This window comes from Nelumbo lutea, chromosome 2, assembly GCF_056320005.1.
Source record: "Nelumbo lutea isolate HS-2025 chromosome 2, American lotus-T2T, whole genome shotgun sequence".
In the NCBI taxonomy this organism is placed as follows: domain Eukaryota; kingdom Viridiplantae; phylum Streptophyta; class Magnoliopsida; order Proteales; family Nelumbonaceae; genus Nelumbo; species Nelumbo lutea.
Genome location: NC_142685.1, coordinates 49722790 through 49794878, shown reverse-complemented (window position 1 = coordinate 49794878; position 72089 = coordinate 49722790). Strand labels below are relative to the sequence as shown.

Below are 72089 nucleotides of genomic sequence, written 5' to 3'. Positions count from 1 at the left end.
CTTATCTTATTCCACTAGCACTTACAGTTCCGGATGGTTAAAGTTTCAAGTGGATCCAATTCCGACGATTAAAAATCTGGGTGGTTAACGTTACAGTTCCGACGATAATAGTTCCAACAATTTCAGTTTCGGGTGGTTAAAGTTCTAGTTGGTTCCACTTTTGGCGATAATAGTTCCTGCAGTTTCAGTTCCAGGTGGTTTAAGATTTAGTAGGTTCCACTTCTGGCGGTAACAGTTCCGGCGGGTACATATTCCAGGTGGTTAAACTTCCAATTGGTTCCAGTTTTGGTGATAATAGTTCCAACGATTATGGTTCTAGCCTATTAAAGTTCAAGTTAGTTTCATATTATTTGTTAAAGTTTTTGTGGTGTTTATCCCTCTCTTTCGGTGGTTGGAGATGCACTCATTTATCTCTTTTATTGGCGATTCTACCTCACCATTTGTGTGTTGTAGAAGTTTCTTCATTTTTTTTTTTATACACTGAATATTTTGTTCTTTCTAGAGACTTGTATTATCGTTTGGTTCTGTTACCACTTCTCTGTATTCATATAAGATTCATAGTTGAATGAAATATGATGTTTTGCCTTAACAAAAATGTATATCCACTCACAAAAAAAGTGATAACTCCACTTTCTTAAAATTCACATACATGTAGCATCCTAATCCCTAAAAAGTGGCCACTTCAAATGTTATGGTACTAACTGAATTTTATTCAAACACAGTGATTTCAAAAGTAATGATTAAACAAATAATTTAACTTAAAAATATTCAAAATAAATTAGCATAACCTAATTTAGATGAAATAGTTTTTAAAAATAAATTTATCAAATAAATAGTGAATACCAATTAAAGTGGGTTACTTCTTACAAATAAAACCTTATTTAATCTCTTAAATCATATTAAAAATGACATAAATTAATAGTGATTTTCAAACAAAATAGATGAGAATAGATTATCAATTACAAAAATGTAAGATCATATTAGTTTTTTATAATTAAATAGTAATTTTCAAATTAATAATACTGTAGTTGCTCCATAAAAAGCCTAACCTAAATGTCTAATATAATAATTTAAAAAATTGAAATAATTCAGATTAATGGTCCCGTACGTAATACGGGGGCCATTCCTAGTACATATACAATGTCACCAAATGCACAAGTTCTGATTATTGCAAAAGAAAGGATACTACAAAATAGAGAAAAAATTATACCATCACGCGAGAATTGCATTTAGACTATAAAATTACGAATTACTGAGTTTTTTCATGTATTTCCAAGGAGCAGGATCATATAGTCTTCTAACTGAGCAAATAGGTAATCATTGTGGCATCGCCTTCCCAGACGATGGCAGATGGGAGACATCTCTGCATGAATCGAGCCAGCTTGATTAATACGTAAAAGATCGAGCTACAAGGAATGTTGTACCAGATGAAGTGTACCACTCGGTGAAGTTTTGAGATGAACTCAACCTCAACCACCACCGAATGTTGTACCCACTCTCATCTGTAACATTTATCTGCTGTACTGTATTTTTCCTTCTTTATTTTCTTACAATTGTATATAAATACAGAGTTACACATTGTTGGAATTGCATAGCGAAAATAAGATAATCTGTATATGCATGGAAACAAATAAAAGCAGATAATAATAAAGAAACATCAAATTTAGGTGGTTTGACCAAATTGCTTACATCCACGGGCAGCAATTCAGAGCTTCATTCTTACTATAAACAGGAGAAAATACAAAATAACTTCACCGAAATCACACCTATACCTGACACTCAATACACCCAACTCAATACTCCTCTCAACACACTGTATACACTATACACTGAAATGAAATGGAGAATGAAAATGAGAAATAACATAGGAGGGACCCCTATTTATACTTGAGCTGAGGGGTATAATGGGCATTTATGAAAATTTTCTTCATAGCTATGCGAACCATAACTGGTGGTTTGCAAATGGTGTGCACCGAATAAATGGTGGGCTTAGCTCGGTGGGCCACTGATTGCAAATTCGGTGAGCCACCGACTGGCCCACCTTTTTGCTTTTCAACATTCTCCCACTTGAAGACAATTTTCATAGTGAAAAACCCTCTCGAGAATAGATGCCAATCATCTCTTGCTATGTGGCTTCAAGTCCTAGAGAAGTTCTGCACCAGATGAATTTCTCTCTCACCACCGGCTTTGTCAGTATATCAGCAATGTTGTTGTTAGTGTGGATCTTCTGTAACGAGATCTGCCCATCTTCAACTACCTCACGAACAAAGTGGTACTGTACATCAATGTGTTTATTCCGTGCATGAATGACAGGATTTCTTGCTAAGTGTAATGCACTTTGACTGTCACAATGAATAATCACCACTTCTTGCTTGATGTGGAATTCTTCAGGCAACCTCTTTAGCCAAATACTTTCTTTGCATACTTGTGCAGCTATATTCTGCTTCTGTTGTAGATAAGGCCACTACAGATTGCAATTTTGATGCCCGACACACTACACCATTAACTAAAGAAAACACATAATTTGTAGTTGATTTTCTATTATCGCGATCTCCTACATAGTCTGCACCCACATAACCAACTAGTTTTAAGCTTTGGCCACTATAACAAATGGAGATTTTAGAAGTACCCTTCAAATAACGAAGGATTCTCTTCAACGCAGTCTAATGATCTCTTCTTGGATTTGCCATAAACTAACTGATTGCTCCCACTGCTTGTGCAATGTTTGGTCTGGTGCACACAATGGCAAAAATAAGGCTCCCTACTACTGATGAATATGGTATGTGGGACATCTCTATCTTTTCAACTTCAGTGATAGGTGATTGTTCCGAAGACAACTTGCAACCAATAGAAAATGAGATATTGACTGGTTCAGAATCTTGCATGTTGAATCATTGCAAGACCATTTGAACATAACTCTTTTGAGTTATCTAGACTTTCCTGTTCTTTCTATCCCTATATACCATCATCCCAAGAATCTGATTAGTCGCCCCCAAATCCTTCATGTCAAACTCCCTAGCGAAACGAGCTTTTAGTGTTGAGGTACTTCCTTTATCAGTACCTATAACTAGCATGCCATCAACATATGATAACAAAATGATGAAGTGATCATTACCAAATTGTGTAGGCACAATGATCTACTTTGCATTTGCTAAAGCCCAAGCTCACAATGTAAGAATCAAATCGCTTATGCCAACACCTTGGTGCCTGTTTTAGACCATAAAATGATTTGGTCAACTAACAAACTAGATCATTTTTATCATTCTTGACAAAGCCTTAAGGTTGAGTCATATAAATATCTTCTTCAAAATTACCATGCAAGAATGCAGTTTTAACATCTAACTGCTCCAGCTCCAAGTCAAGTACTACAACCATACTCAATAAAATACGAATAGTATTTAATCGAACAACAGGAGAAAATATTTCATTGAAATCGATAACTGATTTTTGAGCATATCCTTTTACAACTAGTCGAGCTTTGTATCTTTCAATATTCCTGTTGGTGTCATTTTTGAGTTTGTACACCCATCTACAACCAATGGCCTTTCGATTCTTATGTAGTTTAATTAAGTCCCAAGTTTTGTTTTTCTTCAGAGCTTCCATTTCTTCCTCCATTGCCATTTGCTAATGATGAGCATTTGGACATTTGCATACTTCCTGGTATGAACAAGGCTCATGCTTTTCTGTAATGCAAGCATAAGTTATTACATAATCCTGAAGCCAGACAGGAGGTCTTGTAGCTCTCCTTGATTGACCTTGATCATCGTGAGTCTCTTCTTCAAAATTTTCAGCGTGCTCTTCAAGTACATCAACAGTTATATCAATTTCTCACTCTTGACGCTTTTGAAAAGATTCCACTTCAACTTTCTCTACTGTCTTAGAGCTTGATTCTTTCTCCATCGAATCTTCATTGAAAACAACATCTCGACTAACAATTATCTTGTGGGCAGTAGGATCCCACAATCTGTATCCCTTTGTACCTTTTACATAGCCAAGAAAAAAACACTTTTTGGACCTTGCCTCTAGCTTGGTCCTTTGCTCTTTAGGAATCCAAACATAAGTATCGCAACCAAAGGTACGTAAGAAAGAATAATCAACAGGGTTTCCTGACCATACATCTTCTGGAATTTTGCAATCAAGTGCCATAGTGGGAGAGCGATTTACTAGGTAACATATCGTATTAACTGCTCCAGCCCAGCTGCACTCAACATGCTTCCAGCTCAATCCATAAGTGTACGATTCATCCATTCAGCAACTCTGTTTTGTTATGGAGTTTGAGGAACCGTATACTATCTCGAAATGCCGTGCTCACTACAAAAATCTTCAAATTCTTTTGAGATATATTCTTTCCCATTGTCGGTTCTCAGACACTTAATTCTTTTCCCTTTCTGATTTTCAACTAGAGCTTTGAACTTTTTGAAATAGGAAAAAGTATCACTATTCCGTTGGAGCATATATACCCATACTTTCCTAGAGAAATCATCAATAAAAGAGACAAAGTATAACAAACCTTCAAGAGATTCCATAATAGCTTCCTATGTATAAGAGTGTAATAGATCTAAACCTCTCTACTCCTAGCTTTAGACTTGGGAAAACTAACTCTGTGGTGTTTCCCAAATAAACAATCTTCACAAAAATTCAAATCAATAGATTTTAAACCAAAAAGTAAATTTTGATCAAGAAGTACCTTAAATCCTTGTTTGCTCATATGACCCAAAAGTCTATGTCAAATCATGACCAAATCGGTCACAACATTTGCAACAATGGCATCGCTGACCATGGTATCCCCGATCAAATGGTATAGCTTCCCTTGTAATTTGCCTTTTGCAATTAACATGGCTCCTTTACTGATTTTCAATTGGCCTCTTTCTCCAAAAAGCTTGTAACCGTCTTCATCAAACTTTCCTAGTGATAGGAGACTCTTTCGTAGTTCAGGAACATACCATACACCAGAGATTGTACGAGTGATGCCGTCAAACATAGTAATTCTAACGTCTTCAACTCCCACTATTTTGCATGTGCTATTATTACCCATGTAAACAGTCCCACCATCGCACAATTGGTATGTGTAGAACCAATCTCTGCACGGCGTCATATGGAAAGAACCACTAGAATCTAATATTCAGTTATGCTTTAAATTTTCACAAGAATCAATAAACAGTACCTCACAATTTTCTGATGAATCACTTCATTCTGTGATGTTTCCTTGGGAATTATTTGAAGTTGGATCTTTGTTAGAGTTGGGCCGATTTTGCTCTGCTTTGGGTTGCTGACAATCTTTTCGAAGGTGCCCCTTCTTACCACAATTCCAACACTTGAGCCTTTTCTTGTTGCCTCTTGACTTGGATCTCGTTTGATTTCTGGTATAGTCGTTTCTCTCATTCGATCTACCTCGTACCATCATTGCATCACCTAAAGAATTCTCACCAACTTTTCTGTGAGATTCTTCTATAAGCAACATAGAAATAGTATATTCTAATGACTAACCTTTAGTATTGCTCAAATTCATTATCAAACTATCCCAAGAGTCTTGCATAGAGCAAAGCAAAAGAGCAACATTTTCTTCGTCATCAATACATACCTCTACAACTGCTAATTTGCTTACTAGAGTGTTGAACTCATTCAAGTATAATTGCAAAGAGGCTCCGTCCTTCATTCTCTGATTGTAGAGTTATCGTCGGAGAAAGATTTTGTTAGGCATTGATTTCCCCTCGTAGAAATTCTGCAACTTGTCCTATAAACCTTTGGTAGTGGTTTACTCGAACACGTTGAATAGAACTGAATTTTCTAAAGCAAGAAGAATATCAGCCATGGCTATCTTGTTTTTCTTCTCAAAATCTTCTTCTTTCATATTAGCAGGCTTTTTCTCTTTTTTTTTTTCTAAGGCAATTGCACAATCCTCTTTCACCAACACAACATGCATCTTCAACTTCCAAATTGCATAGTTGGATCCGTTGAATTTCGGTATGTCGAATTGGGTAGAGCTCAAACTCGACATATTCAACATGTGCAATACCGAAACAATAAATGAAAATTTCGACAGAATCCCAGAACAGAACCGTGTGTCTCTAATACCAATTGTTGGAATTGCACAATAAAAATAACGTAACCTGTATGTGCACAGAAACAAACAAAAGCAGATAACAATAAAGAAAGAAAGAAGAGAAAACACCAGATTTATGTGGTTCGGCCAAATTGCCTATGTCCACGGGTAGCAACTCGGAGCTTCCTTCTTACTATAGAAGGAAAAAATACAAAATGACTTCACCGGAATCATACCCGTACCCGACACTCAATACTCCTCTTAACACACTGTATACATTATACACTAAAATAAAATGGAGAATGGAAATGAAAAATAACATAGGAGGGACCCCTATTTATACTTCAGGGGTATAATGAGCATTTATGAAAATTTTCTTAATGGCTAAGCGAACCATAACCGATGGTTTGCAAATGATGTACCACCGAATAAATGATAGACTCAGCTTGGTGGGCCACTGATTGCAAATTCGATGAGCCACTGACTGGCCCACCTTTTTGCTTTTCAACAAACATCAATAAAATTTACTCATTCGACCCACTCTTTTATTCGATAAGTTTCAGAACTCCCAACCCACCATGACTTCTTCGAGTGAGCCCAACCAAATTGCCCTTCCATCTCAAGAAGGAACCTCTCCAAAGAATTCTGGCCCTGTTAATTATTGACCTCTGCACCAATATTGTCAACCAACTGATCTCTGTCAAACTTGATCGCCACAACTATCAATTGTTCTCTCCCTCATCCTCAACTCAATCCAACAATCCAGTTGAAAAACCCAGCATACAGAGCATGGCGAATCCAAGACCAGTTACACTTAAGCTGGCTTCTATCCTCCCTGACTGATGATGGGCATGTATTGTCTTAGGTCGTCGGTTGCTCCCCATTATCTTTGATCGAAGCAGTAATAATTACTTATTTCACCCAACTGAACAGGTTTGAGTTTGGCAATCAAAACGCTTCTTTTGTTCGGGAGCTTCTTGTCGAGTTTATCTGTGTTGGAGGTTGGAGGTTTGACCCTTTGCGCGGCAGAATCCTCACAATCTCTTTCTCCCGATACTCAGAATTGGTTTCTTTCTTTGAGTAGATTGGTCGATATATCTGAATTTATTTCTCCATTTTTTATCAATCTCTTGAACTATTTGACTAATGCTGATGGTAATATTTTATATTCTGAGCATTTTTTGAATGAAATTTACCACATGTGGCTTAAGGACAAAGATCTTCATTCTTTTTATGGTTATCCTCATTATGTGCATTGGTCGATATTAATTGTTTATTACCGGCACCATGGTTAAGGTTTAATTAATACATGGTGCCATCGTACTGAACCATTTATAGTGCCCCTTGAAATTGCAATGGGTTAATTAATTTCAAAGTTAACCCATAGCAAAAGTATACATATGGTCAATGCACATATTAATAACACAGAATATAATGCCTTATGACATCTAAGGGATTAATTAATTGAAACCATAATTCAATCATCAGGTATGATGCTTTCCTGGTAGCTTTGGTTTTATCATGGGTATTACGATCGAGGACAATGAATGGATAATTAGTTAATCATTTGCCATGTTTTCCATACAAGCTTGTGGGTTTCAACTTGGCTAGTATATACCCTTTTTATATTCATATTTGATGGAGGATTAATTTGTGTCATTCCAAACACAGATATTTCATTTAATTTGTATTGTGCCCATGTCTTGAGAACTTTTCCTTGATTTTTGTTTCTTTTCACGCAACCTTGATTAAAGAAATTTTAAGATCAAATTAGTCTTGTTAGATATGGTTAATTTGGATCGCTCTTTAATTAATGGACAAATTGCATCTTTTTTTAATTCCTAGTTTTTTTTAAGCCTAAACTCTGAGATTAAAATCTTGAAATACCATTTTCTTAAACTTGCGTATTTATTAATTGGTGAGGTGTGCTTTTGCCCGAGGAAACAAGCAGTTTTTAAAAGGGAAGGATAGTTCAATTTAGGGCTGCAAACGGCCGGTATTCATGGAACCCACAAATATGATCTGGTTAAGGGTATTCTAATTTGAACCATTTATAATTGGATGCTAAATGACCCGCCCCTATCCAATGAGCAAGCCTGAATCTGCTGTTCGCCATCCAAGTGAGCACGCCTGTGCTCTATACAAATTAGGGGTGTCAATTGGACTGGATTTGGTCCAATCCAGTCCAGTCCAGTCCTATATGAGTCCATTACAATTGGACCTGGTTCAATCCAGTCCAATAAATATTTGGATCATTTTGGGCCAGTCTAAAGATTGTCTAATCTGTTCAAATTCCTGTTAATTTAGATAGGTTTCAACTTAAACCTAGTCTATTGACACCTATGTTCTTAATTTCTATCAATGGACCAGATTTGGCTCAATCCAATAGAAATTCGTATGGATGGACCAGGTCCAATCCAATATGTTATATTGGTCCATCCAGCCCGTCCAAATTCAGTATATCTTATTGGTCCATCCAATCCATCCAAATAGATTTTGATTTGGACAAAGTCCAACCCAAAATCGGTCGATTGACACCCCTAATACAAACAACATGACAAGTAGTAGATCCTAAGTACTATTCAATCCGATATAATCCGACTAGATCCGTTCAATTTATTTAGGACAGCAAATGGTATATGTTTATATGTATTATTTATGGTGTTAAATTCTATCAATAAATTTGCTTTTGAATGTTGTGCTTTTTACTTGATTCAAGTTTTATGCAAGTCATATCATATAAAGAGGGAAAACGAGGGATTTTTAAACTAGCAATGAATAGCACAATAAGAATTTAAACCATGTTAGGCCAGATATGCTGTATGGAGTAGTGTTTTGGACAGTCAAAAACAACATGTCCAAAAATATGGTAGAAATGCATATGTTAAAAAAGGATGAATGAAAAGCTTGAAAGGATAGGGTCAGAAAGTCATTCTAAGGAACCTAATAAGTGTAGCTCCAGTTGACGATAAAATGAGAAAAATTAAACTAAGCTTGTGTTTATAAGGGCTAAATCCAGTAGCTTAAAAAGTACCCATAAAAAGTGCTTAATTGCTTATGCTTCTGGATTTTTTTTTTTTTGCTTTTTGTAATTGAATATAGACAAGTAGAAAAAAACGACAAGTCTAGGTTTTAGAAGTACTTGGGGCATGTCGATGGCTTTAAAGTGTCGATAAATAATTGAGGGGTTAATTCAGACACTTAAAAATTTTGAAGGTGCCAATCATTTAAAAGATACGTTTGAGAGCACTATGGCATTTCAAAGAATAAGCCAGAAATTAAGCCAACAAAAACAGCTTATGCTTATCTACCGAAAGCACAAAAAGTCTATTGGAGAAGATCACCCAAACATGATCTAAAATGGTTTAATGGGTCATATTTATAGAAGACCACAATAACACTTATAATATATTACAAATTGAAAGGAACATACGGGCTATGAACTGACCAAAAAAGGACGTGGGTCAAAATATAAAAGAAGATTTAGGGGGTGTTCTTTTTTTGGATTTTGAGATGGGGGAAAGTTGGTCAATGAGATTTTGGTTTTCATTGACCAAGAATACCATGTTCTTTTTTCAGATTAATGTGGGGTATAGGGAAAGTTTATTTTCCTAGTATCACTTATCCGGGTAAGTGATACCCATCATATCTCCTAGGTTGGTAAATAACTTTCCCACATGGGAGAAAGATTCCAACCATGGTTTTTAAAAACGACCTAGAGATCAAACCGGTCAGGGGTTCGGTTATCGGGTCGAACGGTAGGCCTGTTTTGATAAAAAAAAGGTCAAAACTGTTCAAATGGTTAATCGCCCGGGTCAGCAGTTTGCTGACCAAAATCAACGGTTTTGGGGAAAATCGAAACCAATCAGCTGACCGGTTCCTAGTTTTTCTGATCCGACCATCTAATCCGGTCTGTTCCGGTTTTGAAAACCATGATTCCAACACTTAAATGGGACAAAAATACCCCGCTTAATAATGAATTTTTATGACTAAAATGATCTTTTTTTTTACTTGAAAAATAAAAGAATATGGATAAATACACTTACCTTCCCCAAAAAAAGTTACTCAAATAACTAACTGTATTTATACAGATAAATAACTTACCGAAAAACAAACGGAAACTTAAACTTTCATAATTTAACAACTAACATGCGGAAAGGCTTAGACATGGTTCAAACTTCAAATACCCTCAATATGCAGAGTTTTATCTCAACGAAATAAGTATATTTTATTATTTGGTTTGAAGATTTGACAGGAGACCTGCCGCGTGTTAATTATAAGTCTTTATATAAAGTATATCCATGGCCTTGAAGTCCCGTACAATATGCCCTATATGAGGCGGAAAAACTTTGGCTAACAACCTAAGCAGCTGTTGAGAGAGTTTGTAGGCTGGGTACGTTCATCTCTATCCATGCCCATGTTTTTGTGTTTAGTTAAAATAAATTAGGGGTCAATTAGACTAATTTATCCACTCTCAGTCTCTCATGATAATAGGGGACTCCCCAAAAATGTTCTCAACAGAATACTTTTCTGTTTGCCCCCAACAGTGCTAAAGTTTTTCCGAAGGCATGTAATATCAAATACTTTGCATAATGATTTTAATCAAATTAATTTAATTTATTAATTCTACTCAATATAAGATTGCCATCTAAATTTGATATAAATTAACAGATAAGATTCATTCCGAATTGAAACATAAAAAAAAAAATTAAATTTGCATTTACCTATTTCTAAATCGAGATCCAATTTGCTTGCGACCCTAGTCTAATTTGACAAATTCCTTGTACATTTGTCACAAGGTTTAAACGAATCAAGATAGACTGCAAAGGCATGCATGAACAATGGGTACATAACCAATCAAAAGTGAACATGCCAGTGAGGGTGTGTGGGGTTTTCACTCTTGATTGGTTACGTATCCCATTGTACTCAATTTTATTTGTAAGGCTGTGTTTTGTTGCAATGCAAATAAATTTGTACTAATACAAAATTATGACAGTGCAAATGATTTAAGTGTAAATTTTAACTTAATTTTGTTTTAAATTTTAGCTTATTTTGTTTGATTGCAGTACAAATGAATTGAGTTAAGACATGAAACAAAATAAAATAAAATCCAAAATAAAATTAAACAAGAATATGCATTTTTTATATTTGCACTCTCGTAGATTTGTATTAATACAAATAAAATTGCATTGCAACCAAATACAGCCTTTGGAAAGAATACATATGCAAATATGTACAGTACAAATACATACCAAATAATATAAAATACAAGATTTTACACTCTATTTAATTATTTGTATTTGTACTCCTTTCAAACTGACCCCAACATATCTGGCCGGAGTGGGTTTCCACTGCCTTCAAGAAGCATTTATATATATGTCTCCATAACAAACCAAATAATTATTATATAGTTAATTGACAATTTCTTTTAGTGTGGATAAAATCCAACACTAATCTCTTGGTGAGAGAAGTTTAAGATAAAACCCTTTTAGGTATTATTAGTTAAGGATTTTAATTCATTTACAAACAAATTTAGTTAAGTGGGAGCATGGAGGATTGATATTTAATATAAAGGTTCTCATGATTAATAAGAGAACCAAGTCACCACCAAAAAATAAAGGCATCCAAATATTTCTTGTGCTCCTAGTGATTAGTTAGCAATGGTCATAATATTGATTTCTCTAAGCAAATTGACATGCCTAAACATTTGTAGAGAAATTCAGACTATACCCCTTTATCAATTAGACACGTGGTTTTCTCATTTTTCTGAAAATCTAGATAAGTGATATTGTCTGATAAGTTGTTGTTAAAGCCTATAACCCATTACCACCATTCAGACAAGTGGCCTACTCATTTTTTGGAAAGCCAGACAATTTCTGTTAAATTCCTACTAAAGCCCAAAACCTATTACTATCTCATTTTTCTAAAAAGCTAGACATGTGGCATTTTCTAAGAAGTTGCTTTTAAAATCCACAACTCACTACCACCATTTAGACACGTGGTATCATATTAATTTAAGAAATAAGATTAAAAAAGTGAATAATTTCACTCCTAAACATCCTCAATAGACAGCTATTTTTTAGCTTAACACATGTTTATCCATAGTCTATTAAATACAAATAGTGGGACCCATTAAAAAATTATCATAAACCAAGTTTGTTTTTAAGTGATTTTTTAAAAAAAAAACTTTATTAATTACAAAATTGATTTAACTTTTAGGAAATAACTTAATTTAACTTTTAAAAATATATAACTCAAAATAAATTTATTAGATAAATAGTAAATACCAAAATAATAAATACCCATATTAATTTTTTTTTTAATTTAATTTTTAATAACTAAATAGTAAACTTCAAACCAAATTATACACAAATTCAGTTACCCCATTCGCTAGTTAACCATTAATTGTGTTTAACAGAATAGCGTAAATAAAGTTTGATTTTGTTTAACTTGGGTGATGGAGCACAATCCGCGCAAACAAGCCTCCCACTCCACCCTCTATATAATACGCTCTACTCCTCACACCCTTTCCTCATCCTTTCAGTCGGAAAGCAGCATTTCTCTAAATCTACGTAGAGGTAGAGAGAAGAGAAGTGTTGCGTTTGAAAGGATCTATCTGGTGGTGTTTTATTTTATATCTTTCATCTCATAGATCTCATCATCCTCTTTTGGCCTTTTATTCTTATCATTCCATTCCACTTGATACTCGTTCTAGCTATTACCAATGATGGCACGTCAACTTGTCGTTATTTCTCTTCTATTTTTTGTCGCCGTTGCTGGGTTGGTGTCCGCACAGGCACCTGACAAGGCTCCCATTGCATCCCCATTACCAAAAGCTTCACTTACGAAAACCGACACTTCCTCCCCCGCTTCAGCACCTTCAAAATCCACCACTGCCCATACCCCTGCCTCCGCTCCAAAAGCCCCAGCTAACAGCGGTGATCATGTCGTCGAGGCACCTGCACCCGCGACATCACCTGCTTCATCAGCAAAAGCCCCAGCTAACAGCGGTGATCATGTAGTCGAGGCACCTGCACCCGCGACATCACCTGCTTCATCAGCAAAATCCCCAGCTAACAGCGGTGATTATGTAGTCGAGACACCTGCACCCGCGACATCACCTGCTTCATCAGCAAAAGCCCCAGCTAACAGCGGTGATCATGTAGTCGAGACACCTGCACCCGCGACATCACCTGCTTCATCAGCAAAAGCCCCAGCTAACAGCGGTGATCATGTAGTCGGAGCACCTGCACCCGCGACATCACCTGCTTCATCAGCAAATGCCCCAGCTAACAGCGGTGATCATGTAGCCGGAGCACCTGCACCTGCGACATCACCTGCTTCGTCAGCAAAAGCTCCAGCTATCAGTGGTGATCATGTAGTGAAGGCACCTGCAGCCGCGACGAAAGCCCCCGCTGCCAAGAAGAAAAATTCCACTTCCCCTGCGCCACCAGCCTCCTCATCGGACGCTGATGTCTCATCTCCTCCTGCCCCAGGACCCAGCTTCAGTGATGAGGTTGTTGAAGGACCAGAATTTGCTGAAGGACCCACAGTAGATATTGAAGAAGTAACCGCCGATTTTGTTGAAGGACCCGTTGCATATGGTCCAGCTGCGAGTATTGCTATGGGACCCGCACTTGAACCTGCAGCCGACGAGGGTGAAAACAGTGGCTCATCTGCCTTGGGCGTCTCATTCGCTGTTACTGGAGTTGCTGCTCTGATTGCGGTTGGTTTCTTCTACTAGTGAGTGGTGACCTGACCTTTAGCTTCCAAAAAGTGACATATAAGGTCAAAATATTCAGAGAGAAGCGGCTTTGGATGATTCATGTTTGAGAGGGATGTATCATGTATATATGTGAAGTAGGAGCTACCGATCGATAAGGGGACAAAGCATTGCCTTGGGACATTGTTCGTTGCATTTGTTGCTTTCTTGGAGGGTTCAAAGTTCACCATGTCTGTAATTATTGGGAGACGGCCGGGTTATCTCCTTCTATGTTACTATGTAATTTCTTTGAAACATAATATGAAATAAAGAAAAAAGAATCAAAGGCCATAATGAGTTACCTGTATCATGTATAATCTTCGTAAACTTTAGGTACTATACCTTCTGATCACTAGCCAAAATTACCAGCATGGACCGTTTTAACTTAAATAAATCTAGCTGACAATAAATAAATAAATATATATATATATAGTAAAAGTGCACGTGCCATTACATGTGATAAAATCAAAAGATGATGATGATAATAGTTAGTAACCAAATGATATTAATGGTTGAACCATTAATCTATTTAACCTGGAAAATGGACTATGATTAAAATATGAATTCATTTTTTCTTTGTATTTTATCTATTTTTATCTTTACTAACAATAATTCTTATTTTTCAAAGATATTTTTGTTTAATATGAAGAATATATGATATTAATGCATGTTCAAAATTTCTGTTAAATTTATAAAAAATTCTATAGTTTTTTATTTTTTATTATTTAATTTATGAGATAATAAAAATTACTTATTTACAAAGAGGAAATGTAATTCCAATATATTGTTTGAATATTGGTTTTTAATATTGTGGTCAATTCAACTATATATATATATCATTTATATATAATATATGTTATTTTTTATTTATTTATAAATATATTATTTATATTGCATTTTTTATAAACTTCTTATATAATGAAAACATTTGAAAAATACTTATATTTTTGTTTTTTATTTTAACTATTATATTTTCTTTCCCTTTTAATAATTTATTATTTTTTAGGGTAAATTACAAAGACCCCCTTGTACTATGGGGTCAATGACAAAGTCCCCCTATACTTTTTTTTTTGTGACAAAGACCCCCTTGAACTTTAGCCATTAGACAAAGACCCCCTTGGTCGTTAAGTCAAATGACGGAAGCGTTAAATTACCAAAAGGGAAACTAGATGATAATTTCTCTTAAATCAATTTTGTTGCAAGCAAATCATAGCCTAGGTTACAACCTAAATTATCAAATTCAGCAACATTGTCAGCGGTCCCACGCTCTCTCCTTAGGCATGAAAAGTGTAGTTGAATTTGATCGAGAAGTTATAGCCTAAGTTACAACATTGATGCTGCTCAATACGATGTAGTGCACGAATTAAGGAGAGCAACCATATAATCCTTGCTAACTGGGTGGTGCCGAGCTTACAAGGACGGTGCTGCGCTATGTAATTTGCGATCAAGAGAAGAAGTTAGAGGCCTGAGGAATGAGGGTGCTAGTCCGAGCAAAATAACGGTGTAGGTGCTAAAAGTTGGGTCCCTTACCTTGGGCATGGAGTACCTTTTTATAGTTGAAGATCTGTGTCCTGGTCGGTTAGGCTTCCAAGGTTGTTGGGATGAGGTTAGCGTAGCTCATCCATGTAATGTGTAGCTATGCTCATCCGTGTGACATGTAGCGCATTCGAGATAGGGTCCCATTCCCCAGCAGAGTTGTCTTCTTTACTCCTCTTTATCCACAGTTGTGTTCATCCGTGTGATGTGTAGCTGACATGGCGAAAAGGATAAGGTGGGGGGCCACAGTAGTAGCGTAGCTCGACCGAGCTATGCCAACGTGGCCGGGTGATGACTGGGTGGCCACGTGTCTCTCAGGACCAGCTCAGCTATGTCCCGAACACCACTCCCCTAGTTCAAAAGTCAAGGAATGAAGTAGTCCCAATTTGTGTTGTAGACACAGAAGTAGTAGACACACTCGTAGGCGAACCTAACCACCGCGGCCAGCAGCAGCAATGAAGGGTAGCAACACTGAGCAACAGCATTGAAGGGGGGCCCACACGATAGCTCATCAGGGGCCCACTTACCTTGCCACTCTAGCCAACTCACCGCCAGCTTACCTTATCCCTTATCCCTTACCATATCCCTTATCCCATCTACTTATCCCCTGTTCTTAGTAGGAGTTGCGTTACCAGTAGAAATAGGAAGTTAATTACCATTAGAAGTAGGAGTTTGAGTTTCAATAAGAGATGGATTATCCTAGCCGAATACAACAAGGAAACCCTCTTGTAATCTTCTATTTAAGGGAGCTTGGAATTGGAATAAAGGAATTGAATTTTTGATAAGAAAGAGCTTAGGAGAGTTAGGGTGATCTCTTTGACAAATCACCCCTAGTTTGCTACAATAGGGTAAACACACAAAGGGAAGGGCAAAGGAAGGCTAGGAGTTTTCCCCGTGGACCGACCTATGATGAGATCCTATGCCCGGGCCCATAACAATTCGTTTCTTGGTTGAGGAACTTTTGAGCTGTTGTTTGGTTCTTCCGCTGTCCGCACAGTGTTGGTCATTGCCAAGGAATCCTCTAATCCCTGGCTAAACTGTTGTGCGGTCGTGTAGCCTTGTTTGGTGTCAGGGCTCGGTTCTAGTTGGTGTTGAGCCTTTTGGTTGATCGCAGGCTTGTGATGGATATTGGAGTGTCGCTGGCAATTGTCGCACTTTCGAACTAATTGGGTGGTGTCCTGCTTCATCATTGGCCAAAAGTAACCCTACCGGAGTGCCTTATGGGCTAATATACGCGCGACGGGGTGATCTCCACAAATGCCCTCATGTATTTCCCTCAGGACGTAGTCTACTTCGGCTGGGGGTAGACACTTCAGGTATGGGAGAGTGTGGGAACGGCGGTAGATTTGGCCTTGTATAAGGCAGTATTGGGCTACTCTATGTTGGAGCTTCTTCGCTTTTGCTCGGTCTTCTAGGAGAGCTCCTTCTCGAAGATACTTGGTTATGGGGTCCATCCAAGATGGGTTGTGCTATACTAGGAGGACGAGAAGGGTCGTTGGTGTGATGCTCGACTGGGCTAGTGTATCCAGTCGGATAGTTGAGTCAAGGTTTGTCTGTGGCGAGCTGACTAACTTCGAAAGGGCGTTGGCTTGAGTGTTCTCGATTCGAGGGATCTGTTGAATATTGAAATGCTCGAGCTGCTAAATGAGCTCTTGCACCTTTTGTAGATAACTCACCATGGAGGGGGTCCGAGCCTCGAACTGGTTGTGGATTTGGTTGACCACTAGCTGCGAGTCACTAAAAGCCTCAATTCTTTGGGCCCTGAGGTCCAAGGCAAGGTGGAGCCCAGCAATCAGGGCCTCATACTCGACCTCATTGTTGGACGCCTTGAACTTGAACCTAAGGGCGTGTTCCAACACTACGTTATCTGGGCTGAGGAGGATGAGGCCAGCGTCGTTGCCCTACTGGTTTGATAAGCTATCTACGTGCAGAGTCCATATTGGGGGTAGTGGGACCAGTTCCTTGGTTGTGAATGTACATTCTGTGGTGAAGTCTGCTAGGGACTGGGCTTTGATCGCCAGTTGGGGTGCGTACTCTATGTCAAACTCACTTAGTTCCATGCTCCACTTGACTAGGCGGCCAGATACTTCTAGCCTTTGTAGTATCTGCTTAAGGGGTTGGTCGGTAAGTACTCAGATGCTGTGGGCCTGGAAGTAGGGTTTGAGCTTTCTGGCGGCTATGACAAGAGCTAGGGCTAACTTCTCTAGGTTGGAGTACCGGGTCTCTGCACCGCTGAGGACTTTGCTAGTGTAGTAGATTGGCCTCTGTACCCAATCTTCTTCCTTAATCTGTACCAAGCTAACAACCTCTCTTCAGCCGAGAGGTAAAGCAATAGCTTGTCCCTTGGGTTCGACTTGGTCAGGAGAGGCGGCGAGCTCAGGTACTGCTTCAGCTCCTGGAAAGACTGCTCACATTCTTCGGTTCAACGGAAATCTTTTGGTCACTTAAGGTCTTTGAAGAAAGGAAGACAGTGATCCACGGATTTGGACATAAATCTGCTAAGGGTGGCTATTCTCCCGGTGAGGTTGCGCCTCTTTATGGGTCTAGGGAGATGGCACGTCAAGGATGGCCTTTATCTTCTCTGGATTCGCTTCAATCCCTCTTTGTGTTACCATGAACCTCAGGAACTTGTCGGAGCCGACCCCAAGAGCGCACTTGGTTGAGTTTAGCTTCATCTTGTATTTTCTAAGGGTGTCGAAGACTTCACAAAAGTCGGCCAAGTGATGTTCGGCCTTCTTGCTCTTCACGAGCATATTGTCAACATACACCTCTACATTCCGGTCGAGCTGTTCTTTGAATACCTCATTGACCAACCTCTGATAAGTGGTGCTAGCGTTCTTGAGGCCGAAGGGCATTACCCTGTAGCAGTACAGGTCGTAGTCGGTGATAAAAGTTGTTCGCTCCTGGTCATCCTGATGCATCTAGATTTGGTTGTAACCTGAAAAGGCATCCATGAAGCTCAGTAGCTCATGCCCTGTCGTTGCATCAAAGAGTTGGTCGATCCTCGACAGGGAGAAAATGTCTTTGGGGTAGGCCTTATTTAGGTCAGTGAAATCGATGCAGATTCTCCACTTTCTGTTGGCCTTCTTCACCATTACTATGTTGACTAGCCAATCAGGGTATTTGACTTCCAGAATAAAGCCGGCGTCGAGCAGTTTTTGTACTTCGTCGGTAATCACTTGCCACCGCTTTGTGGCGAAGTTCCTCTTTTTCTGCTTCACAGGTCGGTAGTGGAGGTCGATGTTCAGCCGATGTATGATAACTTCAGGGTTGATCCCGGGCATGTTCGCTGCCGACCAAGTGAATACGTTGGCGTTGTTCCTTAGTAGTTGCACGAGTTCTTCTCGGAGGTGGTCGTCAAGTAGGGAGCCGACTTGGATCATCTTTTCGGGATCTTCTTCAGAGAGGGGGACCTGGATGAAGTCTTCCACGGGTTCGTCGTATTATGCCTTTACCTCTTCGCATAAGTCATAGGCCTCTGCCATCAATGTCTCGGCGGCTGGACGTGGTCCTCGGCAGCAGAGCTGATAGCAGTGTTGCATTGTTCTCTGGTCTCCGCGTGCCACCCCTATGCCATACTTGGTTGGAAATTTCATGGCAAGGTGGTATGTCGAGACTACAACCTGCAGGGCATTGAGGGTCGGCTTGCCAAGGATCACGTTGTAAGAGGAGGGGCAACGCACCACAGTGAAGTCTACCATGGTCATCGTAGTGACGCCGCCATCTCAAGTCAAGAGGGGAAGAGTTATTCTCCTAGTGGGCAGGAGGGACTCTCTTGAGAATCCCTTCAAGGGAGTGTTGACCGGCATGAGCCGCTCTCTGTTGATGCCAATCTTTTCAAATGCATCTTCGAACAGTATGTTGGCAGGGCTCCCAGTGTCGACTAGGATCCACCACAACTCGAAGTTAGCCACTTCGGCCATGATGACTAAGGCGTCGTCGTGCGGTGTTTGGACCCCTCGAAGGTCATCATCGGTAAAGGTGATAGATGTGTTGTGCTTCTTCCTATGATCCCGGTCGTCGATCTCGCACAGCCGACGAGCATATCTCTTCCAACCCGAGCTGCTCTCCCCTCCGGCGGCGGTTCCTCCCGATATGATGTGGATACCGCCAGCTGGGGGGCCTCGAGGCAGTGGTTTTTTATCTTCATCCATTCTTCGCTCCTCTTGGGTTGGCTTCTCACTTCTATCGATGAATCCACTAAGGTAGCCACGCTTGATCAGATCTTCAATATGGTTGCGTAGGTCAAAACAGTTCTCCGTGTCATGGTCATGGTCCTTGTGGAACTCCTAGTATTTGTCTCGGTTCCTCTTGTTACTTTGTGTCTTCATCTTCTCGGGCCACCTAACGTAGTTGCGGTCACGGATTTGCATCAAAATTTCAGGCCGTGGAATATTGAGCGGTGTGAAATTCCGGTAGGTCGGTGGAGGGGTCCAAGGTCTATGGTCTAGTTAGCGATCCTGTCTCTTGTGATCTTTGTTCGACCTTTCGGACTTCCGATCGTTGGTGTCTCTCCTCTTCTTGTCGAACTACTCATCTTCATCTCTGAACTACGCCTGAGCCTCTTCAACATTGATATACTTTTGCGCGTGGCTCATTAGCGCGGCTAGCGTCTGAGAAGGATTTTTGGAGATGGAGAGGTTGAACGGGGAAGGGGGGAGACCATGCTGTATGGCCATAACTGCAACCGATTGGTTCAAGTCCCTGACCTAGAGAACCTCCTTGTTGAACCTTGCCAGGTAATCTCTGAGGGTCTCCGCCTTCCTCTGTCGAATTTGCATGAGGCTGGCCGAAGTCTTCCAATGTTTCTGGCTAGCTGTGAACTACGCCAGAACTGGGTCTTCAACTGGTCCCATGACGTTATGGAGCACGATGGCAGAGAGGAGTACCACACTAAAGCTGGACCTTGCAGGGTGGCTACAAGGGCTTTGCACATCAGTCCTTCCAACACGCCGTGCAACATCATCTAAGTTCGAGTGTCGCGACATGGTCGATAGGGTTGGTGTTCCCATCGCACTTGTCGAACTGGGGGCTCGCCATCTAGTGGGGGGCATCTCGTCCATGACGTCTTGGACGAAGGGTGGCTTCTTGACGGTATGCGCGGCAGCCCATGCTGGTTGGTTCACAGCGGGCATCACGCTCTTATGGGTTTGAGTGTGTTCTAGTTCTTCTAATTGTTGCTAGAGCTCTTTGATCTTGGTGTCTCTATCGTCCGGGGTCGTAGTGTGGGTGACCTTCTCCTTCTTAGGTCATGCAGGTTGGTCCTTCACTGAGCTAAATCGGCAACGGAGACCACGAAGGGTGACGTCCTCTTGCCGAGTCTCTCTCTGGCGGGGATCCGGGCTAACTGGAATGTTTGGCTGTGGTGATCCTACTTGCGGAAGCGGGCAGTAGAGGCGGGCCTTTGGGTTGTGTCCTGCCTCTCTCACTCGGACCGTGCTCCCCTCACATCCAACCAACATACTTTGGAGTCCTCAGTCCAAGGATCGTCCTTCATGCGCGTCGAGGTGTCAAGCGAGATGACCCGGTTGGGCGGCGCGACAGACCCCAACACCTGCATGAACTCGAAGATCTTGTCAACTTTCTCTTGCATAGCTCACTGCACTGGGTCCACTACTGCCAAGGGATGTAGGGCTTCCCGAGATGGGGAACAACTTGCTGATTGTTCAAACTGGTTTTTAGGCATCTTGATCGGTTTTGCGGTTGTGTAGCAAAGGATTTTTTTTCTTTTCGGGAAGGCTTTTTGTGTGTTCCCACACATGGCACCAATATGATGTTGCTCAATTCGAGGTAGTGCACAAACTGAGGAAAGCGACCAGATAATCCCTACTGACTTGGTGGTGCCGAGCTTACAAGGACGGTGTCGCACTATGTAATCTGCAATCAAGAGAAGAAGTCAGAGGCTCGAGGAGTTATCCCCGGGTAGGTACTCTGACACTCAAGTGGGTGAGAGGGTGGTGAGTGGTCGGGCCGAGCAATGAGGGTGCTGGTCCAAGCAAAGTAATGGTGTGGGTGCTAGAAGTTGGGTCCCTTATCTTAGGTATGGAGTATCTTTTTATAGTGGAAGATCCGTGTCCTGGTCGGGTTAGGCTTCCAGGGTTATTGGAATGAGCTTAGCCGCCGAGGTATTCGGGATAGGGTTCCGTTCCCCAGTGGAGTTGTTTTCTTTACTCCTCTTTATCCGCAGTTGTGCTCATCTGTGTGATGTGTAGCTGACGTGGCAAAAAGGATAAGGTGAGGGCCACAATAGTAGCGTAGCTCGACCGAGCTATGCCAATATGGCCAAGCTATGTCAACGTAGCCGAGCTATGCTGGCATGGCCGTCTGATGACTAATGGCCACGTATCTCTCAGGACCAGCTTATCCATGACCCAAACAAGCATTAAGCCAAACGAGGATTTTCACTAGTTAGACTACAACCTACACTGATTTTCATTGCTTTTACTTTTCAGTTTTGCCACATGAGGATTCTCCATGAAGTGCCTAGGGACTTGTAATGTAAATGATTTACATTGATTTGATCAGCATGTTGTGATTTAAGGCCAATTAAATAGGTTGTGAGATCCTTAATGACTGAAATTGAATATTTTTTAGTGAATAAGATCAAGAAAATTTCCACGAAAATAGCTCAAGGTTCATGCATGTTTGAACTTTAAATAACTAAGAAGGGTATGCTTTAAACTGATAAAGTGATAATATATCATTATTCTTTTCGAAAGAAATTTTAACAGATTCAATAGGTCCAATAAAAAGTGTAATAATGATTAATTCCATAATCTAGAAAAGGCCAAAAGTGATGTCCTGATGAGTGTTAATGCTTTATCAATTGGGTTAACAGACATTTACACTTGGTATAAAATTTACCAAACTGAAAAAATGAAAATATATTCACTTCATCAAATTTGTTTCAAGGAAGGGCAAAATAAGTGAAATGAAAGGTTCATAGCGTCGAAGTCATCAAATAAGCAAAACAATTTGATAGCAGCATAGAAATAGAAAGTTTTTGGATACCCTGATCTGCAAACTCCCTTGCAGATTCACAATCTCAAAAGGGAAATTCTAACCTTGAGTTGGGGAAACTATCGTTTAAGTGAACAGATTTGTGTTGGGTTCACTTTTGATCCTTAAGCTAAGGGATGAGCAACGATCACCTGACTCTTTTGATCTTTAAGTTGCAAACTAAAAACTGAACTAGACTAATGGTATCTTCGAAAGCACCTTAATGAAAAGAAAATAATGCAAACCTGGCCAAGAATATTTCCAATAATTCCACCACACTGCCAAGACTTGAGAAATACCAAACAAGTCCAACCACTTGTGTCTCCACAGCCTTAGCACTATCATAAAATGCATTCCCTATGGCAACGCTTTGAACTTGGCCTGTGTAGAATCACCAAAGCCAGCTGAACCTGAGAAAGCTAATAAGATCTCCCTTGATGCATCCCTGGAAACCCCTTATCTGGCCCTGATGGTCTTGGGTTCCCTAAAAGCATCCAACAAAATTTAGGTTCATTGTCCTTAATGGAGTAGTTCTGGCTTTGAGTAAATTTTTACATTATTACTTAATCATGCATAGGGTTGCTAAGCATTGTGCAAGGGATCTGGTTCCAAGTTCTGTGACTCCTATCTTTGAGTAAATTTTTTATCCTGGTACAAGGGATCTACTAAGCATTTAGTGCTCATTGCATAACTGAGTAATTCTGGCTTACAGTGTTCTTCCATCCATTTGCCTCTGTTAACCTACTCTGTATCTGACTCCTTGCTATGGCAGACTTTTAGGATTCTTCGTTCAGATATTTTAATTTATGATTTCATTACATTGAAATTTTCTAAAATCAAATGTCATTGCAGTGGATATATCAGAAGTATTAGGAAAAGAACAGTATTAATTAAGAAAAAAAAACAAATATGTTTAAACATTTGAGCAGAAAGACTGAAAATTGTAGACAAAACTCAAAAAAAGAGAAATTAAAGTGGAAATTAAAAAAAGCAGACTAAACAACACAGAGAGAAAGGATAATCGAGGGAACTCACAGAGCTTCTTCTACAAGTATAGCTTTTCGTCCATTCGTTCTAATCCAGGAGACCTGGAATCCTAAACCAGCAGCACCGTCCTTTCTAGTATAAGGTCACTAGGAAATTATTTTTGATCAGAAGGTAACTTTGTATTCAAAAAAAAAAAAAAAAAAAGAAAACAAGTTAGTTACAAAGGTAAATTATCAACTAAAGGGTTCAGCTCCCTTGGAATCCATCCAAAAGAAGAAGAGAGGTCAAAGGAGGTCTCCCGAATGTCAGTCAATAGATGATCTCCAAAGGCCTCAATAAGATACACATTTTGAATTCCAACAAATGCAAAGGATAACCAGACAACTAACACTCCTTTGTCATGGCTTCTGATTTAGTGATTATACTCTGTTTCATGAATAGGGACATCAATGTGCAAATATGAACCAACTGCTGATTAATTAATGTTCTAGAAAATTACAGATGTGATTTTAACAGAAAATGCTATGAACTATATAATAAGAAAACCTATAAAATCCAACACAGGTAAATCTCCTTTATAGAAGTTATCAAAACATGAGTTGTTTCAAAAATATGGCTAAAAGGAATTATCGAAGTTAATATGCAAACCCCATGTCACCCTAAGAAAAGCATCCATATATCAAGGACAAAATTGAACTCGGTAGGAGTAAACTAAGATCATAAAGGTCAATTTCATGGTCACCAAACAGGTAGTATCTATATACCATATTGAAGATGATACAGGTTCCACAACTCCATAAACGATTCAAATTAGCTCTATTGCTTCTCCAGGGGCTAGCCTTCCTATTCAACTACTAATTGATTATTCCCAAAATTTTTTATTTGATTCAACAAGGAGGAAAAATAAAATATTTGATTAGTGATAAACGCATGAATGGAATAAATTAAAAACAATAAATTTTTTTTCCAAGATGAGATAAGCATACCTCAATTTTTTTTTGGACAAGAAAGTTAAGGAAATAAGATTATATCATTATCATTATCAACCACTGCCACTGTGGTTGCAAAACAATTCAGCAATCTCCACTGGGAAATGAACACACCCTGTTCGTAATAAAGAAGGGAAAATTCTCAATTAATATCATGTATTTTGAGCTTAGTGCCACTTTGGTCTTTCAACTTTAAAATGGGACAATTATCCGGTACCTACCATTAACTAGAAGTTATGTGCCTAAAAAAAAAACTAACTGTTATGTAGCATTTGAAAAGACACAAATGCCCTTCGAGTGTCATCTAATTTTTTTTATTAACCATCCAAATGTTGATAAAAAATGAATAGTCTCAAATATTTTTCTCTTCTATTGAAGAAAGTTGGGGTCACATCTCAGTGGACATTTTGGTATATGTTTGGCATTGATGTTGCGGTGCTGCTGATGTGTGGGTTGGAAGCATCGTTTTCTAAGAAAACGGTGTGTCTTTTTCTTGTTTGGAATCGTTGTTGCCAGGTAGGACGTTTCCTAGAGCAACAACTATTTCTGTTTGGTACCAATGCTCCAGGAAACGTTTTCAGCACTGGTACCCATTATCCAGTATCCAGTGCCGCATCACTGCCCTGTTGGCAGCAAATTTGGCGTTGCTCTAAGCCATGCCTTCCTCATTTCTGAGGAGTGGCCCGGATCACCGTTTTTTATGAAAAAATGGTTCCAAACAAATGCATGTCTCCTGGATAACCATTTTTTTACATGATGCTGATGTGGCACTATTTTCTAGAGGGATGGCAACGGTTCCAACAAACGCATAGTGACCCTAACTTTCTTGAATAAAAGAGATAAGGAGTTGAAACTGCTTATTTTTGTCAACGTTTGAATGGTTGATAAAGAAAATTAGATGACACTCTAAGAACATTTATATATGTCTTTTCAAATGCCACTTAACAACTGATTAATAATAGGTACTAAATTGACACGTTTTGAAAATTCAAATTCTGAATTATCACATTTTAAAGTTTGAAAACCAAAATGACACTAGACCAACATCCAGAGTACTAATCAGGAATTTTCCCTAAATTCAAGACACTACACATCAATTGTTTTATAATGCAAGCGCAGGCGTGTTCACAGTTCACTGCTGAGGGTAACTGAATTGTTCTACGACAAGGCTACAAGGCTGCAAGAGTAATGTTTTCTCGTGGCAACGAGGGAGGAAAGCTTCGGCATCTCCAACTCTTTCTCGGTCAAGCCAGCTTCGGCATCTCCAACTCTAGAACAACACCAAAGGAGTGAATAGGGACGTCAAGGCCGAACCAGATTGCTCGAGTCCATGACAGTGAATAATACTAAATATGGCTAATTAAGAGTCTCGGTCGATCCATATTTAATTTTGGGCTTTACTTCATTCTCAATGCAAATTAATCAAGAATACAAAGTAAAACCCGGAACTAAAATATAATTTACTCTCAACTCATTTGCACTTTCACACTACTTTTGCACCGGTGCAAATTAAATTACCTCACAAATTGTGAACAAACATCCTAGGACCCTTCGGTCCACCTTTTACATGTACCTTCCAATACAAATTAGCCACCTCTCTTAATCTTGCATTTCAAAAACTAAGCCCACCTTTTTTGTCGTAAAGAAACCTCTAATCTGATCAGTAATCACATGGGAGAATGTAAACAAGAGTTTATTATGGGGTTTGAGGTTGCATCTGGTCCTTTTGAGATTTATCTTCAGGCTTGTAACGGAGGCATGACAGTCAAGCCTATGGCGCTAGAATCCGCTACAGGCAGGTTTGAATCCATGGTATTTCACTAGCCGGAGGCACTATAACAAAAATGGGCAAAGCCGACGGTTTTGGGCGGGTGGTTGATTTTGTCCACCACCATAGAGGTGATTCCTAAGGCGCCTATTAATTTTTACCAACAAAATTTGCTATTAATTTCTAGCCTGTTAGATAGTACCTGCAGCAGAATCAGTTGTTGCAGGTGTCTATAGTACTGAGCAAACGTTCATCAAAACCATCATCCATATATATGGAGCTAGAAATAGAAATGAAGTCACCATGGATTGATTTAATTTAATAAATTCATTTACCTCTTTAAACAACAGGAAATAATGATAATACAAAGGTATTTGTGTCACTATTCTTATACCATATTTGGGAGTGCTTAAGTTAAAAACAAGTACTTTAAAATAAGTACTTATTTGTATTTGGCACCCAACTATTTTAAGTGTTTATTTTAAAAAGTAAGCATTTATTTCATATTGGGTGTGTGATAGTCTTTTTTCTCCAATAAGCATTTGTGATTATTGTCCTTCATTTTCTTTCAAATTTTCAAAATATACTCTTATGAAAGTACTTTTATTAAATTACTTTTATAAAAACACTTTTATGCATGAAAGCATTTTTATAAAAGCACTTTTATAAAAAGTACTTCTGTGAAAGCACTTTTATGAAAGTATTTTTACAAAAACACTTTTCTAAAAGCACTATAATTAGAGCACTTTACAAAAAACACTTTTGTAAAAACACTTTATAACAATACTTTATAAAGATACTTTTACAAAAGTACTTTTATAAAATTCAACTAGGAATAATTTTGGAAGAAAAAAATTGAATAAATGCTTATCGTATAAGCACTTAAAGAAACTGGAAATTTGGGCTTAAAAAATAAGCCCTTATTTTTAAAATAAACACTTATTTCAGGCTTATTTCCCAAATACCAATAAGTACTTAATGACCCAAATAAACACTTCCAAACATGACCTTAGTCTCGCCTTTAGACCACCTTCCAAAGGTTCATCACAACTAAGTTGAGGTTTGACTAATGAAAAGTCCATGATAGCAAATTGCAGTTACTGCTAGAATGGGTTAGATATATATTAAATTTGGAATATTACAAATCATCAATAAATTAAAATGAAAAATAATCTTTTTTTTGTAAACAAACTGAAAAGATAATCAAATTATTGTATTTATTAATTTAAATGAACTAGAAATGGCTTAAATGTTATATGTTATTAATAAAATGAATTAATATAATAAACGTATGTTGGTTTGTTATAAACATATACAAATGCATACTAATTATATTACCAAACCATTAATAACATCAGCTAATGTTTTCAAAGATGAAGTGAAAGCAAATGATCGATAATAGCGTATTTGTATAAGATGACCATGTACATCATTGAACATGGTATAATAATGATGGTAACATACGTAATCATATGTATAATATTATTATAATCAATATCATTAAAATAATAAATATAAACAATAATATCCCGTATGGTTATAATTATGATAATATTATAATATATATGATAATTATCACACTAATAATGCATGGTTATTATATAATAATGGTTATACAATTATTGTATGTCATATCATTATGATAACTATTTATGATAATAATAACAATCAATTAAGAAGTTTAACTATCAAGTTTTTTTTTGTCAAGTTAAAGTGACGATTGACTTTGTAAACAATTGTTGCATTACTTCTCAAGTTCCTCGGTTTGGTCGTTGATTGTTTGTTCGTTGATTCTTCGGATCCATCATGATTTATCGGCGTTTTAGTTGATGATTGCAAACAATTGTTGCATTGTTTCTCAAGTTCCTCCGTTTGCCATGTATCTCGAGGGCAAATTTGGCTGCCCATAAGGTCACTAGATTCGCTACTACTTTTAGGAGAGTCAAAACCTAGTCTCACGCTCCGGAATTTCTTCTTGACACCAATGTACAAGAGATGTAAACCGATATTAGTCAATGAATAAATTTGCCCTGAGGAGCATTCTAGAAAATTATAATGGGCTTATATGTATAGTAAATAAACATATTGGTATAATTCTAACAATCATACCATGCACTATCATTAATATTATTATGATAATAATGTTGATACCATATTATTATATTATACTATCAATATTATTATTATTATAAAATTATTATCATAATATAATGATATAATATCATAAACATTATCATGCTAAGAACAATAACTGTTACCATATAATGATATTATTATTATTATTGTATATATATATATATATATATATAATAACAATATAATTAATTAACGATACAATAATATATAATGATTACACTAATATGTTAATATTATGTAACATAATGACAATAATCACAATAACCTTATTATGATAATGGTCAAAACAAACCGAGGCGATCTGCGAGCTCCGTTTCATCTCCAAGCACGACCCGGATAGCCGTTCCTTCATAAAAGAAGAAGCTGGCGCCATTCGGGAGATGGGAACTCTTCTTAACATACATAGCAGAAGTTGGTGCCATCATGACCGGAGAGAGCGGATAACTTTCATAGCAGAAGCTGGCACCATTTGGTAATTGCTTCAGTCAATTGCAGAAGTTGACTGAAGGTTAGAGTGAGGGAGAATGTTTTGCTAGAAGTTTCTGAATAAAAGAAAAAAGCATTCGGCAAGAAAACACGGTGGCTACTCTAACCTTCATAATAAACTTTGGCAATTGCTTCAGTCAAATGAATGTTCTCCCTCTCTAACCTTCATAGCAAAAGAAGGTTACCTTCTCATTGTTCTCCACTCTATTTAGTTTCCTTATTTCAAAACACTGATTAATGGTGTGTTGATGGATGTTTGGGGAAGACGAGGTGACGATGAAATTCATGGTCTGTCAATCCACTGAAATTATTAGTGTGATGTTAATCATGAATCCCGACAGGTTCTAATCATTTTCTCCACAACAACCAACACCTTGAATTCATTTACAACATGCCATTGGAGGTTTTGTTTCTTTTTCTTTTAATTTATTTATTTGGGGTTTGATTTTCTTTGATTTGTAACTTTCCGTTTTTATTTCGTATTTTGGATTTATTGTTTTTTGTATCCTTTTAGAGTATTGCGAGATTTTCTAATGTCATTCTTGGTTCTACAAAACTGCTCATTCAGCAGCCCTACTTGTCCAGCTGCATTCACAATTTGTCATGTTCAGCTTCAACAGTGTCTAGTTATAGGCGCATGCATATTTATGTGAACAAACTCTGGTTATATCGGCCTCACATCAATCTACCCAGGAGAGCTGGGGAGGCTCAGAGGCATGACCACAACCATAGAAGCTGGCTCCACCGTCGCCCAGGAAAACACAGTGGCTACTCTTCTTAACATCTCCATCTCCAACCGCGATGTGCTCATGTCCACTCGCGGCCTTCTTGATGTTCTTTCCCATGCTCTCCGCCTCTCCACTTCGACTCCTGCCACTGTTCAAACTACCGCCGCGACCCTTTACAACCTTCTCGTCGTTGATGAGTATCGACTCATTATTGGAGCCAAGCGGGATATCATCTTCGCTCTTGTCAACATAATTTGGAACTCCAATTCACCTGCAAGGTCGATGGAAGACGCCCTTAAAGCCCTCTTTGGTATCTCGCTTTACCCGCTCAACCGTGCCACCATGGATGAATTGGGTGCAGTCCCTGCCCTTTTCTCGCTTGTGGTGAAGGACGGCCGAATTGGGGTTATCGAGGATGCTACAGCGATTCAGTTGAGAGGACCAGATGCAATGACGAATTTTGCTACTCTGCCAAAAGCTAAGCAGGAGATACAAGTACAAACCAGTTCTGAATACGATTCCTTCTATTGCTACCTCTGCTACTGTGACATGGGAAACATACGAAATCGAGAAAAAAAAAAGGGGAGGAGAGAAAGGGAAAGGGGAAGAGAGAAATGGAGAGAGAGAGGAATTCACAAGTCTGCTGCGCTGTTGTTCGTGTATCGTGAGATCAGGGAAGATGAACAATGTTTTCTTTTCAAAGGCAGTATGGAAATTAAAAATATTATAATGGCAGATTTTGACGGAAGCTAATGGAAGGGGGTCTTTGTCTCATGGTCATAGTATAGAAGGGTCTTTGTAGTAAAACAAAGTACAGGAGGGTCTTTGTCACAAACCCCATAGTACAGGTTTGTAATTTACCCAAATTAATATTATATATAACTTTAATATCTTAATCAACGGTTACCATAGTATTATGATTATGAAATATAGAATAATAATATTGCATACTATTATTACCATACTAATATTATATGTTATCACCATTATTATATTATGGTTATAATAGTATTATATCTAGTCCATAGTAAGACCATTTGGTTAAATATAATTCCACTGGGTTGTGTAACATCCATTATAAGGTGGTTGCTAATAAAATTATAGCAAAGCGTTTAAGACCGAATTTGCAGAGGATCATCTCTCCTATTCAGAATGCATTTTTGTCAGGCATGCACATCTTTGACAATTTTATTATCATGCAAGAGATCATGCACTGCAAGGTGAGTTCATTCATGCTCAAACTTGACATGGCCAAGGCGGCGTATGACAGAGTGAATTGGTCTTTTCTGATTCAGATCTCATCTTTGTTGGGCTTCTCAAATGATTCTTGTGCTCTCATTAATCTGTGCATCTCTTCTTCGGCAATTGCTATTATGATAAATGGAGAGCCTACTTATTTCAAGCCCTCTAGAGGCATTTGTCAGGGGTGTCTACTTTCCCCTTATCTTTTCTTGCTTGTGACGGAAACACTCTCGAGGAAGTTGACGCATCTACAAGAACATCATCAACAGATACATGGTATCAAAGCCCATAAAAGTTGTCCAACAATTTCATATTTAATGTATGTTTATGATCTCATTTGGCTAGGCTAATATATGAAGGAAGTTGAAAGTTGAAACTATAACCAAAAGTTCTTAACCAATTAAAACTGCAAATGGTCGGGCCAGTCAAAGAACTTTGAAAAATTAGCTATCCATTATAGTCCCAACGTTCATCGACACTTTTGTAGAAGGTTTAATCAGCTATTGGGAGTTAATTAAATCCATGCAGAAGTTGGATAAGTATCTTGGGGCAATCCACTTTTCCAAGGCCAGATCTAGTAGTAAGACAAGCTTTCAATTCATTATTGATCAAATGAAATCACGTCTTTGTGGTTGGTGTGCTAAATGCTTACTTCATGCGGGTCGCTCACTCTAATCAAATCCTCATTGGCAAGTCTACCAGTTTACTACTTGTCTACAACTTTGCTTCCCAAGAATATTCGTGACCAACTTCATGCTCTTATGTGGACAGGAATTTTAGTGGGGTTTTAAGGAGGAAGGTTCACATATATATATCTTAAAGCTTGGTCTAATTATATGCTCCCCACGGAGTTTGGTGGGCTAGGTATTCGAAATTTGTCCATGGTTAACCAAAAGCTTTAGTCACCAAGCTGGGCTGGCAATTCTTATCTGAACCTAATAGACTCTGGACAAACAGAAGAATTTTTGGTAGATTAAAGTAAGGGTAGGTGCTTCTAAGGTTTGGCATGCAAATGCAATTATGAGTTGTAGACACATCCTAGCGAGAGGGGCCTGTTGGTTGATTGGAGATGGCTCATTGGTAAATGCAGTTTGATCCTTGGATCCCCACTATATCTAGCTACAAACCAATTGTTGCTCAGGACCTATCTCCTACATACAACCAAAGTCAATTATTTTATTAGTAGCAATAGCCGAGCCTTGGATACCAATAAATTGCTTAACCATGTTGATAATTAACCCAGTGGTAGATTAGATTATCAAAATTCCTCTACAAAGTTATATATGCCCCTTTAGTTCAAGATTCTCTTTTGCTGGATTTTAACACCAAAAGGAAGATTTACCACCAAATAAGCTTATACTTGGAAATATTCGGCTTCAAGTTCTTCTCTCAATGTGCATGCGACAATATGGAAGAAATTACGGACATTCAAATTACTTTTGCCAAAGCTGTATGGTGGGGTTCTATTTGATGTATAAGATCTGAGGAAGTTAGTGGGTCCTTAATTAATTGGTTTGTCAATGGATTATGACATCTAATGATCAAGAGGACGAGACTCCATTTATCATTGTAGCGACTTTAATGTGCCAGTTGTGGTGTGTTCGTAATATCAATAGTATTAACTGGAGATAAAAACATAAACACCCGGCTGAATTATCTATCACGGTTGAATATGCCAGTGTTTAGTACAGCTGGGGCTCACAGTGAGCACTGGTGGTTCAATCCTGGTAGCTAGGTAGTTTAACCGTGAATTTGAAACATCTCTCCCTGCATAATACTATGCACATGTACGTGTAGTTGCGATAAACGTGGGTGGAGTTTGTGCGGGCCGGAGATCCGGACTCGTTTTAGACTGCATGAGGCTTCTCTCTTCCACTTTTGAATCTGTCTTGGTTACCCACATAAAGAGATCCTTTAACCGAGTGGCTCATTCTGTTGCCAAACCGGGTATTTCTGGTCATTTCTTTTGGAATTGTGTCACTCCCACCTTGTATTTCAGAGTTAATTTATGAGGGTTTTGCCTCCGAAAGAACTGTAATCCAAGACGATTGACTATTAATGCATTTTGGCCTTTAGGCCCATTCAAAAAATATGGTCTTTTATTCTTTTTCTTTGTTTCATATTATGTTTTCAATGAAATTACATTGTAGCAGAGAAAGAGAGAAGATAGAAGTGGTGGTGGTGTAAATATTAAATGAACTAAAAGAAAAGAAAAGATGAAAAAGATAATTCTCCTCCCAAAATTATATATGAACATGATGAATTCTGCATCGAGCGAGGAGGTCCTCCAAGGAAGAAGCAAAAGCAACGAGCAAATAGACCAATTTATGCCTTTGTCGGTTTGTCCCCTTATGGATCAGTAGCTCCTATGTTACATGCATCCCCCTCAAGTCTCAAACATGCATGCATGTACGGTAACCATCCAAGCCACTTATCTCTTAATATTATGACTGTATGTGCCATCTGGATCAGCACGTACCGTAGCAGCAATTTAGTAGTAGAAGAAAGCAACAAGAGCAGCAACCCCAGTGACAGTGAATGAGACGCCCAAGGCAGATGACCCACTGTGTGTAGCCTCGTCGGCTGCAGGTTCAGCTGCAGGTCCCGCAGCAATAGGAGCATCAGCGTCTATCGTCTCACCTGCAACGGGGCCTTCAGCACTACTTAAGGGTCCTTCAGTAGCATCAATAGAGCCAGGTCCTGGAGCAGGAGGAGATAAGGCATGCGCATCAGCATCTGGTGAGGAGGCCGGGGCGCTGCTAACAGTGGGGGCTTTTGCTGATGCAGGTGCAGCAGGTGACTTGGCATGATCACCACTGGAAGCTGGGGCAGAGGCGGGGGTGTGGACAGTGGTGGATTTTGAAGGTGGTGCTGAAGCAGCGGAGGAAGCATTGGAGAAAGTGGATTTTGAAGGTGCTGAAGCAGGGGAGGATGCATTGGAGGGAGTGGATTTTGAAGGTGCCGAAGCGGGGGAGGAGGAAGCATTGGTTTTCGTAGGTGAAGCCTTTGGTGACGGGGACGCAGTGGGGGCCTCGTCGGGTGCTTGTGAGGACACCGACCCGGCAACGACGACAATGAATATAAGACCGATAACGGCAACTTGGCGCGCCATTGTTGGTAATAATAGCACAAGCTATCAGATGGAATGATAAGAATAAAAGACCAAATTAAGGAGAGGAGGCGATGAGATGAGATATAATATTTGTATATATATATATATATAAAAATATAGAAAGGATGAAGAACACCACCAGATCCTTTCAACAGCATGGTACTTCTCTATGTATATATATATGGAGAGAAATGCTGCTTTGTGAAAGGATGAGGAAAAGGCGAGGAGTAGAGCAATTATAGAGGGTGGAGACTGGAGAGGGAGTCTCGCTTGCGCTGACTGCGCTCCATTACCCGATCGAGTTGATTAAAATCAAACTTTATCTCCACCATTCTATTAAACAACAACGGTTAATTGGAAATTGTGCTGCTAAGATCACCAGGAACGGTGGATTCTGACCGAATCACTGGCTGCTTATAGGTTACAGCCAAAGAGACCAGGTCATAAGTTTCTTAATTACTTTAATTAGTTGGCATTTTAGTTTCTTTTTTTTTTTTTTTCATGTTCACCTCATAAAATGTATAATTGATGATAGCTAGCTCTTTCATTAATTAAATAAACTTTGCGAATTAATAAATGTCTCTTCCTGCCTTGTGCTTAATTTGCTCGCTTCATTAATAAAGCTTTCTTGTTGGATTAAAAGAAAAGGGTGGTGTGGTTGACTGGTTGTAGTACTTGCACACCAGCACCGTGTGACTTGTGGTACTTGCATGGCTTGCAAAGGAATTCCAAACAGGTATATAAATTAAAAGGCACAAAATCTTTTAAATTCTTATTTACTACTAGGTTGAGGGGCAAGACAAGAGGACATCCATTCTCAGCTTTCCGCAGAGGCGACTTAGAGCTCCTTGGCTGCTTTTCTCTCCTCTCTTCCTCCTCTTCCTTTGAGGTTCTTCTTCAAAGCTAGGTGATAACAAAAAATAACCATCAAGATGCATGGTGATCGAAGTTTACAGTAGAAGAGTTTCGCAGGATTATGGGAATTAAATCTACACTCACTGATTCTTGTGGTGGAAGCCAGTATCCTTGCTCAGGAGGTTGCAAGAGACGTTCGGATGACGGATACACACCAAGATGAAGTAAAGCGTGGTATTACCATTAAATTAATCCACTGGTATTTCTCTGTAAGATGACTGATGATTAATTCTATGAAGAAACTACGAGCTAGGGTGAAAGACAAGGGAATGAATACCTTATAAACCTCATTGATTATATTCCCTTGGGATTTGGGAATTCTGATTTCCCGTCGCGTCCGAGGTGGGTGATTATGTTGAGGGTGTATGTGCCCAGCCCCAGACCGAAACAGGCCCTTGGTGAGAGGATTACTGTTGTGTGTTTCTAAGTTTGGCGTAGATGTGGCAAATCAAGATGGACTCTGGGGTGAGGGAACTTCTTCGACCCAGCTGATACCAAGAAGTAGTGGACCAGTAAGAACACTGCTGTTCTCCTACCTGCAGGCTGCAGCAAGCTTCATTTAATTTTGTTATATATGAACTCAGTAGGCAGATCATTAATACTTGCATGAAGGATTAGAAGGACAAGCCGTGGCCTATGTTGCAGAGGCTTGTTTGATCCTGAGGCTCAGTTTTCAAAGAATACAAATACAAATGTATAGTTCAAATACATATAAAATATAAGAAGTAAAAAATATAAGGTTTTGCACTTTATATATTTGCATTTGTATATATTCTTTTTGCTTCTTTTGGTTGTGTCCTCTCTGGAAAGGTCTCAACTGGTTTGAAGGTTAGAATGATGGGACCAAATCCTGGTCACAAGTACGTACAGTGTAAAGTTGCCTCCAACCTTCCGAATTAAGCTTGTTGATCATGAGGGTCTAGAACATCTAGCCAAGTGTAATCCTATCATTCCTATGTGTGTTGCATTTATTTTATTTTTAGTGTTTGTGATTCAAAACTTTTATAAGGTTATTTTTTTCTTTTTAATATTTGCACATGCTTGCAAATGCTAACATATGCGTATTTATCCAAAGTTCTTTTTACATAGTTTTAAATTTAAATTTAATATTTAAGTGACTTTTCGTCACTTATAAGTGTATTTTCTTACTCTAAATTGACTTTTTAATTGAACGTGTGGTGTCCTATAAACATGTCTTTTATTTTGAATTAGTAAGTTTTCATTTCAAAATGACAACCCTTCATTGATTTGTAATATTTTGTTTGTTAAGTGTCTTAGTTGCTAACCTTCCATGAGGGGTGATTTGAACAGTTAGTCATTAAGTGACACGCAGCATGCATGCTGAGCCGTCTGATGATACTCAACGCCACGTGGGATGCTTATTCGGACTTGAGGAGACCAATTGGGCACCCAGGGCAACACTTTTCACCTTGCGAAAGATAGACGAGGACCTCCAAGGCCAACCTGCACTCCTCCTCCAACCATTCCGCGGTTCCGCCTTATCCGCGGGTGGACGTACCTGGTGCAGTAGCTCAACCTTTCACATGCCGCGGTGGACCATCCATCCTGAGGACAGGCTCGAGACAGAGTGCGTGCCCAAACAGCTTCTCCACGGGATCATGACTATGGCCATTCAGCGCGGGAGGCCGAGCAGACAATGAGCAGTACCTTGGAGTGCTCGCTCCTTCGCCAAGCTACTTCGGTGAGTCCACGTTTATTCTTGGGTTCCTATTTGGTTGAAGTTGATAGTATTGATGTGGTCTCTTTTACAGAATGCTTGTTCAACGGTTGCGGTGGTTGGCCACCTCCAGGCACTGTAGCGCCTTTACGACGAGGAGCATACCGAGCTTGTGCGCCTGAGAGCTCGGTTGGCTGAATTCGAGGCAACAGGTGAGCAAACTGCCACGATGGCGGCAGAGATGGTCGAGCTGAAGTGCAAATCGATGGCCAGTCCAACACCACTCGTAGCCTTAAGAGGCGTATTACTGATCTGAAGGCAGAGCGGGAGAGGCTGAAGGAGTCTAAAGACAATGAGACTCAGGTTGTTAATCAATTCAAAACCTCGGAGGAGTATCAGCACGCGATGGATGACTTTGCCATGAGCTCCTTCGAGGCTGGGTTCAACCATTTCAGGAGGAGGGCACTGGCACCATTATCCTGACATCGTTGAGGTTGCGCAGACCTGGGGCCCTTATGAAAGAATTTCCCCTCTTGCCAATGTCATGCGTGAAGAGCATGTTGCGGGTAAAGAGAATGAAGAGGCCACAAATCCTCCTACTAAAGATTGAACTGTTGTCTGTTGTTGTCACTGCAGCCTATTTAAGTTTTTTGTTCTGTTTAGTTGATGCCCCTTTTCTTTTCTTCTTTTTTTTTTTTTGTTGAAGTGAATAGCTCATTATACCAAGCTCTAAGAATTGTACAAGATTTTCTATAAATTATTAAAGGGACGTTTTTAGGCTCTGAGATTGTGTACTTGTGTCGTTTCCCTTCACCTTTTATTTATCGTGGGCCTTGATCTTCTTACGACCAAGATTACGTGTAGCCGAGATCTCATCTCTTGGAAGGATGCTTAATTGCTGATCTCAGGAGCTTTCAGCTCTTCGGAGGCTAGCCGTTCTCCGGCTAGCTCCGTTTGACACTTCGTTAGCAAGGTAAGGAGTGTGGTAACCGCCCTATGGCCCTAGGAGGCGGGAGCGATCTTCTCCTTTTTAGGCTCTGGTCGTCAATCAGCCGAGTCAACTGGTTGGCTATACGCTACCGAGCTAGCTACTAGCTATGCGTTATGGGCTTGGGCCGTTATAGATTAGCCAAGTCGGTGCGTGGAGGTTCCAGTTAACTTGGTTGGATGCTGCATGTTGTGCGGTGTGCGGTGCAGTGTGTGCAGTGTGTGCCATGCATTGGACAATTCACTTGGTAGAACAAACAACACCTTTATTGATGTAGAACTATTGATAGTGCATTCGAAGGTTGTTGGTGTTCCAACTTCTCTATATAGGTCTATAGTCGAGGTCTTCTAGCCTGTAGGTGTTGGGTTTGACCACTCTGGTGACTCGGTATGGTCCCTCCCAGTTCGGTCTGAGCTACCCTTCTCTTGGTGTGGGTACTATGACCTTCTGAAGAACTAGGTCACATGCCTTGAACTCTCTCCCTCGGACTTTGGAGTCGTAGTACTTCGCCATTCTTTGTTGTTGTGCGGCCATCCTGAGGTGTGCTTGGTACCGTGCTTCGTCTACCAAGTCAAGCTCTGTGTGGAGGTCTTCATTGTTCTGCTCTTCATCGTAGAACTCAGCCCAAAGAATTGGTGAGCCTATTTCTACCGGGATCATGGCCTCGGCACTGTAGGTTAGGCTAAAGGGTGTCTCTCTAGTGGTTATCCACAGTGTGGTTCTGTACACCCAGAGAATGCTCGGCAACTCCTCGACCCACCTTCCCTTAGCCTGGTCAAGCTTGGTCTTTAGGTCGTGTAGTAGGGTTTGGTTATTCACTTTGGTCTGTCCATCGTTTGAGGTCGGTGGACCACTATAGTCCGATGGTCGATCTTAAGGTCGGTGCAGAGCACTTCGAATTTTCGATCAGTGAATTGCGTACCATTGTCAGTGATGAGAACCTGGGGGATACCGAAGCGGCAGACAACACCTTGCTAGAAAAAGTTTTGGGCATTATGAACAGTGATGCGTGCTAGGGACTCGGCTTCCACCCACTTAGTGAAGTAGTCTATGGCGACCAAAATGAACCTTTTTTGCCCGACCGCGGTAGGGAAAGGGCCGAGGATGTCCATTCCCAACTACGCAAAGGGACATGGGTTGGAAGTCGACTTTAAGGGGACCTCTGGCTGGTGATGAAGGTTGGAATGCCTTTGACATCGGTCGCATTTTCTAACAAGCAAGGCGGCATCCTACTTCATGGTTAGCTAGTAGTATCCTTGATAGATTGCCTTGTGAGTCAGGGTTCAGGCACCAAGGTGATCCCCACAGATTCCTTTGTGTATCTCTCTGAGGACGTAGTCAGCCTCAGAAGGGGAGAGGCATTTTAGGTAAGGGAGAATGTGAGACCGACAATAGAATTTTCCCTGGATGAGGCAATATTGGGCGGCCCTATGCGCAAGCTTCTTTGCTTCTATGTGGTCTTTGGGCAACTTGTTGTCCTATAGGTACTACACTATGGGATCCATCCAAGACGAAACTTGTTGCACAGGAAGGACATCAACCCAGACTGTTATGTCGAGGTCAGTCCACAGCAAACTTTCCAGCTTGGAAAGTGCATCTACTTGGACATTTTCAGCTCGAGGGATCTATTGGATAGTGAAGTGATTGAGCCATTGAACGAGCTCCTGTACCTTTTGCAGGTAACTTGCCATAGTCGGGGTTCACATTTTTAACTGGTCATGGAACTGGTTGACAACCAACTAGGATATGCTAAAGGCTTCTACATGCCACACATTGAGGTCTAGGGCTGGTTGGAGTCCAATGATCAAAGCCTCATACCCGACTTCGTTGTTGGAGGCCTTGAACTCGAACCTTAAGGCGTGCTCAAGCATTGTGTCTTCTGGCCCAAAGAGAATGAGGTCGGCCTCGCTACCCTGCTTGTTGGATGAACCGTCCACATGAAGAGTCCATATTTGCAGTCCAGGGCTGGGTTCTGCACTGTGAATATACACTCTACTAAGAAATCAACAAGGGCTTGGGCCTTGATGGTAGGCTACGGAGCATACTCTATGTTGAACTCACTCAATTCCACAGTCCACTTGATTCGGTAGTCAGATGCTTCCGGTCTTTGAAATACTTGTTTGAGGGGTTGGTCGGTAAGCATGTGGGCGTTGTGGGCTTGGAAGTATGGCCTGAGTTTCCTTGCCACAGTGATTAGGGCCAGGGCCACTTTTTCTACATTCAAGTACCAAGTTTTCGCGTCATTGATGACTTTTCTTGGGTAGTAGATCGACATTTGTGTTCAGTCCTCTTCTTTAACCAATTCTGAGTTGACCACCTCGTCACCGACCAAGAGGTAGAGCAACAACTCGTCCCCAAGGCTTGGCTTAGTGAAGAGAGGTGGCGAGATTAGGTACCTCTTCAACTCCTGGAAGGACTACTCACACTCTTCGGTTCATTAGAAGTGTTTAACATTTTTCAAGGCCTTAAAGAAGGGCATGCACCGGTCCACGGACTTGGACATGAACCTGCTAAGGGCAACTACCCGCCCAGTAAGGTGCTACACTTCTTTGTGAGCTCAAGGCGATTGCATATCGATGATGATTTGGATTTTTTCTAGATTGGCCTCGATTCCTTCTTGAGTGACCATGAACCCTAGAAACTTGCCCGAACCGACCCCAAAGGCACACTTGGTCGGGTTCAGTTTCATCTGGTACTTTCTAAGGGTGTCGAAGACTTCCCTGAGATTAGCTAGATGGTTCTTGGCCTTCTTGCTTTTCATGAGCATGTCATCGACATATGCTTCAACATTGTAGTTGAGCTGGTCCTTGAACACCTTGTTCACCAACCGCTGATAAGTAGCATCGGTGTTCTTGAGGCCAAAAGGCATTGCCTTGTAGTAGTACAGTCCACGGTTAGTGATGAAAGAGGTCTTCTCCTGATCGACGGGATGCATTTGGATCTGATTGTATCCTAAGAGCGCATCCATAAAGCTCAGGAGTTTGTGCCCTATCGTTGCGCCGACGAGCTGGTCTATCCTCGGCAGGGGGAAGCTGTCTTTGGGATAGGCTTTGTTCAAGTCCGTGAAATCAATACAGATCCTCCACTTTCCGTTTGCTTTCTTCACCATCACTACATTAGCCAACTAGTCTGGGTACTTTACTTCCTGGATAAAGTTGGCGTCGAGTAGCTTCTAGACTTCCTCATTGATAATCTGCCACCGTTCTATGGTGAAGCTCCTCTTCTTCTACCTAATCGGTTGGTAGTGTGGGTTGGCGTTGAGACGATGCGTGATGACCTTGGGGTCAATCCCTAGCATGTCTGCCACCAACCATGCAAACACACCGATATGCTCCTTGAAAAGCTGGATGAGGTCTTCATGCAGGTGGTCGTCCAGGAGAGAGCCGACCTGGACTGTCTTCTCAGGGTCTTTCTTGGAGAGCGACACCTGGATGAGGTCTTCAACAAGTTGACCGCGTTGTGTTCTTAGCTCATTGCGCAGATCTATGCTTTCGGTTGTAAGGGTCTCTGCACATCAAGCCCTCTGGTCTCATCGGGCCACTCCCACTCCGTATGGGGTCGGGAACTTCATGGCTAGGTGGAATGTAGACATAGAGGCTCATAGAGCATTCAGGGTCGGTCGACCGGTGGTGTGTTTGGAAGCGCGTCGTTAAACACCCTAGAACACCAGTTTAAATATTTATAATTTTTACCGTTTCTCAAACAACTACTAACGTAGTAAATGGGTGAGAGCTGGTCGTATCCATAGAGAAGCAAGTGAAAAATTAATATATACTTAGATCCGGACAAGAGAATGCAATCGAGAATGGCAGAAAATACGAAAATAAAATCTATTATCGCTGAAATTAAATGTTTCAAATTTAAGCAAAACAATAAATAAAAATCAAAATTCAATAAAGTATGGGAATCAACAAAGGAAATAAAAGAAATATATAAAAAATGATCCATAATCCGAATCCGATGGCGGTAGCTATAGATCGGCCAGATAGCTTGCCAAAACCCCTCCTGACAAGAACCGGGCATCCGTCCTTTCTACAACCCTCGAACCCCTCGAAACACCTTAGCCTTGAAATGAATGAATTCAGATATGCAAAACAGAGAAATGAATAAGAATTAAATCTAAAAGATTGCAAAAATAAATATAACATAAAAGAAAATAAAGAAAAGAAAAGAATGGTTTATCAGATCCAGTGGCGGTAGTTGTAGAATGGTTGAACAGCTTGCAAGAACCCCTCCTAACAAGAACTGGGCATCCTCCTCTTCTACAAACCTTGAACTCCTTAAGAAACCTTAGCCTTGTAACTGGGTGAATTGACCAACCCTTTCTCCAAGGCCCCTGGGGTCTTTTTTATAGAGAATGGTGGATATAATTGGGAATAGAGAGAAAGAGGAAGGCGGCAGTTGGGTTTTAGCAAAGTTTGGGGCACCCCTAGGGTTTCTAATGAAGGGTTATGATAGTTTTGGGCAGATCCTAAGGCTGAAAAGAAAAGAAGAGAGTGCCCAATATTATGTATGACTGAGATTTGTGTGTGCAGAAGTGAATGGATGAGATGGAGGCTCCTAAGGTTGAAAGGTGGAGATTAGAAGAGGTGGGAGGCACCGTAGAGTGGATGGCTGAGATAAAAGATGGAATGGATGGCTAAGATCTAGTGGTTAGGGGCTGAATGATGAGGATTAGCAGTTAGGTGGCCCCTATGGTTTAAAAACTGTAAAAAGAGTGCCCTAGAATGAGTGGTTGAGATTAAAAAAGGTGGAGGGTGGAGATTAAACACCTAGGTGCGGCTAGGGTTTGCTAAGAGTGAAAAGAATGAGTTAAAAGGTGTCCTAGGATTTGCTAAGGCGTTGGGAGCATGCTAATACAATAGGAGGGGCGCCAAACTCAGTTTAACAAATAGGAGGCGCCCTCTTGCTCTCAGTTTTTCACAAAAGCACCCCCTCTCTCAGCGTTGGGAGCATGCTAATACAATAGGAGGGGCGCCAAACTCAGTTTAACAAATAGGAGGCGCCCTCTTGCTCTCAGTTTTTCACAAAAGCACCCCCTCTCTCAGCTGGACTTCACACCAGCTTTCCAAAAGCTGCATTTCAATCATGAAAATTTCCCAAATTTGCACAGAGACCCTCAGAGGCCACAGCATTGCATTTAACTGGGAAAATAGTCATACTTTGACTATTCTAAGGCCGAAAATACCCCTGAAATGATGCCCCTAAGGCATCAAAATGCAAAGTTATCAGCCGAGGATTGCATTGTATGAGAGGCAACGAACGACGATGAAATCTACCATGGATGTAGAGGTGATATCACCATCTCCAATGAGCAGGGACAAGGTAATCCTTCCCTTTGGCATAAGTTTCACCCCGGAGAAGCCCATCAGAGGAGTGTTGACCAGTGTGAGACGATCTTTGTTGATGCCGAGCTGATCAAATGCATCTTCGAATAGGATGTTGATTGAGCTCCTAACCAGGATGCGTCAAACTTCATAATTTGCAAATTCAGTCGTGATCACCAAAGCATCATCATGCTGGGTTTGGACTCCCCTGAGGTTGTCTTCAGTGAATGTGACCGGTTCCTCTTGTCTCTTCTTCTACTCCCCGTTGTCAATCTCCATTAAGCGCACATACCTCTTCTTGCCTGAGCTGCTCTCCCCTTCAGAAGGCAACCCTCCCGAGATTACTGCTATAACTCCAGCTAGGGGAGCTCGGCCAGGGGGCTTGGGGCATGGCTCCGCCTTAGGAGGGTTATATTCTTTTATATCAATGAACCCTACTAAATAGCCATGCCTGATTAGGTCTTCAAGGTGGTGCTTGAGGTCAAGACAGTTGTCAGTCTCATGGCCGTGGTCCCGATGAAAATCGTAATATTTGTCGCAATTTCTTTTGTTGGCCTGCATCTTCATCTTTTCTGGCCATCAGACATACTTGTTGCTTCTGATTTGCATCAGAATCTCAGACCATAGAGTAGTTAGCGGTGTGAAGTTTTGGAAGGTCGGAGGTGGTGTGTGTGGCCTCCTCTCTAGTTGAAGGTCTTGCTGCTTGTTATCTCGACCCCTCTCCATCTTTCGGTCTTCGGCATCCTTCTCTTCCTGTTAGGCCGCTCCTCCTCATCTCTTAACTGTGCTTGGGCTTCTTCTAAGGAGGATTCTTAGATATGGAGAAATTTAATGGAGAGGGGTGGAGTTCGTGCTGTATGATTGTGACAGCCATGAACTAGTTTAGGTTCAAGACCTGCACTTGCTTCAGTGTTGAATCTCACCAGGTAGTCTCTAAGAGATTTTGTCTTCCTCTGTTGCACCTACATGAGGCTAGCTGAAGTCTTGCAATGTTTTTAGCTTGCCATGAACTATGCCAAAAATTGTCTCTCCAACTGCTCCCATGATCCTATGGAGCATGGGAGAAGAGACGAGTACTAGGTTAGGGTTGGGCCTTTGAGGGTGGCCACGAGAGCTTTGCACATCAAGCCCTCGGATGAGTCGTGTAATATCATCTGGGCCTTGAGTGCTTCGATGTGGTCACTGGGATCGGTATTCCCGTTGTACTTGTTGCACTATGGTGCCCACCATCCTACAAACAGAATCTCATCCACAATCTCTTGGACGAAGGGTGGCTCTTTGACAGGTTGTTGGGCAGTAGGTTGCATGGGCTGATTTACAAGCGGTGCCACGCTCCTCTGGGACTGGCGGCCTCCAACTCAATTAAGCATTGTTAGAGCTCCTGGTCTTTGTGTCCCTATCATCTGGGACTGTGGCATGTGTGGCTTTCTCTTTCTTGGGCCACGCTGGGCGGTCTTTAACCGAATTGCTCGGTGACAAAGACCACCTGGGGCAGCGTTCGTTTGTCGAGCCTTTCTTTGGCTGGGATCCATGTAGTCTAATGAGTCCTATTACAGTTGTTAGGTTCGCGAGAGCGGGTGGAGGAGACAGACCTTCTTGTCGTGTCTTGCTTTCTTGATCGGACTGCTCTCCCTTCTTGTTCGATCGGCACGTTTTGGGGTTATCAGGGTGAGGATCGGCCTTCCTACGCGTTGGGGCAACAGGGGGAACGGTTTGAGTGGGAGGTTCCACAGACCCCAACGACTGCATCATCGCCATGATTTTGTCGACCTTTTCTTGCATTGCCTGGAGCTGAATGGGGTCGACCATAGCTTGTGACTGTTGGGTTTCCTCATGCAGGGAGCTACGATGGCGAGATTCCCGAGATAGGGATCGACCTATTGAACGCTCGTAATGGTTTCTTGGCGTATTGATCGTTTATTGATTGCATAGTGAGAGAGATTTCGGAGAGGTTTTTCGTGTGATTCCCATAGGCGGTGCCAATCTGATGTTGCTCGATCCTAGGTAGTGCAAGAACTAAGGTCACAATCAGATAATCCTTGCCAATAGGGCGGAGCCAAGGTCGAAGGACAAAGCCGTGCAATGAGATCTGCGAACAAGAAAATGTCAGAGACCCGAGGAGTTATCCCCAGGTAGATACTCTGACACTTAAGTCAGTAGAGGGCAGTAGGTAGCCGGGCTGAGTAGTTGGAGAACAGTGCTAGTCCAATCAGTATAACAGTGTAAGAGCTAGAAGTTGGGATCCCTTATCTCGAGTGGGGAGTACCTTTTTATAGCCGAAGGTTCATGTCCTTATCGGATTAGGCTTCCAGGGTTGTCGGGATGAGGTTAACCGCTAAGGTCTTTGAGATGAGTCCTAATTTCCAACGGGGTTGTTCCTATCCGCTCTCTTGTTCCTGGTCGTGCTTATCCGCATGATGTGAAGTCAACGTGGCTAGGAGGATAAGGTGGGGACTACAAAAGTAGCATAGCATTATCATGGCCACGGAGTCGATGTATGCCACAGAGATGGTAGTGCAGCGCTGATGTGGTCGAGATGACTAGGTGGCCATGTAGCACCCTGAGCCAGCTCAGCCCTAACTCGAACACCCCTAATATATTTGTTTCATCAATTCATAGCCTATACATACTCATATGACATGTGGGAAATTTTAAATAATTGGGACCCAATACCATAAATTGAAACACATGGCAATTTGGGGTGCATGTTGTACATGGCAATTCGACTTGGACAATTAAAGTGATGACTTGAAAATCAAAAGGAGACAAAAACGGGATGCACATGTTTTTGGAGTGGCTTGTCTACAATTATGCTTTTTACAATCAATTGAAGCTACTTTATTAGGAATGGCAACGGGGCGGGTTGGAGGCGGAGATTATATTTCTCGTCTCAGACTTTGATTCTAAAATTAGCCCTCATCCCCAATCTTCACTGAGGATAAAATTTGTCTTCCATCCCCAATCCTTGATGAGGATGGGTTCCCTATGGGACCTGAATCCCCAATTTTTTTTTAGATAACAATATTTTTTTTTAAAAAACAAATGTACTTAAAATAAATAAAAAGTTTAAATTATAAATAGTGTTTTAAATATGTTTTGATATAATATAAATAACATTTAATATATATATATATATATATATATTTGGGGGTTGGGGCGGGGACTTCAATCTCCATCCCCGACCGTGAACCCATGGGGTTGGGGAAGTCAGGTCCCATCTGGGATGGGTAAAATTTCCATCTCTATACTTTATACAAGAGTATTTTGGTAACTTAATGTTTGTTGTTGGAAAATTAACAAAAGGGAGGTATTTGTAACATCATCAAGGGGTTTGTTATGATTAAAACACAAGAAAAGTTTATAAGACAAGTGAAAAAACTAGGGGAGGTTTTTATCCCTTGGTACAATCTTTTAAAAACTAACTCGAAATGAAAACTACTTTTGCCATCAAGTTTTTGGGTCATAGATTTGACCATCCGGTCCAAATGGATTGGCCCATTGCAATTAAAAAAACAAAAACAATAAAAAAATGACCAAAACTATTGTCTAGGTCAAATGGGTTTACTATAAGATTGTTTTTAGTCTGAGTTGAACCGATCAATGATTTGACTGCCCCAATCAATGGGTTGTTGACTAAGTCAATGGTTTTTTTAGGATAAAAGCATAACTAGTTACTTGGCAGGTTTCTGGGTAGAACAGGCTGACTATCCGGGTCAATAATGATTAAAAAAGCATACTTAAGTAAATATAGTTCAGATCTATTAACCACAACACATTACGAGCACATTCATCCAGCCGCAAATTGAGAATATTGGTGATCTAAAGGTCAGCATTTTTTGAAAGATAAACTAAAAGGTCATCCTATTTGAACTTATATATATCGAGTACTCGTATATATCATATAGGGGACAGCCCAAGCAGGGGAGGTTTAAATAATCTTTATCTATATGTTAAAATGTAATGAATGTGCCAAGTTGGCACTTTGCTGCTTTTTGGTTTCTTCTCAAAGGCACTTATCTTTTTTTTTCTGTTTTTTAATTTTCTAATTTTAAAATTGAACAAAACAATTCGGTTGATCAATAAACTTTAACACTCCTCATTAACTCATCATTAACTCTCTCTCTCTCTCCTCTTTTCCATTAACTATTTTAATAATTTCTTTTCATTAATTATGCCATTAACTCTCTCCTTGAATAACTCATGCCACTAATTTTCTCTCATCCCCATTGCTTCATTAAATTTCATAAAATGTATTATCTATATCTATATAAATTTCAATTTAGCTATATATATATATATATATATATATATATATATATATATATATATATATATATATATTTTACATTAAACTATAATTGTTAGTATAAATTAATTATATTGAAATTAAGATATTCAATGATATATTATTATGCTAAATAGCTTACTTCCATTTAAAATTATAATCCATTTATATTCCATTTGAAAAAAAAATAAAAATTAATTATTCATAATAGAAATAATTTAGTAAGTTACTTAAATAAAACAAAAATAATTATTGAATAATGTTATTAATAAAACTATTTTTATTAATATAATAAACATAATTTAATTAATAAAAGGAATAAAATAAATTTAAAACTAATATCAAATTAAAATTAATATAAAATTAATACAAAAATATCTAACAATGATTAGTTTTATGATTAATTTTTACTGATTTAAAACCAAATTAAGCTCCATTGAAAAATAAAAACTTAATATGCTTAATTCAATTTGATTTTTACTAATTTCAAGAATTAATAAAAAATATTAATCTTAAATATAGTTTAATTATTTTAAAATCAATTTGAATTCCATTTAGAAAAAAATTGATAAAAACATCCTTGGGTTTTCTAACAATCCTATGAAACTCTTCAATGCTTTCACTTTAACAAAAACCTCACTTCTTGTTTTGAAAAAATGTGTAAATACCTTTCTTTGGCCAACATTCCAAATAAAAAAAATGTTGGTATTATGTATTAGTTTTACTTAGGGGTGTCAATGGTATTCGAAAATCTGATTTTGAATTCAATATTTGATATAATCGAATCGAATTTGGATAATTCGAATATATAATCGATCGAATTCGGATATTCTATTCTTACCAAATAGTTAATCGGATTTGAATTCCAATATGACCTGATTCGATTCGATAAATATCCGAATTTGGACAATTATTTAATTCTTATATACAATATATAAAATATTTTATATAATTTATATATTTATATACTTTATATCAATAAAATATTTATTTTTATATTAATTAATTATCTAAAATAATTAATTAATCGAATTCGAATCGAATCAAATATTCAAATATTTTAACGGATTCGAATTCAGATATTTCCTTATCCGATTCAAACTCGATCCGTTTACACCCCTAGTTTTACTTCACTTTAGCCTCTTTAATTTACTTTACTTTGTTCAAGAACAATAAGGAAATTTATTCTTTGAAAGCTATTGGCAAACTAAATTAGTGGAGTGCAAAGTTGAAACCTTAAATTGTGTATGATAATGCATTAACATTGATAAGGGTATTTTTGTAAGTTCAATGTCTTTATTACCGAAAAGCCAAGGGAAATGAGGTACTTGCATATTTTTTCAAAACTATATGGAAGGCCTTAGTTAGGACTTAGGATCAAAACACAAAGGTGGTTTATAGAATTGTTATAATAGGATTTTTTTTAGATATTTTTATGTAAAAACAATACAAAAATAACAATAAACCAAAAAAATATTAAAAATTAGCATTAATATATAAAAAATACAAATTTATCTAAAGAATAGGAAATTAACCGCTCTCACTAAAGTGCAACTTACATTGTGATTGGATAAAACAAACATAACCCAAAAAATAATACTTGAATTGAACTTAAGATGAGCACCATAATACTTGAATTAAACCCAAAAAATAAAGCTTATGCATCGCATGAGTCTTGACTACCATGCTTTTTAAAAATCATGGTTCTAGCCACCAGTTTACAGGTCGACAGTTTGATTTTTTGTTCGAATAGATGGCCTATTCCAATTTAAGAAATAAAAAAATAATTAAAATAAAAATGTCCAAAAACCATTGAATGAATCGACGGTTCGACCGCCCAAGCCAGCAAGTTGCTGACCAATTCAATGATTTTTGGCTAAGGACCGGGTTTAGAGTAAAAGGGAACCGGTTGCCTGGACTATTTCCGAGCCGAACGGTTCGACCGTACGGGTCAACGGCGGTTCGAAAACACTTCTAAAATAAAAGGACCTCTCTTGCCATTTCTTCGTTGCTTTGCGCTCCTTCCCTTTCCCACTCTCAAAAATTTCAGGTTTCTGTTTATCTGTTGCTCGTTTTCTTTTCAGTTTTTGGTACTCTGTGTTCTTTTGTTAACAGAGGGGGTTTTGGTGGATGTTGTGAATGAACGGATGAGCTTTCCAACTCAATCTCAAAGATAGAGAGATATAGAGGGATTTATTGAAATAATCACAATCAACCATCCTTGGTTTTGCATTGCAGGAGCTCTTCTTGCTTCGCTCTTCCTTTCAAATAGTTATCACCTCGAATCTCTTGGGGCCTCTTGTTGAAGAGTATGTGTTTCGTATAACTTCTTTTTATTGATTTCTTTATTCATTTCTTCATGTCGCTTGTCCATAGAGGCATTTTTCTTTATGTGAATTTATGCGGTTATAATGATCGAGCTATTTAATTAATTATAAGAGGGGAAATGGGTGGAGAAGTAGGGTAATAGGGTTTTGCTCAACGCCTGCGCGCTTGACATTTCTGAAAGGTTCCAGAAAGTTCTGAGGCTTGGGCTTAAGGTTTTTGCGCTTTTTCGATTGCTTGGCATCCCTTGTGGGTTGAAGATTGCAGGGGTTTCTTTCGTCTTCCTGGACGAGTCTCTAGAGGTTTTGGTTTTCTCTCTTTGGCGCAAGAGGTTCTGCGCACTGCTTGTTTATTCTTCTGCTTATGCATCGTGAATCTTTCTTTGGGGTTTCGTAGTTATTGAAATTGAGTTGTTGATTGACATCAAAGCGGTGTCTATTTCTGTCTTGTTTTACATAACATTCAGGCTTTGATGCCTATTAAGTTACCAGTTTTGCTATTCTGATCCACTTTGATGGGTTTTCTGGAGAGTCTTTGACTTCAATTACTTTTTCCCCCCCGCCCCATTCCCTTTATATTATTTTCCTTACCTTCAACTGTGACTTCTTTTTTGTTTGTCACCGTTTTCCTTTGCTATATCTGTGTTGAGGAGCTGACATTTTGCGGCAAATTTGTTTATAGCTCTTTCAGGTTTGTCTGACCTTCTGCGTTCTGTTTTTCCTTTTCCCTCATTCTTTTAGGGGTTTGTAGGCTTTGTTTTCCTTTGCCTTGTTTTTGCACAACCAAACCATGGTAAAAGAGGCAATCGAGGGGAAGGTTCTTGTTTCTGAATCAGAACCTAAAGAAAAGGATGAAGCAAACAACACAGCTACCGAGACAGCTGCACCTGAGTCAGAGAAGATGGATGAGGATGCACCAACCATTTTTTCTGGAAGTGAAGAGATGAAAGAAGGAAATAAAGAAGAGGTGAAGAAGGAAATGACTGAAGGGAATAAGAAGGAAGAGGTTAATAAGGGAAAAGATGAAGACAATAAAGAGGAAGAAGCAAAAAGGCAAGAAAAAGGAGAAAAAAAGTCAAATAAGAAAGCCGGTAAGTCAAGGAAGAGGAACAGAAAGAAGAAGGCAAAACCAATGAATGCTGATGTGGAAGCTGCAAAAGACGTTGATAAAGCAGAAACATCAGATAAAAAGAAATCCTCAAAGAAGGTGGAGAGTATGGGAATGATATTCATGTGTAATTCAAAGACCAAGCGGGATTGCTACCAATACAAGGTTCTTGGGTTGCCTGCAAGCAAGAAAGAATTAGTTTCCAAGGTTTATAAAGGCATGAGGCTGTTTTTGTTTGATGTTGATCTGAAGTTGATGTATGGGATCTATAAAGCTGCAGGACCTGGGGGTTATAACATTGAACCAAAGGCTTTCAAGTCAGCATTTCCTTCTCAGGTTAGGTTTCACCCCTTGAAATTTTGTTTAGTTTGTTTGTTCGTTCTGTTTTTTTCTCTTTTATTTTCATTTTTTTTTTCCTTTTTTATTTGTTTTGAGGCACATTCATGGTGTGAATCTGGGATCCATGGAATCTCCAAATAAATTGCCACTATAGCTTTCTCTTTTTTCCGCAATCAGAAGGGGTACAACTCGGGCAGGCTTGGGTTGACAATTTGTTAAAATTTGATTGGGATAATGCTGTGTAAATTCTTCAATTTGATTACCTGATTTGCACCCCTATCAATCAGTAATAAACAAAATCTTTTATTAATATGAAATGGATGTACCTGCAAATCATTCATTCCAAATGGCAAGGAAGAAACAATAGTTCAGTACAAAAGCAGCATACTTGAGATAAGACACACACCCACAACAGAAAAGAAAAGAAAACAATAATGCAATCCAGGATTGGATTCTTTTCTCCAGTCCTGGACCCTGATGCCCCTCCATCAAAGTTATGCTCTCCCTACCTTGCTAATGGTCAGCTAAAGCATTGGCTGATCTTGGAATCCCAACAAGCTATTCAAAGTGGCGGCCAATCTCTTCCATAAATTTTCCTTTTTAAGTTTTTATTTACTACCAAAAAAAAATCATCTATTCAGCAATCTCATTCAATACTTCAATAGTAAGGTCCATCCAGCTGGAAGGCAAAACCACTCTATGCTCCTGTAAAAAAGCGAACAGTCCTGCCCTTAGAGAGTTTCCATCTTCAGTAGGGCTGAGAAGCTTAAAAGGGCATTCCACATTCCTACGATGATTTCTGAACACATCCCACCCCAGAGACTCCTAAGTTACCTAACACACATCCATTGAACTTTAGCTTGATGGTTACAAGGTTCAGTGCAACCATTCATGTGGGGGGTATCTTGTATGAAGAGTAAAGCTAGCAATCACTTGCCAGCCTCTAGGAATAGCATCTGTGGGAATCCCGTTAAACTCATCTAAAATCGAAATCCAGTGTTATACCCTCATAGTAATACAGCTAATGAAAGAATTGACCTCAAGTTTCTCCTCATAAGGATTCTAGCATTCCTCTCACTCTGCATACCTCAAAGACGGCAGCTCTTGTACAATTCCATATAATCCTTCCTCTTTTTCTTTTTGTAAGAGGTAAAGTATAATTCATTCCATAAAATTCATATGGAATTGTATGAAATTATAGGAATACAAAGGCAAAGAGGTTTCATTCTGATAAGACCATAGAGCAGCCTCAAAATTCTGCAACCATCCAATCACCAGCTTTGAATATCCTTTATTTTTTTACTTGGTTGTATTCATCTTCTTTGCCATTGTATTCCTATAATTGCCATAATCTTTCGCTCTTAAGGAGTCCCCTATGCCAACTGGACCTGAGAACAATGCCACTATATGGCCTTCCTCGTTTCTGAAAATGCCTCATACTCCTTTTGGGCTTGGATTCTCAATACTGCTACCATCAAAGTTAAGCTTTAAGGAGCTGTCTTCAGGTGGTATCCAATCTTTACTTATTGGTGTCTTTTTTGTATAAGTCCTTGCCACTTTTCTTCACTTCTGATTATGTCATCTATTGAGAAAGATGGGAAACTATCTTCCAATATGCCAACTTGATAGTGATGCATTCAGCTATTGCTTCGAAACTTCTCTTTTTTCCTTGAAAATTCTTGCATTTTTTTTTTCTTTCCGGACTGTCCAAATGGTTTCATCCCTTGTACGTCTCTACATAATCCTCCCCCTTTTCTTTGGTCAAGGCAAAGTTGTCAGGGAAAATAAGCTTGGTACATTTGAAGGTGGAAAACCTTTCCCAAATACATGCAACAAATGGATAGGAGATTAGGGCTGATGAAAAAAATGGATTAGAGATTAGCAAGTAATAGCAAGTCTCACCATTAGCCTTGCAAAGTATACACCAACAAGGAGATAAGCAACACATGAGTCTCCTTTTTTGTAGCAGGTCACAAGTGTTAGGGTTCATTTGGTTTGCAGGAATATGGGTCTGGAGTCGGAATCAGAATGGCCCATTCTAGTTCCAACTGTTTGGTTGGGTGGAATCAGAATCTGATTCCCATTCCTGGTGGAATGGCATTCCCCCATTTGAAGGAATAGTCATTCCCTCCCCTTCCCTTGGGAAAGTGAATCCCATTTCAGCTGATTCTGATTCCAATTTCCATTTGAACAAAACAGGTGGGGGAACAGACTATTTGATTCTGATTCTGAGGGATTTTGATTCCGACTGTGAAACAAACAGACCATTAATTTTCTCATGAGAAACTCCCCCAACCGAAAGCTCCAACTTTTGGCAAGTTAGGTTGACACCAGACCTTTATAGGAAACGGCAACAAAGGGGTAGGTTGGGACAAAACTCTAAAGAAAGAACAGTAAGTGAAAGAACCCGAGGCCGAGGGAAAGGGGGTCCAAATCTGACAATCAGGCTTATTAGAATCCAACTTGACCCTATTAAGGATTTGTAAAAAGCTATGGACATAGTGTAATTCTGAGTCCTTAATCCCCCTTCTTAGTCCCAGATCCCAATTAAAACCATTACTTGAAACAAGGGAGAGGCAAACTCTGAGACCATCCCACCTTTAAATAAACATTTTATTAAAAATAGGAAATTCCTTTCATTTCAGATCAAAAGAAATGATACACAGATAACAATACAAGATGGGTAGTGGATCAGAAAATAATCCTACCCCACTTCTCCCTAAGATGAGAACACCCCACAAAGCCTTACTGATGTCCATGATGCAACAGTATCTTCTGCCCTCCCTATTCCCTTCTCAATACAAGCTTCCTTGCCTTTAAGGATTCTACAGTTTCTCTCCTTTCAAAGGATCTAGCACCAACAACTTGTGAATGGCATGTTACACAAAAGGGTTTTTCCATGCTTACTGAAACCTTGAAGTTGATCCTGTAAGGACCCAAACTAATAAAATATGTACAAGCAAGTTAAGTCTTAGATCTTATCCTACTTGGTTAGAAACTGTTGTAAATTTTGATATTTTGCATAATAGTTAAGATGTTTTGTTGATTTCATCACCAAGAAAAAAAAAACTAAATAAATATGTATAGTATATTTGACTTTATACAGTTAACTAAACTGCAAGGAAACACACATTATCTTGTATAAAATATAACCCTAAGATGAACTAAAACCTTCTGTATATAATCTGTTTCAAGAACTTTATTCTCTAACCATTCTGATTCCCTCAATTTCATCCATTCATCCCATCTTCCTGTCTTTGAAGGGATGAGACAGATATACAAAAATAGCGAGCTTTTGAGTGTTTATTTTTTTTTTTTCAAGCTTGATTACAGGCGTCTCCTTTTGAAACCAATATTCCCCCACTTGTTTTTGAATCAGTTTCAAATATTATCACTATGGTCTAATTTGAATTTAGTCTTCCATTCCCTTGGTCTGATTTGATAATTGATATTTGATCAAATTCAGATGTGGGGTTCTAGTGATCTAGTTGAACATTAATCCACCTCAGTCCTATCTGAATTTTATCTGTTTTCAGCCTTGTTCATAGGTTTACTTTCTGTCAGTCAGACACAAATGCAAGAGAATGGTATTGGGTGTAGGAATTCTTAAGGAAGATAGTTTTTGGTATTCGGTGTGCACACAATGTGGAATAACAAAGAAAGGACTTTTGACATGCTGTGTGCAAATATCTTTTGGAGGATATGGTCATAAGTGCATGTCAATCCAGCATTACATTATATGATAGGTTGATAGATTCTTGATTACGATGAAGTGAGTGGAAAATTTTGCAAATCTTCCCATATGCCATAGTGGGAATACATTTAAGTGTTTGCCCTGTCATTTTCTCCTGTAATAAGATTTTTTATTTTTTTAAAAGAACGATGGTATCAATTTTAGTACTGGTGGCTAGGGGTGTATTTGAGCAGAACTGAGCCGAATCGAATATCTGGTTATTCGAGCTTGGCTTGGTAGAAAAGCACAAGGCTCGAGCTTGATTTGATCTAGAGACTTGAGCTCGAATTTGGCTCGACTCAAAAACTCATTTGTTCGAGCTTGGCTCAGCTCAAGCTCAATAGTGAACCAAGCTTCATAAAAAAATACATGTAAAATAAAAATAAAATTTATACATATAAAAAGTAAAAGTATCTATATATAATATAAGCTTGATTAGGCTTGTGACTTGTGAGCTTCACGATCCATGCTTCATTGGGCTTGAGCTTGACTCGATGCTCGGTTTAAACTGAGTCGAATTGGAGCTTTTCACGAGCAGAGCTTGAAGAGATTGTGAAAAGCTTGATTCATGTCCACCCCTACTGATGGTTTATGGGCTTCGCCCAAAAAAAAGATTAGAAGTGGGTACCCTGCTTTTAGTTTGAAAAATATTGGAGTTATCCTCATTAAGGAATACGTTAAATTATGATGAAAATGTGCACTGTGGTGGGAAGGGCAGGTTCAAAATCTTGAGGAAAATTTGAGTTTTTGACAGCTAGGTTGAAATATTGGAAAAAAATAAGTTTCTGAATTTGCAGAGAAAATAAATTTCAATAAATGCACAGTTTTCCTAGGGCATTCTGTGGGGAATGCTAGGAAATGGTTAAGATAGGTTAATTTGTATCTTACAATGAACATTCTAATAGAGGGATCTTAGCAAAGAAGGAATGTAACTTTACACGTAATGTAATTTTATCTAGCCAGTTCCTGAATTAAAAGTTCCTTTCTGAAAATGGAGCAGAGATGGTTTAGACTTGTTTTGCCATTTGTGAGTTGTCTTTGTTGAATACTGGCAGATTTTGGATGAGCATCTTCATAGATCAGGAGAGTGTGGATGAAACCAGAAGTTTAGGGGAAGGAGTGCTTGTGAACTTCTGAAATAATGGGCTGGCAATGAGAGGTTTTTGGTGACAGTGGAGAATATGGATAGGTGGGTGCATTTTTTCTCCACTTGTTAGATGCCCATTTTGTGTAGGGAATAGGGATGTCTTTGGATCACAGGAGTGTACTTTGATTTCCTGTTGTACCTATTCTTCATTTTATTATTAATAAATTTCATCAGTTACTGATAAAGGAAATGTGGAATTTGAAAGCTTAAAATGGCAATGGACCTGAAGTAGCAAAAGTGTGGAATCAAAGATTCATGGAACTATCAATTTCAATTCCATGATGATCTACACAAAGTCTGAGTTATTAAAAGGTCAAAGAATCGGAGGCCTTTACTTCTGTTATTCCTGTCCATAATAGCTGGAGATGCCCTGAGTAGGCTGGTATATAAAGCTAAAGATCAAGTTTTGGTTAAATAGTTCAATAGCAAACGCAGTTTTGAGATACCTGTGTAATTTCCTGATGGCACAAATAATTTCTCCTGATACCAATGTGATTAAGCCCAAAATCTATAGTATTTCTCTGACCTAATTATTTTGGGTTCTTCTACAGTGATAGTGAAAGATCTATTTGGAATGCTTATGATTCTTTTTATGTATTGCAAAAGCTGCTTTCAGTGAGAAGGTCATCCTTCTAAGACCATCTTAGCAAAAGAAACATTGCACATCCTATTTCCCTAGAAATAGAGCAGGGGCACTAGAAAATACAGTTATTGAATGTTGTCTATGGCAGGTGCGTTTCACTGTCTTGGAAGACTGCTTGCCCTTGGCAGAGGAGAAGTTCAAAGCAGTGATCAAAGACAATTACTATGGGAAGAACAAATTCAATTGCCAACTGACTGCTGAGCAGGTCTGTTTTTGGTATCATTCACTACATGATTCTGCAATAAAAATCTTCTAATTATAAAAATTTGACTTGCATCAAAATGGACCTGTTAGAGGACCTAGAGTTTGGGCATTTACTTCCCTTCATCTTAGAATGTTTTATGACCATATGTTGTCAATAGGTTAAGAACCTATGCAAGCTTTTCCTTGTTACTACGAAGGGCTCCAAGTCGAAGCGAGCTGGCAGAAGTAGCAGAATAGAAACCCACACATTTAGAGAACGGGATGGAAGTAGATGGCAAGGCCATGATGGACTGAGGCACCCTGTCTTGGATAGGGAACTCTTCTACCCAGACAGTGTTGGCATGCATGAGAGAAAGGGACGCCCACTAGAAATTCGACAACCACCACTGCCTCCACCTGCGCGTCATCCATTGTATGCCCATGAGAGGCCTTCAGATGTCGAATATTACAGGAGGGATGTTCGCATCGAGCATCATGATCCACGGCTTCTGGACTCGGAGCTGAGGCCTTCGGATGCCGAATATTACAGGAGGGATTCTCACATTGAGCATCATGATCCACGGCTTCCAGACTTGGAGCTGAGGCATCGTGAGGAGATCAGTTATCGTGACCCTTACAGGATTCACAGGGAACCTCCAATATATCCTGCTGCTCCTCTCCCTCCCCTGTACCGATATTAGAGTTAAATTAGTCGCTAAAACTTTGTATCTTTTATCATTCCCTGATGGGCTTGAATGTTTTTTATTATTTTCTTAGATTTGGCTTGAGGATTCTTGCTTAGGTGGATGGAGCAGGATATCTGACCTGATAAAGAACTTATGTCAAGCTCTGTCTAATACCATGTGCACAGATCGGATGAACATTGTTAATTAACATTAACAGGGAATGTGGACAAGTTCTGTCTTTTATGACCTTGTTCTTTGTGTTTGTGTATTTCGTCTCTTTCTAAATCAGTTTGAGTTTTTCTTTTACCCATTTTCTTGTATGTGTTTATTCAGTTTTGACCCCATGAGGGCCAGGTGCTATGCTCACTTGGCATTCACTATGTGTTGAGCCTGTTTTCTGTGGGTTTGAAACCGCGTTGCTTTGTAATTCTTTGGATGTTTTGCTGATTGGCTCATTGAGCGAGTTTCTCAAAACAATTTAGGAATTTTACAACAAAGTAGTTTGCGTCAGGAAGTCTGAAGTTCTATATGCCAACTCCACCTTCAATTCTAGGTCCAAAGCACTTTTCTATGTGGGCAAAATAAATCCACTTCTATATGGTTGGGTTTTGTGTTAAAAGATTAATACTTGAAAGGTTATTATTTAATTGTAAAAGCCACAATATGAGGATGGCCAAGTTGCCAGATATGGAGTACGGGGTTGAATATAATCTAATCTATTGGGTCTTCTATCATATGGACGGTCTGGATTGGCCACTATCTCCATATGACAAAAATATGTAAATTTTGTGCCGGGGACCTCTGTTTAGTGGGGATCCTTAAATGATCGAAGAGTGTTTGGAAGTCTAAAAGATCAGCACATGTTTCTTTCATGTGACAAATTCTAGTCCCAAAGCTCTTGCTACGTGTTAATAATAAGCCCCTATTTATGGGTTGATGTGGCTCTCTGTTTTTCACATTTTTTTAGCTGGAAGAAAAATACAAGAAACTCCTCGAGAGATTCTGCCCCTCTATTTTGCACAAGAGAAGGCGATATAGTCCAAGCTCGTGGCTGATAGGGTAGGCTACTTAATGTTAATGGGGTTACAAACAGCCCTTTCTACATGTGTCTTTGTTTTTTTTGTTACATTAAGGTCTTGATGGCTTTATGGGAAGTTATTTATCTAGGTGAGGTTTACCCATGTTTTTTTACCTCCCAGGTAAATTAGAATATGATCATTTTAGCCATAAGGATAGTTTAAGAAATTTATGCTAATTTCACATGTAATTACCTATAAAAAAACATCTACTTCAAAAGATGTGGATCCATATAAATCTTTCTAAATTAATTTTTTAATTAAAATAAAAGGCTCATTATAAAGATTTTCAATGCCATGAGTTTCATTCTTTTAGATAAAATAAGTTATTGATTAAAACTTGTTTTAATTTTTTAAATAAGAAAGTTAAATTAGATATTCCAAATACATAATGAATCTCAAACAAATTTTGTTTTTGTTAAAAAAAGGAAAACTTCATTTAATCTCATAAAACAAATTAAAAGATCAAATAAAAATGCTTACATATATTGATAACAGGTGTCAAACAAAAAAGGTCAAAATGGTGGGCCCCATATTTTTGTATGGGGTGGTCATGATTTAGTTTTCATAACAAAGTTGAACTTGAAACAAAATAAAAAGATGATTAAATTATAAATTACCTCGCCCCCAAGCTTCATTTGTGATAAAAGACCCCTGATTCCAATATTTTCCCCCTTTTCATTAATTGGACTGAGAGGAAGTTCATTTATGAGACTCAAATAGGTGAGATGAAGAAATTCCAAAGAAGAAAAAAAACATAAGGCTCAGTTTGGAAAGAGTACAAATACAAATGTGTATATCGCAAATACTAGGGGTGCAAGTCTGGCGGGTTTATGATCAACCCAGGCCTGGCCCTAAAACTTGGACTTAAGGCCTAAGTTTGGATCGAGCCCGAGGTCAAGTTGTATTTATCCAACCCGAGCTTAGCTCGCATTGTAATTTAATGCACTCAGGTTGGGTTCAGGTTGGTCAATGAATCCACTCTAAAAGTATACATATATAATTGTATTTATACAATATATATATATATATATATATATATATATATATATATAAATGTATATAGTTGGGTCAGGCTTGGGCCAGGTTTGGGCTACCTAAGGGCTAGGCCCGAGTCCAGCCCGTGTAAAATTCCAGGCTGGGTCAGTTCGGGCTCAGGCTAGGCCCGTTCAAGTTGCATCCCTAGCAAATACATACAAAAGACAAGATTTTGCACTCTACATATTTATATATGTACTCTTTCCAAATTGGGTCTAAGACTGTTTGGTTGCAGTACAATTTTATTTGCATTAGTACAAATGTATGGGAATGCAAATGTAAGAAATGCAAATTCTCATTTAATTTTGTTTTGGGTTTACTTTATTCTGCTTCATGTCTTATAATATTCTTGTTGTGGTAGAGGCCTTTGCCATGGTTATATGTAAGGTTGTAGCATGTGAAAGCCACCAGCACAGTTGAATTTCAAACGTCTATAGCAATCATGTTTGTGGTATGTCAAGCCAGGAAGCGCGCTTAGTGCAGGAGAAACTCCGGATTTTACACTATTGTCTACTGGTCCCGGCGCCCTCCACCTCCTACCTGTCTTCTCTGTCTTTGAGTTTTCAGTTGTTTGGTCGTGCAGCAGCAGCGTTCAGCGGGTGGTCATCACTCACCAATCAAACGAGCAAAGTTGAAGTTGAAGATGGGCCGCGTTCAAAATTTAAAGCCCAATTAGGATTTTGTAGCCCAGCCCAGGTGTGTGTGGTGGGAAGGCCGAAGGCGTTAGAAAACAAAAGATAGGGGAATATTAGAGAATTCAGATATAGGTTTTAATTATTGATGGGGGGGGTGAGGCTTGAGGCTTGAGTACAGGGAAGGAAGGCGTTTGGTTTGCATTTTGTTTTTATCAAATTCAAATGGACTCATGTCCATGTGGGTTCTTTGTCTCTTTTCATGAATAGACCCTTTTCATGGTTTAGCTCTGATTGCTTGCATTTCAAAGAACGTTAATGCGTGCCGAAAATTAAGCGAAGGGACCAGATTCCAGAGGGGTGTGTTCCTACAATTCCTTTTGCGTATATATGACTCAACCCATCTCTTGTATATCGTTGGAATGGACGCTGATGCCTGGTGGTGGTGGTGGTGGCATTCCCCAGATTGCGTGGAACTATTGGAATTTGGAAGGCCCACTGTTCACACGTCGGACCTTCAAAACTTTGTGGAATGGTAACGCCTCTTCACACTAGCTGGTTGAATTTCATTAATTCGCGACAAGGGAGAAATAGCACATTCATTAAGGTCTCGTCCTGGTCGCTGGACAACAAATCTCGTCTACAAGTGTGTTTCCAAGAAAGAGCTGGAGTAAAAGTATAGTTTTGGCTTGTCTCCTGTAGAGGTAGAGCCGCTCCAAGGATTTATATTTATAATAATATATTAATATTGTCTGGCATTTCTTCCCTCTTCCTCTTTGTAGCATTTAAAACATCAGAGATGAGAGTAGGTTGAAGTGACAGTTTGAGACTTCTTCACCTTTCCGGTTTGATTAGAAGTGGGAATGGCATTATTTCTTTAGAAGAAAAACCTTAACATTTAACGAGGGAATGGGTTGAACGTTTGTGGAGAATGAATCAGATATCTATCTAATATTTTTTTGGTAATCTAAGTTGAGTTGCACCGATTCAAGTCTCAATTACAAAAGGTCATTTTTGTTTTTTAATTCCAAATTTTGGTGAATTGGGCTTCAGGGTTTAAGAGCATAACTTGTAAACCGCCTTAGACCCAGATGACCCGATTTGAACCCAGACCAAGCTGACCCAGTCCAACCTAGGGGCTAGGACAACAAGTCAAGCCACATGGTGAGAATTGTCTGCACCGACTAGCATCAAGAGCATTCTAGAGAGGGTACAGAGCGCAACCCCTCCAGGGGTCATGGTCAATTCTCAGTTTCCCTGTTCCTTAGTTCATTCTCCTCTGACTTTCGGAGACGACCACCGTTTACACGGCATTTGTATCTTTGAAATTTGAATATCAGCATATGATAATAATGACTATTTTAAGAAAATAGAAGAAAAAACATAACTAAAAAATGGGTTTGCATGAAGATTTTTTTGGAAACAGAGAGGAGGTTAAATATGCAAAATATTTAAACTAATCTGAATTTAATGTATCAAATCCAATTCAAATTCAAATTCAAATATTGAATAGACTGAAACTTGGATTTAGATACTTCTGGTCTGAATTCCATCATCCATTAAGCATCCCTAAAATGAAATTGCAGGTCTGGGGTCTTGTTTATGCAGTCTTGGCCATATACATGTCTATCCATGGCATACTCTGTCATGTGCATATAGAAGTTTCCTAGGGAGAAACATACAATTGATGCTGGAATATGGAGTGAGCATTAAGGAAACATCAAGAGCAACACACATGATGGATTGTCTAGCTCCAAAACATCAGCCCTCCACATGACAGAAAATCCTGCAAGCTAACTTCAAGTGCAGCTAAGAGAATGGAGTACTGCGCACACATAACCAAATCTTTATTTTCTTCTTCTTAAATTGATAAACAAATTAAAGAAAAATTATTATATGCAAGGCAGTGCCAAGATAGTATTATAAAATAGAAATATGAGATTTTGTATTAGTTTTAAAAAATGACTGCTAGATAAAGAGAAAAGAGGATTCTAGACTTTGGATTTATAATAGATTCAAAAGAATTAGAAACTATTCAATTCATAGCTTCGGAATAACTACCATAATTAGTTGAACAAATACTCAGCCAAAAAGGGGGGAAAAAAAACAATGGAAACAGTAACTGAAAGTTGAATGTCCATTTTGACATATTCTAAAGTTTTTTTTTAAGAAGTGTGGTCGGAATTAATCATAATAGAAAAGGCAAAAGGACAAGGATTCCACCGTATCTCTGTTCCTCCAAACCTGCTTCGTTTGGCAGCAATAAAAACAGGAACAGCCAAAGTTGTTTCCATTAGTTGTCATTTAAACTGCCAGTGGTGTCAATGGAGGAGTTTCGGGTTGGACTCTGTCCAAATCAAAATCAACTCAAATGGATTGGACAGATCAATAAGACATATTGAATCGGACCGATCCAGCTTAATGGTCCAAAGTATTTATTGACTGACCTAATCGATCCATAATGAATTTATATTAGATTGGGTCCGATTGAACAGATATCTGATATATTGATTGAAGATAAAAATACGAGTGTCAATGGACTAGATTTGGATTGGAACCAATCTAAATCAAAACCAAATTAAACAGATTGGACGGTTCAAAGATTTAATTGGACCAATCCAAAATGGTCCAAAGTATTCATATTGGACGCATGCTGGATTGGATTAATTGACACCCATACATGACAGACTGACAGTAATCAGGGTAAGTGATAATAAACTCATAATAATAAATTGTTTTTCACCAGGAACTGTTGATATTAATACAGAAAGATATATGGACCAAGACAGACTTGGACATGGGTCCCAATCCATGACAGGTTGAAATAGCATACCAGATTACCAGAATTCATTTATTTTCACTTTTCTTTGTGTTGAATAGTTCATCGTAATTGCTTCAGATGAGGGGAACTTCAGAAAATATCAACATTGAATGAATGCAAGAATATTAGTTGAAGCATTCACTCTAAAGTAAAGATTACTAGTTGAACCTACTTGCCAAGATCTGCGAAGGATGGATTTTACAGCAATTAATAATAAAAAAAAAAAACAAAGAAAAGGGAAAGCAAAGGAATTTTGACTCGGTGCTCCATGATTAGGTTTTTTTTTTCTTTGACTTGTGGTACAACAGATGGTTTTGGTGGGGGAGGAGTGTGGTTGTCCCATCAAATATGTGGTTTGTGCTTGGAATTATTTGCAATAGTTAAGTATGATGATAACATGATGCCAATAGAGGCAAATGGATTTTGATTCTCGTTTTGCTTGTGGCTCTTAAGAATTATTCTGTTTTGAGATATTATGAAGAACCGTTAGGTTGGTTAGTGTGGTAGTTGTGCTTTCAACTGTCTAGCTAGAGGTAGAATAGTAGTAGAAAGCATATATATTTAGAGAGAGAGAGAGGGAGGTCCCTCCCTGTCCTCCTTGTACCGTGGGCCTTTTAAAAAGAAGGGAAAAAGAAAGAAAGAAAAGAAGTGGAGCCAATATTGAATGGATGCTGTTGCCGACTTGCTGGTGGAGGTGGTTTATGGAAACAAAGAAAGAAATGGAAGATGTGATTCCATTTTTCTCTTTTCCCTGCTTGTTACGTTGATTGCTTGATTGAGAAACTTTCACTTTTTGAGGATTGCGTAAAGTTGAAAACGAACTACAAGGGCAAGGGGGGATTTCTGGGTTCATCAAATTAAGCGGGAAATTAAAACGAAGAAACATATAAATGGTCATGGTCCCCATCTCACTACACCGTATATATTATATATATATATATATATATATATATTATATATATATTGCTGTGGTGCATTGAGAAAAGCATATATACTAGCTGAGTTGTAAATAATTGTAAACAAGCTTGACTCGTATGAGTCAACTCGATGAATTTATAAAAGACTGAACGTTTCGGCTCATGGGATATGTTGATACAAAAACCTTAAGAAGCAAAACATACAGGTTGAAAATGATCTCATCATCATTATGCTCGTTTTGGCATGCAAACAGAAACAGTGGTCACCTCCTAATACTCTCAGTACTAGTGCTAATAAGGTCAACCTTGTTGCATGCAGTAGCAGTACTAAGCGTGCTCAATCAATCAATTGGCTTCAAATGAGATGAGATAAGACCCTATTTTTGCATTGATAATGAAACCCTAAAAAGATTAAACCAAATAATTTCAGTGAAGTAGAATGGTCATCACATGCAACGCACATGCAAGACAGCCTGAATTCTTATCCATTTTGTCTCCTTTAACCCTAAGCTCTAATGTCCTTTTCTTTTGCCTGTTCCGAATAGCCAAGACAGCACCAGGCGCCAGTACAAACAGATTGATCAACCCCTAGCCTCCATGGACAGAGCTCATGTGATGGGGCCGGGCCGGCCAGTCTCTTCATTCTGAAAGGGCTGTAAAATATCCTTGTTGCTTAACAGCTCCAAGTATCATTTATGAATGTACACTGTATGGAGTCGAAGCTTTTAGCACTAAAGTGGATGCTCCTCTGTATGTTATTGACTATTAGTTGTTAAGAACAGCGTGGATTATGAACTGAGGTGGCTATAAGTATAAGCCAGGCCAAGTTGGCCGACAGATAGGTCACTTGGGTTGACATGGAATATAGCAGCTTGTCTGTCGGTTGCCCAGTGTCCCCTCAGCCCTGCGTGGACTCTTACCCTCTCCATCAACTGCCTCCCTTTTCATCCACTGTAAAACCATGAATATATGAAATTGTCCTTTTTTCTGGAAATTTAAATTACTACTTTTTAACTTCTCTGCAAAAAATCAACATGATCTGCAAGAATCAGATGATTGTCAGTCACCATTATCAGCTTGCCCCATTTAAATATTTGACTACTAATGATTCAAATCATAAACCAGATCGTCTGTTGCGTGCATGCATGAATTGTTCTCATTAGGGTTTCACCATCTTCTTCCACTTGTGGATTCTGAATCAATTAATTGTATCTGAGTTGCTGCGGCCCTGCCCATCCCCCCTTAGAGCTGGGCCATAATGTTTGTACTGCATCCCTGGTGCTTCTTCAGAAGCTGGCATCTCTCCGATCGCTCGGCTGTAATCACTCCACCAATTCCTGCAGGACGTGGATCAGTCTCGAATTTGGATGCCTACAAGTGTTCCACACTTGCTTCTCTGTACGTAAGTGATACACTGTAGCAGCTGGGAAGATAAATAATATATAGCAATATGGATGGGTCTGGAACAATGGTAATGGATCTATCTGTTGTCATCTCATGACATGAGTCGATCGAACTTCATCATCTTCTCTCCCAACTCCTCTGTATGTGTCATGTGTGTGCCCATGTGAAAGATGCCTACAATATTGCAGTCGTCCACTTGATGATGATTTTCAAGTCTACATCTGTTTTCAATACATATATATGGTCAGTCATACAACGTGGCTGGGCCATAGCGCTGAAACTTTAGAAAGACAAAATGATGTAAAGAGTTCTTCCGATCGATCCATTCAAACAAAAGCCACATCGTCCAACTATCATGTGCCCTTGTCCAAAGCATCACCCCTGAACAAGCTTGAGAAAATTAAGCAAGGAAGTAACATAAGATGATGGTGATTTTTGGCTATCTGAATTGAGGATTGAAGATTTATAGACTATGGTGATGAGGATATTGGTCTGTCTCCACTACTACTGTCCTAGAAATTAAAGGACGTGATCACATGGATGAAAGCTACGCTCACATTCACACACATATATATATATATGGAAGGACTGGGGACTCGGAGTCAAATTGGGCAATGGGGATTGGGGACGCATTCCGTTGTTCCCTACTTCCGCTTAGGGAAGGCTCCACCCACATGCTTACGTGCTTTCCTTGTCTATCCATCATCTTTCTCTGGTTTATCCACTCTCTATCTCACTCTTATTTTTTCCATTAATTCTTGATATTGTAATATCAAGCCATCACAAGTATAGTGAGGTCCCAGTAACAAGTTATATATCATGGATCCTAACAATCAGTTGAGTATGAAAATGCTGTTAGTGGTCCTCTTCTGGCCTAGTTTACAACAGAATTGCATTGGACAGTACTATTCACTGTCCAAGAGGAGATGACTAAGGAGCTCATTATCATCTATTATACATGGTATATCCTATCTATCTATATATGTAATGAGTGTCAAATAAAGCTCAGGTATGGTTGCCCTGTTTTCAGGATGGGATCATAAGCTACCTGTTAATTAAAGCTTCTTTCTTCCAAAAGTCAATAAGAATTCTCCTTCTGTTGCGTTCCCATTAAAGTTTTCAGCAACATTTAAATATTGAATCAAACATCACATCAATAACTTCAAATAATTACACAATTTTTGTTTCTTATAAAGATGATAACATAGAGATTATAAACCGCACCACCATTAAAACAATTCATCCAATGCGCCAACTAATTAAGGTACCCCTTGGTTGGTTACTTGTGTCATTCCTTTATACTTGACACAATAACTGAAGCTGTGGATTCTGTAACCCTCCGCCATGTGGGTTTGCAGCTATGAGTAGCTAGCCTAAACTACACAGTGCTAATAATTAGACAAACCCTATGAGAGTTTCAGAGGTGTCAACCTGGCCAGACCAGTGCTAGATAGCTCGGTCTTACGTACGTGACCCAACTGTGGTTGTTGCGGTACGTGTCAAGGATTTTTATATTCGTCGGAGTCTTAATTAGAGCTTTTGCAATTTAAATGTGCTTAAATTAGTCTGTCCCCTAACCATTAGCCCCTCTTAACATACAAGTACATTAATGACGGGGCCACAACATATGGGAACTCATTGAATTTATTATAATGTCATCTTAGTCTATTTCTTTGACAATTAAAGCTAGTTTAGGGCATAGGTCACCTCCCTGTTTTAGTCATGCCCATTGTACTAGTAATTACCTATTTTATAACAAGTAAGAGCCATTTTGTGCAACCTTCATTCCAAACACGTGCTGACAAAGGATTCGGTTCTTTGTAATTCAATGATTTTCAGCCATGTTAATTAATTGCTTATAAAAATAAGATTCCTAGTCATTCATATATTTATCAAGGACTAAGGCATTATAAGGGTCCGTCTGATTTTCAGCCGGAATTGGATTGATCAATTTTTTATTCCCATAATTTATTATATTCAGAATTCAGATAGAAATCAAAATGAAAATTAAAATCAGTTAAAATGGAATGGAATTTTATTTCTAAGGAAGGGAGAGGAAATGGCGGTTATCTCAAATGGGGAATGACCATTTCACCAAGAATAGGAATGAGATTCTAATTTTGCTCAATCAAACAATTAGATGGCAATTCCAGTTCCAATAACCCTTATTCCTGCAAACCAAACTGGTCCTAAATTTTCGGTATTCATTTATTTATCTCCTCCAATCTATGATTATACTAAATACTTTAAATTCACCTTCTTGTGCATGTGCTGGACTTCTTTGGACATGGATTGTCAATCTCTAAATTAATAATCTCACCATCAATGTAAGGGTAAAAAAATAATAAAATATGCATATTTTGTTATAAAGAATGGAGCATCCACCCTAGTTAGGTAGGTTTATCTAATGTAATAACATCACACCTTGAACAGCCATGTTGTGAGTCAAATCCAAGATGGTCTGAGTTTAATTGGGGTCAATGAGTTAGTTGTCATCCCTGCCTTAGTTTTTGGTCACCACCACCTATTATATATAGTCGATGTGAATCTAGTCAAGTCAAGGTGAAAAAAGCCAACAGGTTGAAAAAAAAAAAAAAGTCTCAAAATATAATATTAGTGAAGGGGGTTTACATCAAACTCAGCCAAATTCACCCTGCTGCAATTAATATTAATTTATACGATGGACAACAATGATCAAAGCTCAACGGAACAAATTTGGACCAACAGCCTTTTCTTTTTTCATTAACTCCATGCAATTTAGAATTAGCTGCATAGGTTCGTATCGCTCTTAGCTAACTAGTACGCTAGTATGGTGAGCAAAATTGAAGTAATCCCAGCAACAAATGGAATGTTCTACGCATGCGTATGTTGTTGGGTACAAGCCTTAAGAAGGAATAGCAGCAATATATGCTACCAAAATTTAGGTGTTGTTTGGGAGGGGTTTAGCTTTATATATATGCACCTATTTCTGTTTAATTGCTTTGAAGAAACCGGCTAAATGATTAAATCTGGCCTTTGGGGGTGAACCCTACCTGGCATTGGGAAAAACAAAAGCCACAGATTGAAAGCCCTTTCAAATGGGGACTCAAAGATGTCGGTGTATTTAAGATAATACTAAAATCATCATGAATGCAATACAGTACGTGTAAGGAAAAACGCATGTGGGTCAACTAGACCTTGGACCCAATACCCGCTCCATTTCACGTGTCTTGAGTCTTGACACCAACTAACCCACACGCCAGATGCCACAGCCACAGCCATAGGTGGGCCAAATTTAGTAGAATTTTTAATAGCTCCTCTTATTCCACCAGATGTAAAGGCTAAAGCCTAAAGGGGTTTTGATTCATAAGTGCTTCCCCGCACTACGCCAGAGAGAAGGGAGCTGTTGCCCATTACGATCTTGTGCTGGCTGTCTAGCTGGTTCCTGAAATCAAGCCAAATACGGTGGACAAAACTATCCAAAATGACTAATTTGGCCCAACACGATCAACATATAAACAGTAGGCAAATTGGTAATGTACAAACACGATAGTGGAATATTGAGTTATTCACATCTGAACCCTAATTTCAAAATTCAAAGTCAGCGAGAGAACCAGTGGCCAGCAGGGGTGGACTCATTCCGTAATCGTACTCCTACTGGGCCGTGCTCACTGCTCAAACTGCTCAAGTCCTCATGCTCAGCTTCACCGACGCGGAAATTGTAGTTTTTTTTTTTTTTTTTTTCATTTATGCTTATCTTAACGTGGTACGGACAGAGATGGAATATGCTAAGATCGAGCCCCAACTCCCAAGTACCGGATCCGTCCTTGCAAATAGCCAAATAGAACCAATATACATACCTTCATCAAAGAAACCCAGATTAGGTTGAACTTGATGTTTCAAATAACCAACTCACGCTCACGCACCGGCACTTGCACTTCTTTCTATAGCCTTCCATTTCAAATTTATAAAATAGGGAAAATTTCTAATTAGGGGTGTCATTTTCGTCTTCAAAATTTAAAATGCCATAATTTATTATTCAAACTTTTAAAATATGTTAAGCCGGTGCCTATCGTTAATTAGGTAGCATTTAAAAAAGAGATAAATATCCTTTGAATGTTATTTAATTTTTTTATAAATCTTCTAAATGTTGACAAAAAATTAACAGTCTCAAATTTTTGCCTCTTCTATTCAAGAAAGTTGGAATTACCAGAATGTCCAATGAGACATAATCTCAACTTTCTTGAATAAAAGAATTAAGGACTTGGGTCTTAATCTTTTTCAACATTTGGATGGTTTATAAAGAAAATTAAATGACACTTAAAGGGCATTTGTGTCTTTTTCAAATGCCACTTAACAACTGGTTAATAGCTAGATAACGATAGGTACTTGATTGACACGTTTTGAAAGCTTGGATACTAAATTGTTGCATTTTAAAGTTCGGGAACCAAAATGATACTAAGCCCAAAGTACAATATTCCAACTGGATATTTTCCCTATAAAATAAATGCAGATAGTCAAAACTAGAGAGAAAATCATGAGAATGTGGATAGTTAATACTAGGGTCCTGGTTATTGACCCAAGCCTCAAGCTAGCTTGACTTGAGTGTGCCAAGCCTCATCCTAAATTTGAATTCTTTTGGTTAAACAACTGAATAGAATTCATGAATACTGACTTTTAGAGCAGCAATTCTCAAAATTTGAGTTCAATTTTTTTTTAGAGTGGGAGTTTTTGACATTTTGAATGTTTATAGCTCTATAGTGGAATTCAAAAATCTGCATTGGACCTGTCCGTACTTTTCTGTTTTTCATGGGAGGTGATGAGACTAAAACTCTTGGTGCAAGGCGACCTTGGAAGACTTATTAGTTATTAGCACCTTAGGCATCTCTAGCAGCAACTCAGTCTTACATCCCTCGATGATGTATGATGAGGGCCAGCCCAGCATTCAACTAAGCAGTGTTTTCGAACCGTTGTTGATCCAGATGATTGGACATTCGGCCGGAAAATTGTCTTGACAATCGTTCCGATTTATCCCAATCCCAATCTTTGACCAAAAACCATTGAATTGGTCAGCGATCCATAAACCCGAGTGGTCGAACTGTTGGCTCATTTGATCCATTCAACAATTTTGGCCATTTCGAATTTTAATTGTTTATTTTTTAATTGAAATAGGCCATTCATTCAAATCAAACGATCGAATCGTTGGCCCAAAAATTGATGACTAGAACGGTTCCAATTCCAGATTGAATTTTAAAACCTTGGAACTAAGTGAAGAAAGAAGCATACCTTGTCGAGTCAAGCTGGCATCAGAGGAAACTCAGCTAGGTTGCATCACATGTACTATATGACAACCACTTGGCAATACAATCATCCCATTTGCCCACACTCTTAGGAAATAGGCCTTGGGCTTTCTCCATGTACATCTTGACGTGTCATCTACCACTACCATGTGTTGATCGGCACCAACATCCTAACTTATATAAAGATAAATTTCAAAAATTGATAGTTACATTGCATTTACTATCTTCAATTCATCTCAAACAGTTTGAATGTTCGATTGCTATATTGACTTGAACGTCGGAGTGTTAAGCCCGGAATATCACCCCGGGCTCTCTGACCTATTTTTCCTCATAGGTTCTCACCTCACATCCACACCGAGCACCCATCCGAATAATGCAAACTTCACATCCTTTATTTGATGATTTTGATTACCAAGAGAAGGAATTCATCCAAAGTCTCCGCTACACCCAAGTAGAAAACCTTACCAATTAAGCTAGCTGGCATCTTCAAATTGTTTTGATTGATCACCTTAATCAGGTTGAATGCGCATCCAATTTGAAGGTGCCAACTAGTTCAATTTGTAGTCTCAACTTTCCTGATTTTTAATAGTTTTCTCGCCTAAATGATCTAATAACCAATTAAATCAGTAAAATTGTGACCCAATGAGTTTTCTATGTTTTACTCCATCACAGTTCTAGCAATATTAGTTATGTTTTTTTTTTTTTTTTCGATAAAGCTTGAAGGCAATTTGATTGCATCAAAACTTTCAACAGTCTAGATTTTTAGTCTAATTAATTGCAAAGCCTTTCTGCCAAGAATATGAGCTATACTATTACCTGTACCATGAACGAAGGAGATCAAAACATGAGAAAACGATCAAAAAGACTCCTACTAAAAACAATCACATGATGAATTCAACAAAGAAAATGGTCATTTCTTTGTTCTTTTAATGTATGCTAATCACAAATCTCATAATATAAGCTTTAAATTTGGGCTTATTTTACGTATAATATCAAATTATTGAACCCCAAAAAAAAGTATCCGTTCATGAGCAAATCAAATCCCTAGCTAACCGAAGCAAAACCAGGATTATAATCTAAATATTGAATTGGGTTTGTATAGGAACTTAGGGATATGAGATAATCGGTTTTTACCCTCTTGCGACCTTGAATGAAATAACGATGCTGCAGTAGGCTATAGGAATTCGATCTTTGTTGAAAAATGGACTTCAGAAGGAAGCATTTCAACTGGATTTCAAACAAAAAAACGATAAGGGCTGAACCATTGATGGAAGAAAAGGGGAAGATGACATGAATTGGGTACGCTCCGTTGTTGAATGCTTTAAACACTGGGATTAAAAGGAGTATTTTGGGTACGCTTCGCATGAATTGAAAGGAGGGCATTTTGGTAATTTGGTCGAGGATATTTTGATCATTTGGGATGGGGAACATTTTAGGAGTTTAGTTTGAGGGGCATTTTGAAAATTTTGGATGAAGGGTTGCTTAGAAATTGGGATTAAAAGGGCAATTTGGTAAATTGGGTATCAAAAAGCAATTGGAGTAATCTAGGGTTTGAATGGGGAGATTTAGAGGGGTATTGGTTAATTTGGAGAATGAAGGGTATTTTGGTCATTTTAGTAAATGAGAATGCATTTTTGGGAAATTTATATAAGGGGTGTTTTTGGTGAAGATTAGAACGAGGGGTATTTTGGTAATTTGATCAAGGTGTATTTTGGTCAAAGGGTATTCTGGTAATTTGAAATGAGGATATTTTGGGAGTTTGGTTTGAGGTAGAAATG

The 72089-nt window shown here is 39.0% G+C and overlaps 3 protein-coding genes, 1 long non-coding RNA gene and 1 other non-coding gene across 6 annotated transcripts in view; 4 read left to right on the top strand and 1 right to left on the bottom strand.

The window, feature by feature from the left end:
- Positions 1-595, top strand: part of LOC148870555 (uncharacterized) — a 5822-nt gene extending 5227 nt beyond the window's left edge. Inside the window, exon 3 of the long non-coding RNA XR_016107018.1 lies at positions 97-595. This is a non-coding gene — a long non-coding RNA (uncharacterized LOC148870555). The remainder of the gene's footprint in view (positions 1-96) is intronic.
- Positions 596-26014: 25419 nt separating this feature from the next.
- On the top strand, positions 26015-32161 carry LOC148870553 (U-box domain-containing protein 16-like). The gene is made up of 4 exons (XM_088969976.1): positions 26015-26128; positions 28517-28586; positions 29403-29929; positions 32009-32161. Exons 1-4 carry the CDS (start codon positions 26015-26017, stop codon positions 32159-32161), a joined length of 864 nt encoding a protein of 287 aa, XP_088826102.1.
- On the top strand, positions 28972-29058 carry LOC148870554 (small nucleolar RNA snoR14). Its single transcript, XR_016108401.1, has one exon. It is a non-coding gene; the product is annotated as a small nucleolar RNA snoR14 (small nucleolar RNA).
- A 578-nt stretch (positions 32162-32739) lies between the features above and the next one.
- Positions 32740-33993, bottom strand: LOC148870552 (uncharacterized). Its single transcript, XM_088968741.1, has one exon. The coding sequence runs from the start codon at positions 33786-33788 to the stop codon at positions 33168-33170; it is 621 nt and encodes a 206-aa protein (XP_088824867.1). The 5' UTR covers positions 33789-33993; the 3' UTR covers positions 32740-33167.
- A 14995-nt stretch (positions 33994-48988) lies between these two features.
- LOC148870551 (uncharacterized) lies at positions 48989-57387 on the top strand. Of its 2 annotated transcripts, XM_088970967.1 has the most exons (4): positions 48989-49290; positions 50047-50749; positions 56364-56480; positions 56638-57387. In XM_088970967.1, the coding sequence occupies exons 2-4, from the start codon at positions 50096-50098 to the stop codon at positions 57157-57159; spliced, it is 1293 nt and encodes a 430-aa protein (XP_088827093.1). In that variant the 5' UTR covers positions 48989-49290; positions 50047-50095; the 3' UTR covers positions 57160-57387. The 2 variants fall into 2 exon arrangements, with proteins under 2 accessions (XP_088827093.1, XP_088827094.1); XM_088970968.1 differs by having other exon boundaries at positions 48989-50749.
- The last annotated feature ends 14702 nt before the right edge of the window (positions 57388-72089 follow it).

What these genes read in the sequence shown, in the direction of transcription:
- LOC148870553 (XM_088969976.1), top strand. Translation starts at nt 26,015, where the DNA reads ATGGGGTTTGAGGTTGCATCTGGTCCTTTTGAGATTTATCTTCAGGCT. An exon ending in CTTCATAAAAGAAGAAGCTG is followed by an intron (nt 28,587 to 29,402) that starts GCGCCATTCGGG and finishes TCTACCCAGGAG; the next exon opens with AGCTGGGGAGGCTCAGAGGC. An exon ending in AAGCTAAGCAGGAGATACAA is followed by an intron (nt 29,930 to 32,008) that starts GTACAAACCAGT and finishes TAACACCAAAAG; the next exon opens with GAAGATTTACCACCAAATAA.
- LOC148870552 (XM_088968741.1), bottom strand. Translation starts at nt 33,788, where the DNA reads ATGGCGCGCCAAGTTGCCGTTATCGGTCTTATATTCATTGTCGTCGTT.
- LOC148870551 (XM_088970967.1), top strand. Translation starts at nt 50,096, where the DNA reads ATGGTAAAAGAGGCAATCGAGGGGAAGGTTCTTGTTTCTGAATCAGAA. An exon ending in AGTCAGCATTTCCTTCTCAG is followed by an intron (nt 50,750 to 56,363) that starts GTTAGGTTTCAC and finishes TGTCTATGGCAG; the next exon opens with GTGCGTTTCACTGTCTTGGA. An exon ending in GCCAACTGACTGCTGAGCAG is followed by an intron (nt 56,481 to 56,637) that starts GTCTGTTTTTGG and finishes TGTTGTCAATAG; the next exon opens with GTTAAGAACCTATGCAAGCT.